Here is a 72,089-nt window from a genome sequence, read left to right as displayed (position 1 = left end):
TCCATTTTTATTCCATTCGCTACGTGGCGCTGTCAGATAAAACGAGGGTCCTAGAACTGCGGTCCTGAAACTGCAGCTCTCCGGGGCACCGGGGTCTCCGGCTCTGCAGGTACCCCCTACTCGTTCTAAGAGGGAGCTCTATCGTACCAATGCGCCTATCGTACAGGTGAAATCACAACAAACAGTTATCAAGTCCACGGCAATGTGCAAGGGGGCAATGTGCAAAACTGCAATATAAACCATAATGAAAACCACTACAATTATAAACAACACCGCAACATGTAAATCATGTACTACGCTCATACGCAGCAAAACGGCAATAGACTAATAACATGTGACAGGTGGGAGGGGGATAAACCAGGGAGCCATTTGGTTCACCTGGTTCTGTCACATGACCACCGTAATTTAAATTAAATGCAGGTAGATGGCATACCACAGTTAGTGTTGTCTTCAATCAGAGCTAGCCGGCGGTGATCAATTGGAAGCGGGTAAGGACAAGCGTCACCACGTAACCCATGTTTACTAATGTTTGTGTTTTAATTGAGATTTTAAGACGGTAAATGTGAGGTGAATTAAACAGAGTAAATTGTGGGAGTAAATGAGAAATGTTTATACTGCTTTGTATTGATTATGCATTTATTGTCGTTGTAGTGTCCTGTGCTAGAAACGCATGGTTCCCATCTGCAATCTGACCTCAGCACAGACGTAAAGGTATTAATTGACCAGTGTAATGTTATGTAAAATCAGTACGTTTTGATACACAAGTGGCTAATATAATGTCTGCTACTTTCAGGGGTCATTAGTAGCCACAGTTTTTCCCACCGTAGAATTTCACTAAAAATCAACTATTTAAAACATTCGCTGTTCCCCAGCCTAATAGCCTATTACAGGACAGCAGTTCAGGGCTTGCAGTTTGCCGTTGAGTGCCTTTGTTATGTGAAACCACCTCCAAGTTTTGTGTGTCATTTATTTTGTTGGACGGGCGTTACTCTGTCATTTCGTTTCTTTGCAGTGAGAGTGCCCCCCTTTTTTGGATTGATTTAATTATATTAGTTTGATTTGACTTTTTGTAACAGGCAACGTAATAAGATCGCAGCCTTGGTGCAGCTTGTTGTGCTAGTGGCTCGAGGGAACACCAACTGTACAGTAAATAAAGTGCATTATTTTTGTACGCCGCCTCCTCCCCTATTCATTTAATTGAACACACCTTCGTGAGAACTACTGTTCTAGCTTACCGCTGGCTCTTGGTGAAGAGCCAGTAGGGTGTAACGAAAACCACTACAATTATAAACAACACCGCAACATGTAATCAACCAAACAGCCAGGCATGAAATGCATTAGCAACCTAAGGCCACACTTGAATGGGTGAATAGTAAGGTGGAACACTCTTCTATGAGAGGGTTATTACAGTTTTCACAATTGCTAAACACATTTCTTGAAACAGTCAAGAAATTTCTCAAAACTGTAAACACAAAACCTCATCTTCAAACACTATTTACAAAACCTCTGAATTCTCTTTCAAAATGAAACTTTCGCCTCACAACAGATTTACCTGTGCTCAAAATCATTAAAAAAATATACACCAAAACATTTAAAACACATTGTTCAAAACATGTAGTTCTCAGGGAGAAGTACATTTTTTGCTTAATCTGAAAACAAATTTCTTATTTATCCATCTTTGTCTTTTGATGAACCAAAACATGTTCTATCATAGTAGCTCAAAATTGATCAGAAATGACTACTCTGCTTTGCTCTTTGCAATTGTTTTACTCCTTCTCCTCCTTGTACCCATTTAGTACTGTACAGTACTGTACCCTGCATCTCACTACTCACAACTCACTCTTGCTCTTTGTTGATATGAACCTGCAAACAAAGGTTTCTCCAAAAAATATAACACCAGGGCTGTAATTATTTATTACAAATATTTTTTCCCCCTTGCAAGCTTAGTTTATTTGCACCTGGAGGTATGCTTCCATTACCTAAAAATCACACCTTGGATTGTACATGACAGGCTGAGTTTTAAGAATATCTGTTAAATGATGTGTTAAAAACCATAACAGTACTGTCGCTTACCTCCCCTGCTAGCCAGCAGTGCGGCTTGAGTGTAAGGAACTCAGTATGGCTCAGGGTGTAGGTAACATTCATTGCCTGAATTACTGCCACAACCACACCACTGTCTTTGGTTCTCCACAGATACTTGATCTGAAATGTGTGAAGTTTCAAAATATGATCATTTAATGTATTTACTTGTGCAAAAATGTTGGTTGACTTTTAAATACATTTTTAAGTAATTGTGCATATTGATACTAATTCTGCATAGCAATATTACCACACCAAGCTAAACATTTGTAATACTAGAAAACAAAATAGTAAAAAGGGCATGCATATCAGCATTATAAGAGTCCTGTCATACTGGTATGCCAATGAGAGTTTGAATGCCATATGGGGCAATAGTCTACTCTCCCTTTAGTGTTGGTAATGTAGTTTGACAGGGGGTTTACACTCACTAGCCCTGCTTAATGTGAACATGGATGACTTCTCTGACCAGCTAAGAGGATATGCAAAATGAGCTGTATTGTTGGGAACACCATAAACCATCTAATGTTCGTAGAAAATGTGGCTAAATGTTTTCATAGCAGTGCTGGGTTTCAACAGCTGATGATTTGTCGTCAATGACTGCAAAATGTAGTGCAATACAAAGCCAAAAAGAACTAAAGGGGATAAGGACCTCAAATATAAGTGATATATATGTGACATATTTTGTGATATATATTTTTCATTACCTTTTAGAACAGAACAAATGTATGGTCATGATGACATGCATAGGCTATGCAAAAGAATTACATGGTCAAGCTAACATGTTCACAATATACAGTGCCCTCCAAAAGTATTGGAACAGTGAGGCGAATTCCTTTATTTTTGCTGTAGACTGAAAACATTTGGGCTTGACATCAAATAATGAACGTGAGACCAGAGATCAACGTTTCAGCTTTTATTTCCAGGTATTTACATCAGGATCTGATGCACAACTAAGAAAATATCACATTTTGTTTGAATCCACCCATTTGTCATGTGAGCAAAAGTATTGGAACAGATATACTTAAAACATATTTAAGTGAATAAGACTTAATATTTAGTTGCAAATCCTTTGCTTTCAATAACTGCAGCAAGTCTGTGACCCATTGACGTCACCAAACTTTTGCATTCTTCCTTTTTGATGCTTTCCCAGGCTTTCACTGCAGCCTCTTTCAGTTGTTGTTTGTTTTGTGGGGTTCCTCCCTTCAGTCTCCTCTTAAGGAGGTAAAATGCATGCTCTATAGGGTTTAAGTCTGGAGATTGACTTGGCCAGTCTAATACCTTCCATTTCTTGCCCCTGATGAACTCCTTTGTTGTTTTGGCAGTGTGTTTTGGGTCGTTATCTTGCTGCATGATGAAGGCTCTGCCAATCAGTTTGGTTGCATCTTTCCTTAAATTGGCAGACAAAATGTTTCTGTAGACTTCCGAGGTCATTTTGCTGCTGCCATCATGTGTTACATCCTCAATGAAGATTAATGAGCCCGTCCCAGAAGAAGCCATGCAAGCCCAAGCCATGACATTACCTCCACCGTGTTTCACAGATGAGCTTGTGTGTTTGGGATCATGAGCAGTTCCTTTCTTTCTCCAAACTTTAGCCTTTCCATCACTTTGGTAAAAGTTAATCTTTGTCTCATCAGTCCATAAAACTTTGTCCCAGAATTTTTGAGGTTCATCTCTGTACTTTTTGGCAATTTCCAGCCTGGCCTTCCTATTCTTCTTGCTAATGAGTGGTTTGCATCTTCTGGTGTAGCCCTTGTACTTTTGTTCATGAAGTCTTCTGCGAACAGTAGATAGTGATACCTTCACTCCTGCCATCTGGAGGTTGTTGCTGATCTCACTAACAGTTGTTTTAGGGTCTTTCTTTACAGCTCTCACAATGTTTCTGTCATCAACTGCTGATGTTTTCCTTGGTCTACCTGTTCGACGTCTGTTACTTAGTACACCAGTAGTTTTCTTCTTCTTCAGGACATTCCAAATGGTTGTACTGGCTATGGCCAATGTTTCTGCAATGGCTCTGATTGATTTTCCATCTTCTCTAAGACTCACAATTGCTTGTTTTTCACCCAAAGACAGCGCTCTGGTTTTCATGTTGTTTTCACCTCTGAATACAGTCTGCATAGACAAAACCTATCTTACCCAATCTGAACCTGAGTGTAGACATTCAGTGGTATTTATTGATTGAATAATGTATGTAATAGGACACACCTGGGCAACAAAACACACCTGTCAGTCACATGTTCCAATACTTTTGCTCACGTGACAAATGGGTGGGTTCGAACAAAAAGGTGATATTTTCTAATTTGTGCATCAGATCCTGATGTAAATACCTGGAAATAAAAGCTGAAACGTTGATCTCTGGTTTCACATTCATCGTTTGATGTCAAGCCCAAATGTTTTCAGTCTACAGCAAAAATAAAGGAATTGGCCTCACTGTTCCAATACTTTTGGAGGGCACTGTAGATATGTGTTTTTAGACCATGTTAAATGTAGTGTATTGTTTATTTGTGTGTTCATTTTTATGATGTAGGTTTTCAAATACACTCTTAGTCCAAAAAGTTCAAATTAACTGCTATGTCATACCTGTTTTGCATCTCAGGAGAACAATCTTTTTTGTTGCTTTGAGTCAGATGTCTATTAACCTGCAGAAGATGTGGTAGAAGAGTAATTAATTAATAATTACTTGAATTAGAGATCATTCATCTATTACAATGACAGTGGTACTTTTATTGGTTTGTGTTTGAAAGTCAGCATTGCAGCATTGCAAACAAGTAAGAAAACATCAATATAATTACTTGTGTTTAACTGATTAGCAGATAAATGTTCACAAAAAGATTATATAATATCAAATAGGTAATAATGCCTTCACTGTGCCCATTAAGCTTTTCTGGCATTGAACTGTTCCATTACTCTTATGCTTTTTGTCAGAGGGTTGTTTTGGGGTTGGTATGTTCTTTGGGGCATCAAAGTATTTAGTTATTTTTTTGGTGCATGTGGTGGTATCTGATATCCTGGACCATTGCTCCTCTGAGTTATCCAAACCATGCTTTTTGGACATTGCTGGCCTCAATGGCTTGTCAAGCATCTCCTCAGGGAGGCTGTTTTGAATAATATGCTCCCTATATCGCCCTTTAAGGAAGACATGTTCTTTTTGTATAAATCTCACAGGGTGAATATCAGTTTATTTTCAAGTATTTGATTTTTGGTGATTCCAAACCACTGTTCTATATAGCAGTTTGTTTCTCTGCTTTGGGTAACCTTGATATTAGTTGTTGAGGAATACATGTCCTAATGTTTCAGGTGTCCCAGGAAGATACCACTCCACAGTGGGAAAATGCCCATATAGTTTGAAAATAACACATCCAACACTTCTGGTTTGAGGTATTTGTTTTGAATTGTTATGTCTGTGTCTGTCATCTCCATCGCCGTTTTGGCCTTCTCCAACACCGCCTTTGTGAAAGGGGATCTAGCAAAGATGGTAGTGGCGCTTTTAGGAAGTTTGCTTTGATGAAAAAGATGCTTCAGGCTTGGGTCACAGTCCGCGTCAATCTTGGCAGCTTTCCCAATGAGTGATCTTAACACATTAATGCTCTTGTCAACTATTTCACAAGAGTCCTTTGTTGAGAACACAACACATATGTGCTCAACATGTTCTCTTTATTGAAGGCCAGAAGGACACTTTGAATTAAGGCCCAACTGTAGTGTGTCTCAACTTGATGGACTCTGCTGGTAGTTACCATGGAGAGTTTGGAAATGGTTTTCATCAACCAGAAGAATACATTTGGTATTGTGTGGTCATTGGTGATCATTTCAGTCACGGGCAGAGGGGGTCTGTTTCTGCCTCCTCCAGGAAGAGCAAGGCAGTAGTATAACACTCTTTTCTCTTGATTTGGTATTTTACTTACCACACCACCAGTGGCATCCAATAAAAGGGTGATTGGCTTTCTTGTTTTCAAGTGATATGCTGTGATTTCAAGACACACTTTGGTGAACAGATGGACAGCAAAATGATCAATCTGAATATGCTGAATGTATCCTGGGCAGAATGTGAAGGTGTCACATTCTTTCATGATGTTTTGTGCCATGATCAACTCAAAAAGTACATTGTCCTGAAGTTGTGTGCTATGATTAACTTCAGAGTTGATGTTTTTAAGTACTTCTTTTGAGAGGCTTCTGGAAAGATTGCCTGCAAACAATTCATCCACAGGTGTCTTATTTAGTGTTGAATAATAAAAATTGCTTACTCCTTCATGAAGGTATTTGGCAATTTTCCATCTCTTTCTATAGGTGGCATGGTGTGACCTCACTTCTCCTTTTCTATAGGTGGCATGGTATGACCTCACTTCTCCTTTTCCATGTCTCACATCTCCAACACGTGTTACATATAACTATTCTCACGTTTTCCTGATGGTCTTTTTTGGATAGTAAATATGTACAGTGGTGGCCAAAATTATTAGAACACTTGTCGGATCTGAAAATATTGACCTTTTTTTTTCTTCCAAAACATGATTTCATTTCATAATGTTCATGAAACATGCAGATGGTTGCTCTGAGCACAACAAATAACAGATGTTCTACTGTTTTTATCCACTTTTAACTTTAATATTTGGTATGTCCACCTTTTGCAGCAATATATATTATATATATTTCCTGAGAACTTCCACACTGATGTTATCCCATGCCTTCTGCAACTCAAGCCAAAGGCTTTCCTTTGAATGTACAATAGATCTGTCCAGTTTATTTTCCAACACGGCCCAAATTTGCTCGATTGGGTTGAGGTCCGGACTTTGAGGGGGCCAGTCCATCATTTTCAATGTTCCAGCAGATTCCTTCTGTCGCAGGTAGTTCCGGCAATAGTTAGAAGAATGTTTAGGGTCATTGTCCTCTTGGAAAATAAATCCAGGCCCAATAAGACGATTCCCAGATGGTACTCTGTGCCTCACCAGAATGTTGTGGTATACCTTCTTATCCATGATGCCATCAAGTTTCACTAAGTCACCTGTTCCTGAGGCTGAAATGGCACCCCACACCATAATACTACCCCCTCCATGTTTAACTGTTGGCAAGAGACTCATTTTTATATCTTTCCCCTTCCCTCCGTCGAACATACACTCTTCGCTTGTTGCCAAACTGCTCAAACTTTGACTCATCAGTCCACAACACTTTACACCAATCTTCCTTCATCCATTTCTTGTGTTCTTTTGCAAATTTCAGGCGTTTCACTCTATTCTTCTCTTTCAATAATGGTTTCTTTGCTGCTATTTTGCCAACAAGTCCTTCTTCTCCTAGTTTCCGTCGCACAGTTCTTGAAGACACTGTTGCCCCATCAGTCATTGTGGTGTTGATCTCATCACGCAGTTCTCTTAAGGTCTTTCTTCGGTCCTTAAGACTGAGAATTTTGAGATGCTTCACTTGTCTGTCTGAAAGTTTTTTTTTTTCTACCTCTACCCTTTCGGTTCTGGTGTGAATTGGTGGCTTCATGGCGGTCTAAAGTGTACTTGGACTGCATCTCAAGTCCTTGGCTATGCGGCGGTAACTCCAACCAGCATCAAAAAGGGCCTTTATTCGAGCCCGTTGCTCACCCGTTAGCTCCTTCATCACCTTATGCTGGGGACACATTACAGGATAATCGGGCCGATTTCGCCCCTTCCGACAATCCTAGGTAACATCCCGATTATCTTGATGGTTCTACAGATTATTTTATCAGATGTTCCCTTGGTGTGAGGTGTGTCAAGAGTGACCGAATCTGCTCGGAAGGACGTCGGAGGCGCCCCGATCGCGAATCCTAAATATTCAACATGTTGAATATTTGCGATCAGAAATCCTGATGTGTGGGGGGAACCCCGAGGACAAACCCCGAGTTTATCACGTGAAACAAAACAATATCCAATCAGTAAGCAAGCTGAGAGAAGACAGAAGCATAACAAATGGAGTCACGGCGCAACACAAAAATAAATGGAATTGATTTGTGGCATCAGCAAACCCTTTAGTTTTTTCCGTGAATTTTCTGTGAAAATCATTCCAAACCCTATCATCGCAATTTCTTCCTGCATATATTCCGCCATGCTTATTCTTAAATCTCGACAGAATTTGAAAGATTTATTGTGTTAACAGTCGGGACACTGGTTGGAAATCTGTTTGTGTGTGATGTGCTGTCTTTATCAAATCATGGCACACCACACACTGTAGGAGCAAAACGGCTAAATCTAGGATTTTTTGTCCTCATGTTTGTGGTCTCTCACAGTTTGAAAATCTTATAAGGTTAAAAAAATCGTTTAGTGTGTCCCCAGCATTAGCCATGTTCAAAGAGCAACATGTGCTTCAAGACTACGTCCAGAGGCTTTGAATTGATACCAATTGGTGGTGTGGCCTCAGTGACAAAACCCTGATGTTACCAATCACTTAATGAGCAGGATAGACCTTGTACATTCAAAAGAATCCCACAGCTGTGTCCTATGACTCTTGCATCACCAGCAATTTAACCACGATCACACCTGACAATGATTACATAACTAATTTGGCTTCTTCTGTGAAGGAACATGATTGTGTGACATTGATAGTGAAATAGGCCTAGCTTGGTTTTTGTAAGAAAAATGACCTAAATCTCCTTATGATGGCTATATTCTATGGTTTATACAACATAATGATGACTTTGTAGATATTTCATTCGTTTAATGGGTATTTTAATGGACAATTCAACAAAAACAACTGAAATCTCTTGAATAAGCCAAGTGTTCTAATAATTTTGGCCACCACTGTATGTAGCTTCACAAGATTTGAAAGAGCAACTTGCTTTTACTTTAAGAAAGGGGCTCTGCTTCTTCCGGCTATGCGTTGGCTTCAGATGATACCTAAAAATGAGAGTGCTGCAGGGATCAATTCTCCTGAACCTTTTGTAAAACAACTCAGTCCAGGTTTTTTTAAGCTTATTATAACCATTCAGAGGCTTTATCATTTCACATTCTTTTTTTTCAATTTGAAATGTGAATGTCTGTGGTCCTGGTTTAGTTTTCCTGTGCTTAAGTGGACTATTCTTAACCTTGTTGCTTGTAATCTTCTGCTCTGTCACATCTGGACATTCTATATGATTTTCTGTCATATTTTCAGTGGGCACACAGTCTCCTTCCACTTCCTGCTCTGTCTTATCTTGCCATTTTATAACATCTTCCATAATATTATGCTTTACATGCTTATGGTCTGCCTCATCTTCTTGTGACACATTTTCTTGAATCTTTTTACTGAATGCATTATCCAACATCATTGAAGGAATATATATGGCACAGCCTACACTCAATGTATTCACAGATGTCCTCACCCCTCTCCTATTATTATGCCACACCACATGAAGCCATGTTCTCAAAGAAGCTTTGGGGCAGCTGTAGAAAATGTTTGCAGACCAAAATACATTCTGAACTGATTCCATATTCTCAAGGATGATTTAACAATTGCATTCTTAGTGTACGGACTAGTAGAACTCTTAGTAGGAGAGTGAGGTAATGCTGAAAGGCACACCGGCCCACAGGAAGCAGCTTCCATTTTAAGCCAGACAGGTGGGGAGCTGCACGAGTCAAAACGTAGCCAGGAATATTATTCTGAAATTGGCCTCGCAGTAATAAAATCCAAAATGTGGTAGCACTCTCGGCCTCTGTAAGAACTGTTTGCGTATCCTTGGTGTTTTCCCACCCCAAGTGAAATCCCAAATCATGGGATCAATTTTACGAAAGAATGTAAATGGAAGAAAAATGGGTATGCAATGAAAGAAATATAAAAATGTAGGGAGGATGTTAATCTTGACAGAATTAATTTGGGCAGCCAAAGACAGATTCAAGACCGACAATCTGTCAAAATCCTTTTGTACACAGGTTATTAGTGGGTCAAAGTTAGCAGTATAAAGGTCCTTAAATGTAGCAGTCACCTGAATTCCAAGGTAAGTAAAGCTATGTTTTGCAGTTTTAAATGGTAAGACATGTAGTGGGTATTCATGTGCAGCCTTATTCAAGGGAAATAACTTGCTTTAGTTTAGATTCAGAATTCTGATTCTGATTAAGGAAACGCAAACTACGGAAGCCGGAAGGCGTAAGAACACAGACACCACATGTATGTGAAACGAACTGAGTTGACAATAAAATAATTTAATGACAACCAGATTCTTTATTGGACATCTCTTTGCACAGAAGGAATGCTGAACACAGTATCATTTTATTCAGAATAAAAAGGTTACATCTTCAATTTTTCCGACAGGGAGACACTTCATCATGTGATGGGGTGTGTCGAGGGGTCATCAGAGTAATCAAATCTGCCTAGGTGTGGAAAAAGCCAGACATTATTAGAATAATCTGTTGTATTTGTGAGATTTTTTGACAACATTTAGAAAAATGTATTGAGATTAGTGAGGATTTCATGCTATTTACATTTTAGTCATTTAGCAGACGCTCTTATCCAGAGCGATTTACAGTAAGTACAGGGACATTCCCCCGAGCCAAGTAGGGTGAAGTGCCTTGCCCAATGACACAACATAATTTGGCTCAGCCGGGAATCGAACTGGCGACCCTCAGACTACCAGCCCGATTCCCTCACCGCTCAGCCACCTGACTCCCTATTTTCAGAGATTAGTGATTTTCTATCATTTAAAAAAAGTTTTGTTGAAAAATTAAAGGGTGTGGAAGTATGCCAAACATTATTAGAATAATGTTGTGTATATTTACGAATTTGACACAAGGCTGAAAAAGTTATTGAGATTAGTGAAGATTTTATGCTTTTTTTTTGGATTAGCAATTGATTTCAATGTTGTTAAAAACTACATTGAAAATGTAAAGGGTGTGGAAGTAGACACATTATTAGAATAATCTGGTGTATATTTGAGATTTCTTGACACAATTTTAAAAACGTATTGAGATTAGGTAGGATTTCATAATATTTTCAGAGATTAGCGATTTTCTATCATTTAAAAAAAAAAGTATATGCTGTGGAAGTATATCAGACATTGTTGGAATACTCTGCTGTTTGTTTGAGGTTTTATATTCATAAAAATATTATAAAAGTCATTTTTCAACACTGAATGGGTAATTTTCACCCGGCCACTAACTCGACAATGCAAAGTAGTATTTCCGAATGTGAGACGAATATCAAATGTCGAATATGAAACTGACTTCACCTCGCCGGGAAAAAGCTAGCTAGCTACTTTTCGAGTTCGGTTTTCCGTCACTTCAAACTCACGATCTAAAGGTCTCAAAGTGCTCAAACCTTCACCATAATTCAAGAGCGAACGTGGCTGCCTCCAGCACGGCTATCAGGTGATTCCAGTCGAAAACAACAATGGCCACCGAAATTGTTTTTTCATTCGTAACGGTGAGCTGCTATTGGAAGCAAAATGAAACAGGAGCTAAAAACCGAGGGTGAGGGCTTGGTCAACACACAATTTCCAGAAAGGATGTGTCTGCGTCTCGCCAAGCTCGCCCAAAATCTCCTGTCACCCTCTTGCCACCCCATGAAAATGTTCTAGATCCTGCCCTCTTGACACCCTCAGTACGCTGATTACCCAGCAAACGCCAATGCAAAGGAACCATAGAGTTGACCTCCCCACTCATGTGAGGCCCTCCTGCACCCTCGCAGGCTTGAAAGCGCCTGCTTGAGACGACACGTCTCCAGAAACCATTTGTGCTCTCTGTTGTGGCGGCAATGTGAACAAAGATCATACCTTGATCAGAACTTTTGAGGAAAGTTCTTCAAGACTTCTTCAAAACTTCACCTTTACCACAAGAGTAGAAGGTGGAGAATTATGAGAGATATTTGTGTTATGTTTTTTACTTTGTTTTAATGTTGTGGTTACTGAAGTCTAGTAACTACTCCTTCTTCCTGAAAGATAAGTCATCCTTGGTATCTACACAAAGCTAACATGAAAAAAAATCATTCAACTATATATTGTAACTGTACCAAGATGTCAAGAACAATATTTGAACAATCTTATTCAAATTATAGTGAGCTCTGTTTATGATTTTTAAGGATGTATTCATTGACTGTACACTTTCTGTCTTTCGTTAAGTTAGACCATTTCATTCTGTTCATTGAAACTAATCTCCCATATCAAATTTATAATCTAACTTGTTCATACTATCAGGGGCGGATCTAAACATTTTCACCTATATCAATTTCTACATTATATATATTTCATCTATACATTTCACCAAAGAGGTGGCAGGAGGTATTTGCAGGGGCGGATCTAGAAAAATATTTATGAGGTGGCAAGAGATTTTGAGGGGTGGCACCCCGTGGCAGAAGTATATATGCTGCTCAGAGACAAACATCTGTGGATTGGGATGAAGAAACAAAAGCGCAAGGGCAACTGGTCCATGGCACTTACTACCCAGCTTTGTAGGGTTTTTGGGGAATGGAACAGTAGGTAGGCATATTTACAGGCACCGCAAGGATGGTGTACTGGTGGGTAGTGTCCGACTGATTGTGGTGGGCCGGTCTGAGCAAAAATGCCAGGGCTATTTTTTTTGTCCCAGTCCAGCCTTGCTTACATCCAGGATACATACCGTACATTACAACAATTTAAATGGTCTTTTTTAAATAAAATAAATCATACTTGCATATCAGTTCACCCGTGAGCAGATCATGATGTTGGCATTCCTACAAGAGCTGAATGCGGCGATTACCATGTTGTTCAGCAAAACGCCTCACAAACGTATTTAGATCCAAAGCTTCAGTGCGTTTTGATTGTTTGATGTTTGATGTTGAGTACAGCCAAACTTGATCATGTAGACCACAAATACTTTTTTATGATCCAAAGAGTTGAAAGACTTTGTTCACACGATGCACTACTCACAGGTAAAACTACTGCTATTTTACACAACCTGTAAACTAATTTAAAAAACTTGCTGGTATGGGTCCAAAAACTGAGCTAACTCCATCAGAGTGGTAGGACACTCCATTTCCTTGTTTCTTTATAGCACTCTCCTCATCTGATGTAATTCATGTTTAAGATCATCAATATTTGAATCATAAGCATTAGCCAATAAAAGAACAACATCCTCTCTCAAAAGTAGTACTTGACGGATTTAGTGCCTGGACACCTTGCATTATGTTACAATTTGTGTTATAAAACAGTCTTTCTATTTCTCCAATCATGTTATCCATAACTGGATAGTACACATTGACACAAAGTGTGTTTTCTATCTGGAACTACGTGCTGTCCCAAGTTGGAAGGGATGACATTATCTTGAAGTGTCCTTGTTGTCTGTCTGGACCTCTTTGGGTGTCGCTGAGTTGTATCAATACCACTTCTTTGACATAGATCAAGTGTTTCCCTCCACACTTCATCAAAAGACGCCCCACAACGATAATGTAGAAATGTCTCTAAGTGCTTCTATTAGTTCGACAGGCTCAGCATAGTCCACTGTTTTAGACTTGAGCATGTCTGACAAATAATAAGTCACTTAAAACCTTTCGGAAACAGTGCCGATTTCTTTAAGACTGCAAGGGAAGCTCAGCTTCCTCAAACATTAAAACAAATTCATGGTCAAATATTTACTTTTCTGTGAACATTTTAAATGCGTTAGAACACATTCATATCGAAGACGAGTTTGTTCAGAATCAGCTACATATATTAGCAGGTCGACAGACTGATTTCCTTCTTATACAGTGCATTTCCTAGCCTGGCTGCCAGCCAAACTACGTCACGCCCACAAATAAATTTGGTTGGGAAGTTAGGTCTGGAGTTGGTCTGGAAAAAACTAACGTCCAAACAGGAGCTGTTCGCACCAATCAAATTGTCACGGCGGGCTTTATACGATGATGGACAGATGATCAACAGTAACGTAATCAACCATGTCACCAAATAGCGCTTGGGTTGAATTTGTTTTCGACAAACAACATATTACGTTGCTTTGATTGGCTCTGACTGGTTCGAGGTCTATCCAATTTAGTGGTTTTTTTTCTGGGTTCGGTTGAAAGGCCCCATACTCACAGCCCAACGGAGTGATTTCAGACTCATATTCTGACTAGAATTATGAGTCTGCTTTTACTTCAGAAATGTGTCCTTTGTGTTGGGTATTCATTACAGTGCAAACAATTTCATTGTCTCCAACACTGACAGAGATATCAAACTTCCATCAATGTCCCCCATCAGTCAGTCTCCCCAGCACCCCCACCCCTCCTACTGGGTAAAGATTGAGCATACTTGGGCCTCACCACCACCAAACCCTAGAAAAGCTCAGGCCAGCCGGCCCCACAGCTTTGAAATCTACCGGCTACAAATTGCTATGTCACATGAACGTTGATTCAACATGGTAGATAGCTGCTGTGCGCCGGGATGCCTCTGGACCATTGGGAAAAGATAAAGGGAGAGCATTTTGGGATTCCTAAGATCCAGAGAGAAGAACCCCATAATTCCTGACAACCATCTATGGCTTCAACTGAGGATCATTCAGTCTCTTGGAATGACTTAATTGTCATAAATATGTAATGGCATTTTTGTGATGAAAATTACTCTGATATAATGTACGTTAGCCAACGTTAGTAGCTAACCGTTGATGAACATTACAGTACAGACTAACGCTAGCTAGCTATACGAGTTATAAAACTGACTGCATTAACGTTACACATACTATTTTGATGCCACAACCATCAATGTTTAACATTTATAGTGACTCCTATCAGCTGTTATCATACCAGTTGACAGGTTCACTGCTGAGAGATTTTTAGGCAAAACAGCTCGATATTAGTAGTAGTACACTATATATATCGATATTAGTAGTAGTACAGGAGGTAAGACTATATGCCAAACATGTCATTTGTTTTTTACTTCAGAAAAGTGTCCTTTGTGTTGGGTATTCCATTACAGTGCTAACAATGTTCTTGTCTCCAACACAGATAGCAGATATCAAACTGCCTTCAATGTCCCCCATCCATCAGCCAGTCTATCCAACCCCCACACCCCTCCCACTGGGTAAAGATGGAGCATACTTGGGCCTCATCACCACCAAACCCCTGGAAGCTCAGGCCAGGCACCCCCATGGGGTCAAGCATCCCACCTGCACACCTCTTCCTGAGGACACTCAAATCTACACCCACCCCTTGGCCAACCAGGAGGAAGGATTAGAGAGTGGACTGGCAAAGATGCAAGTACTGGAGGCATCTGTTGAGGAGAGTTCCAACAGTGCCATATTGATGAAAATGGAGAATGAGATAAAGGCTGAGGAGGGGAAAGAAGCAAAGAAAGAGTGGGAGTTCATAGAAAAGCAGAAGAAAGCAGAAAAGCTGGTGCAGGAGAAGATGGAGAAGAAACAGAGGAAGCTGCTGGAGCAGGCAGAAAAAAGAAACATGGAGATTCAAACCAAGCTAGAGAATGAGAGACGCAAAATGAAAGCTCTAGAAAAGAAAGAGAATCAAAGGTTAGCAGAAGAGCAAAGAAAGGAAATGAAGAAGAAAGAAAAGGAAGTGAAAAAGGCAGAAAAAGGACAATTGGAAATGGTGTCTTTGCCAAAACGTGGCTTCTTCAAGAAGATTAAGAGGGCCTTTCATTTCCACTGATAAGAGAGACTTTCCATCTACGGTAACACCAACCGTGACAAACATCAGGGACGGCCATCTTTTCTGTCATCACCATGCAAGCATAGGTTTTTCTGCTGCGGACCCTTCCAAACCAGAAAGTTAAACGTCTACAACTTTGCTGTCATTTGCATCACTGGCACACTTGAAGTTGAAGCTCTGTGAAGAACCTTTATAGAAGTTGTGTAGTAGTAGTAATAGTAGTAGTAGTAGTAATAGTAGTAGTAATACTACTAATATATTAGTAGTAGTAGTAGTAGTAGTAACAGTATTAGTAGTAGTAACAATAAAAACAATAATAATGGTGAATCAGCAGTTTTCAAGCATGTTTTTATTTACAAATCAGACTTTTGAGACGTAAACAACAATAATGATTCTGGGTTAATCATTTCTAAATTGCAAAAATAAATAGAAATCTCAATGAATACAAAATATTACATTATACATGTACATGAGAGCAAGACATGGCCACGGCCACGAAAAAATTAACAAATCACTCTTTGAGAGGACTCGTTACTCCCTAGTCCTTGTAGGGATTCGTTCAAAATGAACGAATCGTTCATGAACAACACATAACCTTAGGTGGGGACTTGTAATAAAAACGTACAAATAAATCTATCGTGTCTTCATTTCAAATTATTTCAAATGATTACGTTAGTTGTTTCCACTTCTGTTGTCGTAGCAAACAGGATCGCCTTAGGTGGGTAACGTTAGCACAGCTTAGCAGACAATCTATCGTGATTCAACTCAGCTTCAGTTAGCTCTAGCTATCTTGCTGAAAAATAGATCTGGACAAACATGCATCTTGAATTGTAGATTTACATGACAACACGGGTTATTTATTTGAATGAAAGTCAGGAACATGAAATAACGTTAGCCCCATTGCCAATAAACTAGGCTAAATCATCACACATTTTACCTATGCTCGTGGTTAGCAAGCTAAACTAGTTTACATGCCTATAGAGCTCCGGGAGTTGACGTCACGCAATCCCAGTATGCACCGGTCATCGCCATTTTGGCAGTAAAGTGGAGAGCCAAGTGGAGCGCCAGTGTACATACATATATACTTACATACATATTATACTTAGTTTAATTTGCTGCCTATTTCAATGAACGTTGATTCAACATGGTAGATAGCTGCTGTGCGCCGGGATGCCTCTGAACCATCGGGAAAAGATAAAGGGAGAGCATTTTAGGATTCCTAAGATCCAGAGAGAAGAACCCCATAATTCCTGACAACCATCTCTGGCTTCAACTGAGGATCATTCAGTCTCTTGGAATGACTTAATTGTAACTAGAAAAGGCATTTCCTGCTAGGGGGACTGACGAGATCTACAGCAGGCTTGTCTCTCTCAACCGCTGGTTGGCTCGCTTTTGCTCAGAACAGGGTTTAGGATTTGTAGATAATTGGTCTCGTTTCTGGGCCAAACCTGGCTTGTTGAAAAGTGACGGGCTCCATCCTAGCTGGAGAGGTGCTTTTATTTTGTCTAGGAATATTGAAGCTATTCTAAAGCAGACCTGACACTCACTAGAACAAGCCGGGCCACAGTCTCTTAGAGAGTCTGATAGGTATGTTGATAGGCATGTTGTGAGCTGTTGGGGCCCCGATAGCTCAGCTTGTAGTGTAGCCAGGGTGGTTGCTGATGTCGTTTTTCCCATTGAGACGGTGTCGGTCCCCCGCCCCTTTTCCAAATTCCGGCCCTCAATTATTAGGAATTATACCAATTTCATATGTATTCAGCTTTGCTCACCCGTTGCTCTTCCTACTAAGTTTTCTGATAACAGTGCCACCTTTTCAGAAGTATTATCTACGTCTAAAGCTGCCAAAAACCCATACTGGAATGTTGGGCTCCTAAACATCAGATCTCTATCCACAAAGGCCGTTTTGATTAATGATCTGATGTCTGAATGCAGCCTGGACCTCACCGAAACCTGGCTAAAACTTGACGAATATTTCCCCCTAGATGAAGCAATGCCTCCGGATTTTGCGTTTTGTGTTTCAAAGAAAGGTGGTGGTGTTGCTATGATATATAAAGCTAGATTCAACCTCAGCCTAAAATCTGTTAATACCTTTAAATCATTTGAGATAATTTGCATGAAACCACCAACTACTTTAAAAAGTACTAATTCTACTACTGTTGCCCCCCTTCCCTCATTTTGTATAGTTACTCTATACCGGCCCCCTGGCCCGTATTCCCTCTTCCTAGAGGAATTTGCTGATTTTAGTGCTGATCTTGTGACATATACTGACAATATCTTAATTATGGGTGATTTTAACATTCATGTGGATGACCCAAAAGATCCTCTAAGTAAGGCCTTTACTGCTCTAATGGATTCCACAGGTCTCACTCAGGTGGTTTCTAAACCTACCCATCTTCACTCGCATACATTGGATTTAGTTCTCACGCGGGGAAGCAAGATTAGTGATGTCATTGTCCACCCCCACAATCCTATATTATCAGGCCACTGCCTGGTAACCTTTAAAATAGATCTCTGCCAGAGCCTTGGAGGCACCCAGAATATTTCTATTAGCCGCTGCTTAACCCCAAATACAGCTCTGGAACTGGCTAGTATTCTACCCGCTGCACTAGAAGTACTTGACGTCCCAAATAAATCATTAAATGCTAAAACAAGGGATCTGAATTTGGTTCTTCAGCAATCCCTAGATTCTGTTGCCCCACTCAAACCAAGGAAAAGAAAAGACAAGAAACTGGCTCCATGGTATTCAGAGGAAACCCGCACTCTCAAGAGGTCCACTAGAAAATTAGAGCATAAGTGGTGTACCACTAAATTGGAGGTTTTCCGCCTGGCCTGGAAGGTCAGCCAAATGGAGTACAAGCAAGTCCTCATCAGGTTCCAGATCAGAATATTTCTCTAAGTTGATTAGTAAGAACAAACACAACACTAAGTTCCTATTTGATACTGTTGCAAATCTCTCTCCCAATGATTTCTTAGATTTCTTTGACCAAAAAATCTATGAAATAAGGGACAAACTACAGACTAGTCCTGGAGGAATGGCCATCAACACTGATTTTCCCTCTGTACCCAGCATGCTGCATGTTGAGGCTCTCACTCACTTTAACCCTATTTCTATGGAAGCGTTCATCAAGCTGATAGATTCCTCGAAACCCACTAGCTGCCTTCTCGATCCCCTTCCTGCCAAACTTTGTAGAGAACTTCTCGCTATTATTGGACCACCCATGCTTAGTATTATTAATGAATCTATTGTAACTGTACAAGTCCCTGACGATTTCAAACAAGCTATTATTAAGCCCCTTCTTAAAAAAACAAACCTGGATCCAGGTTGTCTTAACAATTACAGGCCAATTTCAAATTTGCCATTTCTCTCAATTTTTTTGAAAAAGCTGTGGCAAAACAGCACACTGAGCACCTCTCCTCAAATCAGCTCTATGAACCTCTCCAGTCTGGATTTCGTCTTCACCACAGCACTGAAACTGCATTGGCCAAGGTAGTCAATGATCTATTATTAGCCTCTGACGCGGGCTCTAGCTCTGTCCTGGTTCTTCTAGACCTAAGTGCAGCTTTTGACACTGTGGATCATGAGATTCTCCTGGAACGCATGGAGAACTATGTTGGGTTTTCTGGTACTTCACTTCAGTGGTTTAGATCGTATCTATCTGATAGATCACAATATGTCCACTATGATGGTTGCTCATCCAGGAGCTCCACTGTAAAATACGGAGTACCACAGGGTTCAGTTCTAGGCCCTCTGTTTTTTTCACTCTATATGTTGCCTTTAGGAAACATAATTAGAAGTTTTGGGGTAACTTTTCACTGTTATGCAGATGATACTCAGTTATACATGTCTATAAAGCCTGGAGAATTTCCACATGCTATGGAAAAATGTGTTTCCGGGTTGAAAATATTAATTCAGATAAAACCGAGGTTCAAATTTTTGGCCCAAAAAAACACAGAAATAATTTATCCAATCTGACCTTAGACTTAGACGGCGTCAAAGTATCTCAGAGCCAGCTGGTAAAAAATTTAGGAGTCACATTGGACCAAGACCTTGCGTTTGAGTACCATATTCAGCAAATCACCAGAACCGCATTTTTCCATCTCGTAATAATGCCAAAATACAAAAATTCCTCTCAAAGGATGATGCTGAAAAACTAATACATGCTTTTGTTACGTCCCTATTGGACAACTGCAATGTGTTGTTCTCTGGCCTCCCAATTATCTACCTAAAAATTTTACAGCGGGTGCAAAATGCTGCTGCTAGACGATTGACAAAAACAAGAAAGTTTGATCATATAACATCTACTCTTATCTCTTTACACTGGCTCCCCATCCAAGCCAGAGCTGATTTCAAAGTTTTACTACTAGCTTACACACCTCTGCATGGATTGGCACCACTGTACCTCTCCGGTCTCCTTGCACCCTATTGCCCCGCAAGGACTCCAAGATCTCAAGATGCCGGCTATCTGGTAATACCCAAAGTTAAGAAAAAAACAGCTGGAGGTAGGGCGTTCTCATATAGAGTACCTCTTCTCTGGAACAAATTACCCATCTCAATTAAGGAGGCCGATACTGTTTCGACATTTAAAACTAGATTAAAAACCTTCTTGTTTAGTCAATTCTATGATTGTTAAAGGGAAGTATGTGTGTACTTTCTATGTAAACCTGGGGTGTGTGCTTGCCTATGTGTGTATCACATGTCACTTTAAAATTGTAATTATAGCTTATGTTCACATTGCCCATCTAGATGTTACAAATAAAGTAAACCTGTTACTGTATATTGTTACTATTATAGTTCCGTTGCAGTATATTGTTACTGTTATAGTTTTTATTACTAGTTGGAGACAACAGGGGACTGGTTGTTTTCATCCTTATTCGTATAAGTATTACTATTTTAGAGTTCTTTCCCCTGGAACAGATTTCATGTTCCAACCGAGGGGGGCTGTCGCTGTCTTGGTGTGTGGGGCTGCATCAAATACCCTTTAAGCTCTGTTAAATTGCTGCAATAGTCCACACTTGACCGGTGGGGATCTCATTCTATTATGACTGTAACTGTTAGCTGCTCCTGGCATTCTCTAATCCCTGCTCTCCTCTCTCTGTCCCCCCCCCCCCACACATTCCCTGTGGTGTGGGGAGTTTGAGCTGTCAGGACCTGCTCGGTCGTCGGTCTGCCAACGCTGGACCAAGTCGTCACCCGGAATCCAGTCTCCATGGCGGCCAACAGCGAGTTTCCCGGACCCATCCAACGTCTATAAAGCCGAACAATGGATTTTGGTGTTTCAAAACCCATTGACACTGTATGACTATGTTTAGCTTGTGTTCTGCTCCTCTCTCTTACCAACCGTCTCTGGAGGAGGGGATCCCTCACTGAACTGCGCCTCCCAAGGTTTCTTCCATTTTTTCTCCCGTTGGAAGTTTTTCCTTGTCTTCCCTGAGGGTTTAGGTTGGTTGAGGGGCAGGTCTATGGGCGCATGTGAAGCCCTCTGTGACATCCTTGCGTGTAAAAAGGGCAATACAAATAAATCTGATTTGATTTCCTGCTGAAAAGGCGTTGGAATGCCGAAATCAGATATTAAAATGTATGGCTGAGAATACAGAAATGAGAAAATAGCTGCAAGCTGAAATTCATTTTTAAAATGTGTGACTCATTCTAAAGAGGCAGTGTGGTAACTGAACTGCATCATCTAACAAAGCTAAGTGCTTAAATTAGAGCTGTCAAACGATTCAAATAATTAATCGCCATTAATCGCATTAATGTCATAGTTAACTCGCCATTAATCGCATTAATGTCATAGTTAACTCGCCATTAATCGCATTTAATCGCACATTTTTATCTATTCTAAATGTCCCTTGATTTCTTTTTCATCCATTCTTTTTCAAATTTTAATGCTCTTATCAACATGGAAAAGTGGTTCGGATTGCTTCATGCAAATATTTTTTTAAATTGAAAAGAACATTGCAATCGCCTGGCTTTGACAAGCGGGCGGAGAATTCGCATCAGCTGTGTGCTTGGCCATCAACATGGTATTTTAGACTCCACGACGTGCTGCGATGATAGCACAGTTCACAACTACAGAACACATTGATCACTTTGGTCTTGTCAATGGAACCATTTGGCAACCTTTTAAAAGTAAACTTTCCATTTAGAATCTTATTGGCATCCATTTCGGCGTCTGGCGCTGGCAATCAACTCCAAACGTAACGTTAGCCTACTACCACAGAATGTCTAATATCCGTAAACGGGCTCTACTACAACTCTTTGGCCGGCTCGCAAGCCCAAACAAGTTTGTGTGGCGTGCCTGTTGTTTTGTTTCCGGTCTAGCTAGATCCGGTGTGGTATTGTAGTTTTTCTAACGTCAGTGGTTGTTGCAACAGAATGTGAATAAAACTAAGAAGTTTGCTAGGTCAAAAAGAGCGTTAATCGTGCGAAAAAATATTGACGTCGTTAATTTGGGTTTGCGTTAACGCCGTTAATAACGCGTTTAACTGACAGAACTAACTTAAATACAATGCAGGAGAAAAGGTTTGAACGTTGTGAAGCAATCGAAGAAAAAGTTGAATTTCAAGAGGCAACGTGTAAGCTGAACTGCACCATCTAACAAAGCTACAATGCGGGAGAAGCTAAAAGTTGAACTGTTAAACAGAAGAAGAAGTAGGCTAGCTAGTTGTAACAAGAATATTATAGTTTTGACAGCTGAAATTAGTTGGGATAGTAATATCAGTAGCAGATGTAGCCTATCATTGAGTGCGTTTACTCGGCTTTCTTAGTAGGATTCAATGTGTTGATTGAATGAAACATACAACATAGGCTACAGGAAGACACGGCAACACTTTTTTTTTGAAGGATGATGGTGCAAGTTTTGTCCGTGGAGTATACAACGATTAATAAAAATAATCATGTAGACGTGTTTGAGTAATAACATAACTAACAGGTAAACAGAGTAATCGTATAATTGGCATAAACCAACATTGCTATCGGGTTTCTAATGGTCAGGTGAACATACTAAGTGGCGTAGTAGAACAAAACAGTTCTATTAGCATAGTAGTTGGTAAAAGAGATATTAGTAGCATCTGCAGAATTAGTAGTTGTAGTGTGGAGGATTATAGGGGCCAAAATTAAATAAATAAATATTATAACACAAAGCTTAAATAAATGACTAATTATATAATTTAATGCCTAATTGACAGACAAAATATATAAATTACAAATTAAATGAGACACTAAATATATAAATGTTACATGTATTTGTGTGAATATATATATATATATTTACGTTTTAATGTGTTTACATTTATTTATTTATACTTACATTTATCCACGGTGTAACTTTCTGCAGCAAAATAAATCCGTCGTCCCCCGTCACCAAGTCAGGGGGCGGGTTAAAGCCTCTGATTGGTGAATGAACAGTATTACACACCAGGCAGACTCCACCAGTCGATCAAGCTCTCTTCAATCTAGGGATCCTCTATCGCCTCACTCCACAGCTGCTAGGGGTGTGCGACACTGCACGATGTGGTATAGATCCGATACCAAGGAGTAAATACAGAGCCAGTATTGCCAATACCGATACTTTTGGCTTAGAAAAGCAGTTTATCTACTTTCGTGTCGGGGAAAGCAATGCCTCATAATTGATTAAGTGAATGCATCATCAATATGAATATTTGAATGAACATTTAAAATGTTTCCTTTAATTAATTGTCCATGATTATGATCACAATAAAACACAGAACAACGAGTTTTATCAAAAATACTGTTAATGTGTGCCGCTGAGTTGTGTAACTGCACGTACACGGCAACAACTCAGCCTAGCAGGAGTGAGGCAAAGTGAGTTTGAGCGAAGTTAGACGGTGTTTGCACAACCACTATGATGTAAAGGGGGTTGTGTACTCAGTGTGGAATGAAACTAAGTATCGATCTTATCACGCTATCAATCAGGCTATTGATACCAACGTTGGTATCGATAGTTGCCGGGTTTCCCAACCCGGCCACTGTCGGTCTCGAGATCGATTTGCACACCCCTATGCTGTGTCATCTCGCTGAGGATCGTGAACACATTTTCATTGATGTCTGTGTCAGTTAGGGCCAATATCATTCCTATAATTTCAGCGAAGCTCTCAACATGACGTAAAAAAGAAGTGAATTGGCAGGTGCCTCCATCTCTTCAGCTACCGCCAACATTTCGACCACTGTAGCATTCAATATTTCATTCATTGAATCCGCACAAGGTACTGCCATCTTGGAATAGTCAAAAGCAGTCGATTCAAGTTGAACCAGCAATCAGAGGCTTGAACCCGCCCCCTGACTTGGTGACGTGAGACGACGGATTTATTTTGCTGCAGCAAGTTACACCGTTGATAAATGTAAGGATAAATAAATAAACGTAAGGATAAATAAATAAATGTAAGGATCAATAAATACATGTAAGTATAAATAAATAAATGTGAACACATTAAAACGTAAATATATATATATATACACACAAATACATTTATATATTTAGTGTCTCATTTAATTTGTATTTATATATTTTGTCTGTCAACTAGGCATTACATTATATAATTAGTCATTTATTTAAGCTTTGTGTTATAATATTTATTTTGTTTTGGCCCCTATAATCCTCCATAGTTGTAGTAGTGGCATACGATATAGCAGTATCAGTAGTGGTAGTAGATGTGTTGTGGTGCTCTTTGTCTTTTAATAAGATGAGTTGACTAAATAGCTTGTCTTGTGTCTTAGGCCGTGGGCCGGACCCCGAAATTGTTAATTTCATTGATCCCTGTTAGGGAACTAAGTAATTTGTTTACAGATGGCATGGAAAAATTTGTATAAGTAGTTTACCGATTGTTTCCAACGTGGATATGTGCACATTTGATGAAGATATCGATTTAAATGTTTACATTTTTAGAAGGGCAAATTTGTAGGACTACTAAAACGTCGCCTCAGAAAACGTAAACAAATTCCCCGTCTCCTTGACAACCTGTCACATCGCCCTGATTAGAACGAAATCCTGATATTAAAAATAGTTTTTTTTTATACTTTTTTTTGTCTAACGTTACATGACATGAGCTATAATATACATTGAGCACTTACCGTCAGACCTCCGCTGATCACCTGTGGGTTATCTAATGTTACATAGACAGCAAAACATCAAAGCGAGACGCGATGACAGCCGGTGTTGTCGCCCAACTGGTTACCACGCTAACTGGTTCCCCAGCTGTGCGTTCACGCATCAGTCTTCCTCCATCACCAGATTCGTCACAAATTCACAAACATGTTACTGGCGATTTTCAAGTCAGATCTCATATTTGCTGCGGCGGATATGAAAGTATGAACGCATAGGCTACGTGCGCACTACATTACATCCATTCACAACAAAATAAATGGAGACAAAATAAAACATTTGCATGCTCGCATGAAGTGGGATTCGATCGCACTAGAGCAAAAATACATTCAGCATGGCAGTCCATTGCCTTACACTGGAGCTATTTGGCTCACAAAATGTTACGAAATCGGTACGTATTTTTTTAACTACGTTAGCCTTCAGGTAACATCTTGTTTTGGCTTCTTCTAAAACAACTGGTTCCCATAGACATTACGTGAATGTAGGCTACTAATCACGTATTTGGGGTTGTATCGAGCCAAAAGCCGTATTTTCCACGACATCACAGCTCCTTCTGACACCACATGTTCAAAATTCATACTAAGAACGTCGCTGCTAACCCAGATAATACAATCAAAATAGCCTACGCGTAACCCTTTGAAACATAACATGTGTCCATTCGTTTCCTATGCGATTTCGTGTAGGGCCTATGGCTGAGTGTTTCTTTAATGTATCTTTTGAAATCAATTCATTTCATAGTTGTATATGTAGCGAGCATTAGCGTACATTACAGCCATTCGCCAGGACAAAATGAATGGAAGCTAAGAAAATAAAAGATTCGAGTGGGATTCGATCCCACGAACAAAACACATCCGTCACTGAAGACCGTTGCATTACACAGCGAGCTACTGAAACTGTTGAGGCAAGTGAGGATTCAGTCACCAATTTATTAACTACCTTGGCCTTCAGGTAACATCTTGTTTTGGCTTCTTCTAAAACAACTGGTTCCCATAGACACTACCCAAATGTAGGCTCCTAAAACGTATTTGGGGTTAACTCGAGGCAATAGCCATATTTGCCAAGATATCACAGCCCCGTAATGACACCACATATTGCAAAGTAATACTTAAATCGTCGCTGTTAACCAATACGATCAGTTTAAATGCGAACACTGCCGAGTAGTAGTCTATACACGGGGTCAAATTCTACCCGCAACACAGTAGGCTTTTTAGTGTCTCATGCATTTGTCAATAGCATCCAGGTAACTTTTTGAGGTTTCTATGATACATACATTTGTATTTTGTGTCTAACAAACACACGACACATGCATTGCCATCGTATTTCCTTTATTATGTGAAGTACTACACATGTTTGTGTGAACTACGATAAACAATGATCAAATCTCCTTCGAATATCCCTTTTGACAAGCAGTGTCACCAACTTCTCATGTGCCCATAGAACTGTCCCTCAACCAACCTCAATTCTCAAGAAAAACTGTACTTGAGGACAAAAACATGGAATAAACTGATAGAGAATCAGCATGGGATTTATTCGTTGTGAAAGTTTGCACAGACAAGGAATTTGCTTTGGCAGGAAGGTGCATACAATAAACATATAGGAACCTTAAATTTAAATATGTGGTCCATTTATACTAAGGGTACATAAACTAGCACTACTAAGTGGAATTAGAATTAACATTAAATATACAATAAAATATAGGTTGATAATTGGCATGATATAGAAATGGCACAGACATGATCCTACTTTTGACAATCATGGCAATTTAACCCTAACAGATAACCAGCTTTTTTGGATGAACCCAAACCAGGTGCTGATGTTAGGGGTAAGGGATATTCAATTGAATAATTAAATAATTGTTACACACAAACATGTAGTACTTCACATAATAAAGGAAATACGATGGCAATGCATGTGTCGTGTGTTTGTTAGACACAAAATACAAATGTATGTATCATAGAAACCTCAAAAAGTTACCTGGATGCTATTGACAAATGCATGAGACACTAAAAAGCCTACTGTGTTGCGGGTAGAATTTGACCCCGTGTATAGACTACTACTCGGCAGTGTTCGCATTTAAACTGATCGTATTGGTTAACAGCGACGATTTAAGTATTACTTTGCAATATGTGGTGTCATTACGGGGCTGTGATATCTTGGCAAATATGGCTATTGCCTCGAGTTAACCCCAAATACGTTTTAGGAGCCTACATTTGGGTAGTGTCTATGGGAACCAGTTGTTTTAGAAGAAGCCAAAACAAGATGTTACCTGAAGGCCAAGGTAGTTAATAAATTGGTGACTGAATCCTCACTTGCCTCAACAGTTTCAGTAGCTCGCTGTGTAATGCAACGGTCTTCAGTGACGGATGTGTTTTGTTCGTGGGATCGAATCCCACTCGAATCTTTTATTTTCTTAGCTTCCATTCATTTTGTCCTGGCGAATGGCTGTAATGTACGCTAATGCTCGCTACATATACAACTATGAAATGAATTGATTTCAAAAGATACATTAAAGAAACACTCAGCCATAGGCCCTACACGAAATCGCATAGGAAACGAATGGACACATGTTATGTTTCAAAGGGTTACGCGTAGGCTATTTTGATTGTATTATCTGGGTTAGCAGCGACGTTCTTAGTATGAATTTTGAACATGTGGTGTCAGAAGGAGCTGTGATGTCGTGGAAAATACGGCTTTTGGCTCGATACAACCCCAAATACGTGATTAGTAGCCTACATTCACGTAATGTCTATGGGAACCAGTTGTTTTAGAAGAAGCCAAAACAAGATGTTACCTGAAGGCTAACGTAGTTAAAAAAATACGTACCGATTTCGTAACATTTTGTGAGCCAAATAGCTCCAGTGTAAGGCAATGGACTGCCATGCTGAATGTATTTTTGCTCTAGTGCGATCGAATCCCACTTCATGCGAGCATGCAAATGTTTTATTTTGTCTCCATTTATTTTGTTGTGAATGGATGTAATGTAGTGCGCACGTAGCCTATGCGTTCATACTTTCATATCCGCCGCAGCAAATATGAGATCTGACTTGAAAATCGCCAGTAACATGTTTGTGAATTTGTGACGAATCTGGTGATGGAGGAAGACTGATGCGTGAACGCACAGCTGGGGAACCAGTTAGCGTGGTAACCAGTTGGGCGACAACACCGGCAACTTATTTGACATAATTAACATTAACAATGAAGTGCTGTATACATGTAGCCTCGAAGACAAAAAGCCAAATATCCCTACTCTCACAAGCAAGTTGGGCATCATTTGTTCAGTGTGCCCAGAAATGGGTTAATCTCAACACAGCTGAGAGTTTGATTGCTGAAAAAGCAATAGCGGAATTTAATTTGACGGAGACGTGGCGAGACCAAGATGTGCCAGTTAATGTGGGCTTCCATAGGGAGTGCTACATGCTCTTCACTAATAAAGAGCACATTGCAAGAGCATGTAGGAGAGAAAAGGCAGCCAAAGATACTGAAGGTATGTATAAAAAAAAACAAATTCTACCAATTCTCTATTAAGATAATTTTGTATTGGTGCTTCATGTAACTGTTATACGTGTATTGTAGTTGGTTTAAAAATGTCTGTTAAATAAACCTCACACTACCAGTGAATCTTAATTACACGATTTGATTTTTAATAAATGTATATTTTTGAACACTTTGTATCTTACATTTTTTATTGAAAAGCTGGACATTTAACAAGGGCAAAAAGCATGGATTCAATATTAGATTACAGGTTGACAATGAATTGAACACAAAAGTCATTGTTGTTTTTTAGGAAAGTAAAAAAAAAAGACAGTAAATGGTTTTCTTCCCATTCTAAACATTGAGATTACTAGGTTAAAAGTAACCACCTTTGATAAACATGCTTTGTCCCCTTTGTTCTGTCCCCTACATATGTAGATAAAGCCCAACTACTGCCAGAGGAAGTCAGTGATGACACTGCATCAAAAGTCCGGGTTTTGCGTTCTGCATCAGCTGGCCCAAGCCTCCCAAAAAGAGCTTCCCATCTCTTGCCTGTTGGATGCCTAATATGCAGAAAAAACAATACATTACTAACAGCTCTATGAGGCAGTGGAAGCATTCACATGCAAGCTCTATGATCAGCAGGGTATAACAGATGTCAACAAGGCAAATGTTCAAATCAGGGAAATGTTTGGAGAGAAGTCTTCCTCCAAATAAGGACTCCCTTCACCTTCACATTCAGAGAGCAAACTATCAGGCTGCTATACACAGGTACAGAACCTAGGAACAGAAAAAAATAGTGCTGTAAGAAGCAATAGGCCCATCAAATAAACAATAAAATAATAATATAATAATTATACTGGAATATATACCAAAATACTATCTATTCCTTTGTTCTACAGAAGAAGTTTAGAAAACATGCCAGACATACCTCCACCAAGTATATTTAGGCCGAATCCCAATACTCCCCCTTACCCCTAGCCTAGTATCTCGCCTTGCTGGGGGCATGCTCCCCCGGGAGAAAAAAATGCTATCTCAACACCAGAAAGCAGTATTTTGGTGCATACCTAAATGTATTTACTAATTTGTCAATTGACGTGATGAAAACGACCTGGTGTATTGTCTTCCCCTGGCATTCGACTGTTGCTGAATTAATAGACCAATTTTTTGTTTGTAAACATTCGGGATGCGCACGCAATGTGGCTGCAGAAAACTGGGAAAGGATAGCATTTAAAACGGCAAAAGGACCACACGGATCATACAAATAGTTAGATTTAAAAAGACCAAAAAAGTCGAGGAGGACAGCCTTTAGGAGAGCGATTCCCCATTGATCCGTCTTATCAAAATTTTGATTTGGGTCACGAAAATTTGAGTGAGAATGTCGCCCGGTACAGACCGCATAGTCGAGCGGAAGCCATGTCTTCACGTCATGTCACAGTTCATAATTTTACAGTATTACAGTCAATTCTACATAAAAAATTTTGAGCAGGGCAGCTTTCAAGAGATATTGGAATTCTGCTTTTAGCCAGCTGGTCCGATTATTTTTGTGATTTGTTTAAACTTGCAATCTGAGTGAGACTGTGTTACACTGTTTTGACGTTAGTCAGACTAGTCGCTCACTGGCAGTGTACTGTACACAATATTATACTTCACTTCATTATACACCAGAAACGTCAGGGAGGACTGCCTAATGTAGATACGAGCCTGCTAAAGATAGCCAGCATCTCAGATTTCTTTAACCAAGCTTGTTTCATTCATCATTAGCCTGAGGAAGCGACCTCCGTTAGCCAGGCTAGTTTTGCCCGATCACTTGGTCAGGCTATATAAAGGTATCGGGGTCAAGTGACTTTTGAGCATTGACAACGTAAATTGTGAAACGTAAATATACTTGTCCAAATGACAAGTGCCTCAAAAAGTTAATGTCAAGCCCTGTAATCCAGTGAACAGAGATATATGATGACCTGATCGACACTCTCTAAGTGTAATATACCCGGTAGAAGTTCGTCTTTAGCAACCGACATGCGAAGTTGAGCCAGCTTGACAGTCGTGTGACGTAAGGTGAAAATTGGTCAGGCCGATCAGGTCCAAGCTCCTTCACTTTGAGCTTTTCTTGAACATTTCTTTTTTCAAAGGGCGTATTTTTAAGCGACTTGACTGAATTGCAAGTTTCCATCATGACGTTAGCTAGCTAGCTAGCTTTATAACGTTAGAGCTATGGTAGCTACAAGTTCAGTTCTAAGAGAACACCGTCACAAAGTAAATAAACAACTTAAATGTGTTGAGTGATGTGATTGGACATAACGGGCCCTATCATAATGTGTTTGATAAGCCCTCTTGCATTGAGCAACTATTGAGTACATGCAACTACGCATGTACAACTTATAACGACAGTCAATGGGGCTTCAACAGTCAAGTAACTTGCGCCCAGCCGGAAATACGTAGCCTATCAGCTAACTTTAGACAACATACATTTTTTTGCAGCTTCAATATTCTATTAGCCATATAATATTGACTTTACTCATTAGACATGTTTTTCTTTATTTTTAAGTCTTATTAAATTAAGTTTGGAATGTAATGCAGCAGTGGTGGGGCGGCGCCCTAGCGCCCTCTATGAGCCAGCCGCTGCTGGCTGAAAGGTGTCGTGGAAGAAATAGAAGCAGAAGAATATGAAGAAGTTGAATAAAGATTCAAAGAACTATACTTGGAATGCTGAAGCAGCATTCCAACAAATACCAAGTGCTGTTTTTTGGCTGTGTTGTCTGGGTTTTTCAACCACCCTTCAAAGTGATCAACCTCCTCGGGGGAGGCTAGGGGAAAGGAGATATCCTCAGGCATCTCCACAACAGGCTCAGCGGCTCCCGTTCTGGCCATGATCACACTCATTGTTGAGGAAAGCTGGTTTATCTGCTGCTTCATGTTCTCCATTAATGTCAACATGTAGAGGTCAGCAGCTACAAAAACAACACCAAATTTAGAGACATGATATGAATTCTAAATGTAGCAAAAGCAGACAGCACAGGAAATACTACATAATTCGATTGAAATAATTTTTGCTTTGTTTTAACATTAATGTGTCTAAGTGAGTTTCTCAATGTTAAAATTATTCGTATTGGCTTTGTTGATATGGTTCATGTGACTCATCATTGTGTAAGCATATGTTGAGTTGTTAATGCTATGTCTGTGCAATAATTCACTTACGTGTACAGATGATTGGGTCCTTCCCTTAAACAATAAACATAAATGAAAAGTTAAAAGGGAGATTTTTTTAGTGCCATTTATAACAGAAAGGTTCTACCAAAAACAGCCTTTAATAGTGTAACAATTGATTTCCACAATCGGACAGGTTATACTGGTTATATTTACCATTGTGATGTTAATGATGCTCCTGAAGATGGCCGATGGTGAAATGATTGTTTCGGTGCCTTCTTGGGTGCAGGCTCTCTGTCTCTGTCTTCGGTATCACCATAATGGTGGCTATTTCTAGGAGAGAGACACATTTCACTTAGACAAACACTTGCACTTTCAATTTTGTAATTCAGTACATGTCTTACATTAGTATTTCTATGTACGTGACAAATAAAATCCTTGTATCATATCCATTTAAACCTGACAAATATCATAAACATGATTCTGTCTTACATAGGTTTAGGTGTCCCTTTGCCTTGACCAACTTCCTCATTCTCATCATCGGAGTCTAGCTCTGATGTGTCACATGTCAGTGACTGCTTCATCCCTTGCCAGGCTGACAGGAAGTAATCTAAAAGAACATTTATATAGGTAAATCATGTGCATTAATCTTACATTTATGCATTTAGCAGACCATTTTTATCCAAAGCGATTTCCAAGAGAGAGCTTTACAAAAGAGCATAGGTCACTGATCATAACAACGAGGTAGTCCCAAACATTGCAAGCAGCCAAAACATGAAGCATACATTGTGAAAAACTAAACAACTGTCAAAGGGAAGACCCATAAGAGCATGCAGTTATATAAGTTACAAATTAAAACAACATAAACCCCAAAAAGTGCAAGACTGTACCTATAGAAGAACAGTCAACAGTAAAAATATTTCACAGCGAGTACAAGCGTTAACTTTATGTTGATAAAATGTCCTCCTCTATTATCTGTTCATTTTCAATCTCCTCTCTCTCCCCCATGTCACCCTGCATATTCTCCAAGACTGTCTCTGCTACTCTTTCCCTACATCCAGCAGTGCATTATTGCATTTAGTTGTATTTTCAGGTCTTGAACACACAACACTCATGTAATGCCATCATATTAGGTACGTGTGTGGTGGAGATGATATGAGATGATTATTTTCTTAGCTTCCATTTATTATGGCGATAATGGCTGTAATGTAGTGCTCACTACATTTGGTCAAAATATAAAATTATGAAATGAATTTAAAAGATATACCTAGCGAAGAAACACATGAAAGCCACACATGAAATCGCATAGGAAACTAACCTATTTTGTGTTTTGGGTTACGTGTAAGCTATTTTGATCGTATAGTCTGGGTTAGCAGTGACGTTCTTAGTATTAATTTGTAATATGTGGTGTCAGAAGGAGCTGTGATGTCGTGGTAAATACGGCTATTGCCTCGAAACAACTACAAATACATGATTACCCAGATAGCAAAAATCATCTGGCCCAGATCCGGGCCAGAGCCTCCATAAAGTCTGGGCCAGATCCGTAAAACGGACTCGGGCCGGTGTCCAACGGCACAATGGGCCAATACCGGCGCGGATCCGTTTTACGGATGTGGTTCACATCCGGACCGACACTGGGCCAGTTCCAAAACGGCAACGATTATTTAGGTTATATTCCCCATATATGTTAGTTCACGCTCAATATAGTTCTCAGTAAGAAAAAAAAAAACGAAGATTTTCAAATAAAATACTTTTATTAATTTTCAAGCCATTAGTTTAAATATATGTACATTCTCAAATTTTAACATAACAAAAAACACAAATGTATAAAAATACAAATAATAAAAAATACAAATCTTTTATTAAATCAAATCAAATGCATAAGAGGAAGAAAACCATGTCCTAGTTTAATGATTCACTTTAACAATACTAAATGCACACATAAAACAGGAATGAACAATGAGTTAGACAGAAGACACAAACTAAGAGGTCTCCTTGGCCATCGCCCTGTCATAGCGGCCGCCTCCCCTGTCAGATGCCAGGTTGAACCATCTTATGGCGCAAGAGTCAATCTCACTGTCCGGTGCACTCTGATGATTCTTCCTTACAGCTTCTGTTGAGGGAGTTTGTCCATAACTTAATAAAACTGTCACTAACAGATATTCTGAATGTTCCACTTATTCCAGCTAATTCTTCATTGCAGTGGTTCTCAAACCTTTCCTAAGGGACCACCTGTCCTGCATGTTTTAGATGTTTCCCTGCTCTAACAAACCTGATTCAAATGAATAGGTCGTTATCTAGCTCTGTAGAAGCCTGTTTACGAACATGCATTTGAATCAGGTGTGTTGGAGCAGGGAAACATCTAAAACATGCAGGACAGGTGGTCCCTGAGGACAGGTTTGAGAACCACTGCTCCATTGTTTTGACAGCTACTTCACTGTATTTTACAATACTTACTGATTAACAGAGTTAAAAAAGGTTTCTTCTTGATCAAAAGACAAAATATTTGCTACAATTATGCACAGTTTTGTTGGCTCATGAAATCAGGTCTAAAAATGTTGTTTTGTGAACTCTATGAAGTTTGCAATTCTGCATCAAATGCTGGGTTTATCTGAACAGAACCCTGCACTCAACACCAGCTAAACAATGTTAAAACCCAGTAGACTAAACAGCAGTGATGGATGTCGCCTTAAAGGTGATGATGTAAAAAGACAATGAAGTTGTTGGCTTTATACCATGTTTTGCTTAGCATGAGAATTCCTTGAGTCTTTCAGCCACTCCTCCAACTCCTCCACTTCAGACATGGTGGCCAGTGGGAAACTCATATTGTCCGGCATCTCAGCCACTGGAGTTTCTGTACCCACTCTTGCAGCAAGACTGTTGACAGCAGCAGCAAGTTGCATTTGTTGCTGCTTGATGTGTTCCAGCAGGGTCAGGATGTGCAGCTGAGCCGCTACAGAAAGAGTTACAATACATGTTCTAAGAAAATCTGAGCCCATAGGATAGTTAAAGAACCTTTCAATTTTTGAGAAAACTTTGAATACTACATAAATTCCTTTCACAGATTGAGTGATGTTATGTAAAACACAGATATCTCTGCCTATAGCAAAAACATTATCGCCTGTGGAAACTTTCACTGTCCATTCTTTAGTATGTAGCTCTCTGTACTGTGCTTCAGCTTGAAGGCCATCAGGAACAGGTCCAACATAATGTTGCCTTCTTAGACCCTCACGACAACCAATGCTGCAGATCTTTTGAACCTCTGATAACCTTCGTACTACCTGATCCTGGACTACCTCTTCAGTTTATGAAGGTAATTTTCAAATGGAAAAGCAGAGATAGTGTCCAAACAACCATGCACATCTGCATCTGCAGACAGGTGGACCAAGGAATGGACATTATACACTAAGGCATCTCTGCCGTACAGCTCCCCAAAATGACTAACAAATGTGGAGAGCAGTGTGTTTGCATATGTACTATACATATGGACTAGCTGTGGACTGACAAGGATGGAAATACCTGTAGATAACAACATAAAGTTGTTATATAAATTACTGTCTAAATATGGTTCCAGAACTACAGGGCCTGTATACAAGAGAAATTGTCTGAACTCTGTAGCTTTCCAACGATCTAATTCTCGAAGGGATCATGGTTTCCTTGCAAACTCTGCTGGTATATACCTACGCATCTGAGTTAGACTTTCTGAAATCCTGTCAACAAGACTAGAGGACAAACGAAACATCAGAGGGCCCCTCAGCCAAATGTTTAGCAATCGTCGCATTACACCTAAACATGCAAGGTGCATGTAATCAAGGGGAAACCGAGTTACCATACCAACATCTAAATTAGAAAATCCATGAGGTCCTTCATGGTGATGATCCTCATCAGCTCTCTGTGAAAATGATGAGTCAGTCCGTAACATGTAATTATTTAAAGGGTAAGTCATTCATCTGTTAATGTAAACACCTGGCTGGGAACATTTATCACATCCGTGATATCCATTGTGAGCCTTTGTGTTTTTTACAAATGCCCTAGCAGGTGTATCACACACAACAGAAACCATTTCAAGGAACACTTTTTTCCCACTGAAATCAAAACCTCTCTGTAGCTGTTGTAACTCACATGTGAAGTCTTGCAAAAATTCTTCAGCTGGATAAGGTTTTTTACTGCCACAAAAAATGCCTATGACAACAGGTTCCTTCATTGGAACACTTAACAGAAGTCCTAAAATAGGCCAAAACTGAATATTTGTGCTTTTAAACAGTGGTAACCCATCAATATTAATCTGCAGCTTGAATTTAAAGCCATCAGCAACATTGCGTATATGTTGAGATAAGGTGTTACGAAGCGCTGCCAAGATACCTGTATAATGATACAACCCACCACATTTTTCTTGTATTTTGTAATTAATTTCTGTTTTGAGGACAGTCCTAGCATCTTTTGGCAGTTCTGGGTGGTACACCCTCAACAGGGTAAGGAGGGCTGTGAGCGCGACCAAAGAAATACTGAACTGTACAGCCCAATTGGCTAAGCTGTCCAAAAGGCTCACATGCTCTTCATCAGTGTCATCATCAGACTCTGAAACCATTTCTTCTCCCCCCCATTCTATGTCTGTGTGATGGTCATCTGAATTGTCATCCTCCACTTGAGGAGTAACGCTAGAGTCACAATCATGGTTGCCATCGCTGTCATTGGTGTTGTCACATGGGTCTGCCCTGTTTTCTACCGCCTGTTCTGTTAAATGAGAGTCGTCTGCAATGTCATGGAGTCGTTTTTCTAATGCAAAGCGTGCCCTCCGCCTGACTCCGGAGTCTGTTAATGGAGGTTGCCTCCTTTTCATCTTCTCTCTAAAATAGATTCTGACAGAAATACATGTTTTAGGGTCCATCTGGGGTTTAACCCCAGCCCTCTACTGATCTTTATTTATTTATTTTCCACTGTATATGTGTGTGTATCAGACATTTATCTGAATAACAACAAAGTTAATACAAAAAAAACTAAACAAGTTAACACTTTTTACTCCTTATACCCATAAATATTGTAACACATTGTATGTTTGTGTGTTTGACTCACCTTCCTGTTGTGCTGAAGACGTGATGTGTGACTCCTTTCTGTTACAGTATTCCAGATAAACCTCAAACTGAAAGAACATTTTTTACATGATTAAGATTATTATTGTTTTAACAAATGAATACGATCAGATATTATTTCTCAGATCAGAATCAACTAATTAAATGCCGTTTCAAATTATATGGTGAAATAATAAAATACAATGGAAAGTGCATGATTTTTGATTGGCCGATTGACTCTGAAAACTAGCTATTCACAAGCAACAACTTGCTTCTGAATGGTCATTTCAAGTAATTGACAGTTGCCGTTGCCAATGCTCATCCATATCCTGTCTGGCTAAAGATCCTACTGTAGGACTGTAGAGCTACAAATGAGCAACGGACAGCGACGTTGAAGAGAACTGTTCAACATCGAGGTAAGCGTGATAATATAATAATATAAATAACATGTGCAACAAGTCATATTTAATTAAAATGATGGAACACAGTGTATTTGTTACGTTTGTGTCGTAGCTCGCTAACTATGGCATATCTGGCTAATGTTCCGTTAGTAGGACCGAGCTACAGTAGACAAAGCTAGAGCTAACAGTACATTAGTAGCTCGAGCTAGCACTATAGCTACTGGTTTATTTTATAGCAGTTCTTCCAGTCGTGGTTTTACAATAGCTTTTAAAATTGTAGAATGGACAAACCAATTGGTAATTACTATGTATATATACATATAACAAGTTGGTAGCTACAGGTCTATCCATAAAGAGGCATGCCCGGCCAGTAGAAATAGCGTTAGCTTAGCTCTAACAATTTAACAGAGCACACCACTGGATCGTATTCGATGTAGCTATATTGCTAGCGCCATCTAGCTACAGCAGCTAGTATACGCACTGTATAATGAGATGTACACTTACATTAAGTCATTTTTAGTTACAATAATATTATAAACTTCTATCTACTTACTCAACGTTACTTTTCAAAAGCTGGTACTGTATCGTTAGACCACCTAGTTTGCTGGTGTCCTCTAACTGCCACAAATAACGGCTTGTGTCCGAATGTTTAGCCACAAATTCACGAGACAGCCATCTCGTGCGATCAGCTTGCCCCTTGTTGATTATAACTGGACAAAAACATTTACAGTACTTGTTTGTACCGGTTTAACGTTGTTTTTATATACAGTTTGGGATGTAAAGTAATATACGAGGTCTATCGGTATACTGCAAAAGTAAATGCTTAACTGATAGTTGCCATGCACTTCTAAAAGTCTAACAGCAAATGTCAAATTATGTCAAAAATACCTTTAAGTCATGAGTTAGCTTGGCTATTTAACCAACTAAAGACCTCCTTAATTACCAGAGGAGGCCTGTTGGATTACTCCTCCTCTTCTAATGTTATGTTCTGATTGCCAGTGGGTTGTTGTTTATGGTGACTCTTATTTAGCATGTAATGGGCAAATATTTAACATGGTTCTGTAGCAAGATGAGTTTAATTTTCTTGGCTGTTTCTGTAAAAGCATCTGCTAAATGACTAAATGTACTTACTACTTTTATTTTCCAGTGAGCAGAGCGTTGAAGATTCTTCCTGGTGATCTGCTGCCCATCATCAACAGTGTTGGGGACTTCTGTGTGCTTCTTCTCACTTCCTGCTATAACAACCATTCTCCATTCCACAAATATAGCTGTTGTTTCTACTCATTTGTCAATTGTGTACAGCAATCAAGTGCCAAGAGGGTGTGGGTTTTCATTCAAACAACCACTATACCAGCTGATTTTACAATTGAATTGCTGCTCTTTATGAAACGGGAGCCACAAAGTGAAATCAGATGGTGTAGTCGTGCTTGGTTACGTAAATGTTTTTCAAAGTTATGTAAATGTTTTTTTAGCACGGTAGGCAATTTGGTGACAACCTGGCTGGTGTGTCACTGACTATCCAATGTTATCAATCCATATAGCCTCCCTATTATAATTGCACATCCTCATTACAATTTCCAGAGGGCTTCTCTCATAAGCTCCGCTAAGGATATCCCTCCTGGAATATGCACATTCATGTTTGTTAGTTCAGACTGTCAATAAATCTGCCATCTTACAAGTTTAATGCAGTTGACTGGCTTGATATTGCACAGGTTTTGCATCCCTTATGTAAGAGCCATTTTCATTGGTTTATATTTCACATCAATTTGCACACACCGCAACACTCATGGGAATGTAAAAATGTTTGTTGATGGAGCTTGATGGACACATGTACTTGCATGTTCAATGGAAGAACATTGTGATCAATAAGGGCCATCAAAACACGGACAACAAGGAGTCTGTAATTTCAACTGCCAGCTACGGAGCGGCGTAAGGTAGAAGAAAGCGCGTCAGGTAGTTATAGGCATAGACAGTTTTAAGTCTGTATAGCAGCCCCTAAGTGGCCTTAAGTTGTAGTCTTGGCCATTATACATAAACTGACTTTTTAATCACACATTGTGGTGCTAATTGTGTGTTATTGTTTGTTTAACCACCTACATGTGGCTGCACCGAGTTTGCCAACCGTGGTTTCTGATGTTGTATTATGGGGTAGAATGGTGTATAATTGGCCTTGTGTATATCAGGGTGAAGGCAATGAATGCAGGTAGGCCTATGAGTGTGACCATTGACATTGTCTTACAATACAAAGTGTAGCACACAATGAGGGTTAAGGAAAATGTTCCGATGACACAGGTTATTACTGGATAAGAGTCGGCTAAATGACAATGTTATTAACGTAGACTATTAAATATGCAAGCTGTCTTTTAAACACTCGATGTCCAATACTTTTCATGTCTGGGAATGTGTGAAAGGTGTTTGAAACTCGATTAAGACGTCGTCAATGACGAAAATAGACTGAGCAAATTTGAGTGTAAAATTAATGATAGAGAAATGTCCGAATCCGTTCCAAAAACGGGCCAGTTCCGTAAAATGATACTTAGAATGTAGCATTTGTATCAGATCTGGAACGGATCCGCAAAACGGATGCGACTGTTACGCGGATCTGCCGGAACTCAGCCAGATCCGGCGCGGAATCAGCTGCTATCTGGGTAGTAGCCTACATTCGGGTAGTGTCTATGGTACCCAATTGAGGCCAAAACAAGATGTTACCTGAAGGCTAACGTAGTTAATAAATTGTTAACTGATTCAAATGACATCAATGAGCTAGAATAGCTTGCAGTGTTAAACAGTGGACTTCAATGAGGTTCCTGCTTTTGCTGTCGGGAGGTCGAATCCCACTTCATGCGAGCCAGCAAGTTTTTTTAATTTTGTCTCCATTTATGTTGTCGTGAATGGATGTAATGTAGTGCGCACGTAGCCTATACTTTCATATTCGCCACAGCAAATATACTGGTAACAAATAAAATAAAACACAACTGCATTAGACCTACGCATTTTTATGCAGGAAAACGAGCATATCAACATGTTCAGGAGAGAGGCGAGTGTAACGGGTGTGAACCCGTCAAACTCACTCCTCAGGTAGGCCTATGTAATGGAATAGGTCAAAGAATAGCTAGCTTTGGCAAGTCAGAGGTCGTGCGTTCAAGCCCAGCGAGTGGCGAACGACGCCTTGTCGTGACGGAGCGTGGCCACGTCCGTTACATACCGTCACATTGGTGCCGTGACCCGGATTCACGAGGTTTGCACTAGCTAACCGCCGGAGTGAATTTCAGAGGGGTGAATGTAATGGGTGTGAACCTGTGAAACTCACTCCTCAGGTATGTAATGGGCTACCCGCGTCAAAGAATAGCTAGCTTTTCCTTGCCTGTATGAGATCAATAATAATCCAATGTTAGGCCTGTCACTGGAATGGACTATTACCGGGATGGATCATACAGGTATATCATTTTTTTGAAATATAATGCGCACATAGGCTATACATAAACACATTAATTTGGTAATAACCTACATTAAATTAATTAAACAATTACTGGGGTCAGTTGAGGTGTCTAGGACTATGCGCTTTCTCAGTCTCGAAAGCCCAGTCCTTCCACAAAGCTCAATGATAGCATGTCTTTAGTTATCATTGTCGCGATCAACTGCGTGATGTGATCACTTCTTGTGGGGTCACAGCTGCGCTTCGAGGTAGAAAATTAGGTGATGAGGGGCTGCGTTTGTCTTTCCTGCGAGAACGACAAAGTAGTTTCTCTATGTTTCCACCTCATGTGGTTCTGCATTGAGCTGGTGGACTTGTGGTACACTAGTTTGACATTACATATTTTACATTTAACGTTCTTTTGGTCATCAACTTCATCGAAATACCTCCACACATCGCTCCGCTTACTAGCCATTTTCCGTATTATTTCTTTGGTGTGCGAAATGACAGGAGGCTTGCAGTAGAATGCAGGGTCACTATAGCCTACCGTTTTCAGCATTTCTAACGTCACAACTATTAGAATTCACGACACATGGAAAGCACATTTTACATTTAATTTAAAGGTTTTTCATTGAAATAATAAAAAAATACAAAAGATTATTCAAAAACGCTCATAATTATTCGAAAACAGTATTCAAATACTAACTTACTTTAGGATCTTCGGATATCCGATTAACCACGCCCATCCCTACTACGATGTTGCAGCTAACAAACAATGGACACGATATTCAGCAATTTTGGTGGATAATTAGCAAAGATCACCGATTTGGCCTCATGTTCACATTAGTTGTGGATGTTTTATAGAACCTATACTACTACCAGCTAACCGTAACTATGCTACTAGCTTGTCTAAACTAAGTTTGTAAACTTTTATGTTTAAAATAAATATTTTAACAGACTATCATGACATTAACACCAGTTTACTTTTAAATGTTTACTTACTAATAATGCACTTACCAACAATCACAACAATCACAAACGGTGCAGCCTGCTGTCTTCCACTCTGCATAAGTCAGATACAGTGGCAGGTTTATGCGGGGGGAAAAGCGTACCGTTAGTTGTGGCGCGTCTGGTCTGCGCAGCTGCCCCGGATCGGCGCCGCAACCGCCGGACGGAATGTAACAGCGAGAATTGCTATAGGTCTGGCGCAAATTTGGTGCAGATCTGCATAGTGAGTGCGACTGCTACGCGAATCTGCTGATTCGAAAACAGATCTGGCACAGATGTAAATGCTGTCTGGGACACTTACCAACTTTTAACAAGCAGTCGTAAATGAAAAATAACAACCATCTATCTCACAATAATAAATGAAGAACATCACAACAAATGTTGGATGTATAGTTTGTTTTGGGATATTTAATTACTTTGCTCTCATTGTTGACTAAAGTAGGCTAAAGATTGCTACTGCTCCTTCGTAACCCACCATCCACACTTAGAACTGGAGTCCCAATGTTACAGTAATAGCCTAGCTACATAAAACCACAATAGACATTCTCAAACCAGTATGATAGTATCCACTGTCTATGTAGCCTAGGGGAGACCGGGGTTGGTTGGCACACTTTTCACTGTCTGCCATATTTCTCTGGCATAATTTATGATAGAATATTCTAACCAGCAGCAAATGAAACGTTATGGTCTAAGCTATAATTAAATATGTTTACAAGTACACATATATTTTCTTAAATGTGGTGATTTGAGATGAAAGTCATGTTGTACATTTGTATGTACATTGTACATTTGTACATACAATATGGGGTTGGTTGGCACAATGTTAAAATGCTATAGTTACACAAAATGAAGCAACCAATAGAACCAATTTGAACATTTAACAATGTATTTTAAGCAATTAATCATTTATAAACATGTTTTATGCAACTTATTGGTAGGATCAATATTTTAAACAAGCAATAATTTAATAATATGTTATATGCAACTTATTGGTAAGATCAATATTTCAAACAATGGATAATTGAATAACATGTTATATGCAATTCATTAGTAAGAGTGTGTGTGTGTGTGTGTGTGTAAACCCATGCTGATCAATCTGAATCAGAGGAGTCACAGTTCTGACAGGTGTACTGGGAGTGGAGCCGGGGAGTGCACAACTCATGTGCCCACTTTTTAAACTAAATACATTCTATCCAGAATTTCCCTTGTCGGCTGTTGGAGAAGGGTTAAACACACACAAGACAGTGTTCCTCCTCTGACTCCGATGTGGACTCACACCTTCTCTTTTTAGCAGCAGAGACTTTGTGCTTGGCGGCTTTTGGTGGTGCTTTCTTGTTACTGTCAGATGTTGTTTTATTTTCTAACGGCCTCTTTTTTCCATTTTCTTTCTTCTCCTCCAGATCTTTTTTCTCTGGTGTGTCTGTCAGAATTGCAGATTTTCTTTTCCTCCCGACAGCACCTCCCACTTTCCTAGGCCCAGCTTTGGGAAAAGGACGCAACTCCTCAGGGGAAACTCTCCAAGTGCTGCTGGTTGCAGGCGCAGCATTGTCCAGGCTGGGGTGGAGCTGTGGGGCAGCATTGTCCAGGCTGGGGTGTAGCTGTGGGGCAGCATTGTCCAGGCTGGGGTGGAGCTGTGGGGCAGCATTGTCCAGGCTGAGGTGGAGCTGTGGGGCAGCATTGGTCCGGCTGGGGTGGAGCTGTGGGGCAGCATTGTCCAGGCTGAGGTGGAGCTGTGGGGCAGCATTGTCCAGGCTGGGGTGGAGCTGTGGGGCAGCACTGTCCAGGCTGAGGTGGAGCTGCGGGGCAGCATTGGTCCGGCTGGGGTGGAGCTGTGGGGCAGCACTGTCCAGGCTGAGGTGGAGCTGCGGGGCAGCATTGGTCCGGCTGGGGTGGAGCTCAGGAGTTGGGTTTTGCCGGTCTGTGACATAGGATGAGGAGAAATCCTCATCTGAAAATTTGTTCCTATTAAAGGGAAAACACCCCTGTTGCTCTGAACCCTGCTTGAATGTTTGCCTGGGTTGCAGCTGCTGGATATGCTGTGGCAACAATCCCATGCACGTCATAGATTGACATCGTTTTCCCTGGGTTTTTCAGCATCCACCCATCACATGCTGTATTTACGTGCCTCTTCAGAGGCCCGTACACGGTGCGATCAAGTGGCTGCAGGCGATGTGAGCAGTGCGGGGGGAAGGACAGCATCACTATGCCGTTCTCCTTAGCATAATTAAGGCCATCAATGGACAGATGTGACACATGGTTGTCAAGGAGAAGGAGGCATGGCCTCTCAGTTGAACACTTTGCAGATGCCACAAAATGTTTTAAAAAGTCAAGGAAGTGTTCCTCCTTCATCCAGCCTGATGGATTTGCCCCCCGCTTACAGCCAACAGGACCATTTATTATAAAATGGTCCCTGAAGTTTACCCTGGGAAATACAAAATAGGGTGGAATGCTTTTCCCTGTTGCAGAAACTGCACAAGCAAGGGTCACTAGTGTCCCCCGCTCGGCAGAGGTGAGGGACCCGATTTGCTTGAAGCCCTGTCTTGCAACAACTCTGTCTGGCCTATGGACTGTGGTCACCCCCGTTTCATCCATATTCCAGATGTCACTGGGCTGAAAGTTGTGCCTTTGCATGACAAGGCCAAGGTTGTTAAAAAAATGCTACATTGTTCTTGTTAAAACTAGTGGCACGAGCAAGGCTAGTTGCCTCTGGCTTGCGGATAGATAGGCATGGATGCCTCTTCAAAAATGCAGTGAACCAGTCAGCGCTAGCTTGCTGAAGTTCTGACCATTTTAAGGGGACTTCAATACCATGGGCAGTGGCAAGTTGGTACGCCAGCTTTCTGACTTAATCCATAATAAAAATCTGCTGATTTTTTCAAATATTCGACCAGCTCCCTTTCCATCTCAGTTGAGAACAGCTGCCTGTTTCTTTTGTAGCCAATGGAGAGGTGCTCTTTACCCTCAATTTGGTCTGGGGTCATTTTGCTGCAGTATCTTGTCAGTGTACGAAAGGGAATTTTAAAATCTTTAGCAGTACTGCGTATTGTTATATTCTGCAGTTTCACTTGTCGCACTGCTGCAAGCATGTTGTCTGCTGTGGTCCTCCCCCTTTCAGACTTCCTTACAAATGTTCGCACCATTGTTACACCTACAAGAAAAAAATTAATGTTAAAACATGTTTCTTAATACAAAGATCAAATTTAGAACAATTAATGTTAAATTTTCTTTTAAAAATGACATGTAGAAAGAAAGGAATTGTGCTAGTTGCCAAGCTACCAACTTAAGCTGTGTGTGTTTTACTGTGTGTATTAGTGTGTGTGTGTATGCGTGTGTGTGTTTGGGGGGGGGGGGTGTTAGTATGTGCATGTGTAGCCTAATAATATGAATATAAAACAAACACACACCTTATTAATGCTGTGTGTGCTTGCGTGTGTGTGACAGCCTAAGTTAGCAACACGTAGCGATTTTGATCAAACCAAGCAAATATGACATTCGATTAACCTTTTTTAACTAATATAATTCAAGTTTATGAAATGTGATTCAATTTTCATTCAATGTTTGTCTAACTGGGTGGGAATGTTAAGGAAACAGAAACATATATTGATAAAAATATCATGAATAATTTGATACTTACTTTTACCTCAGGATCAGGCACCAAGAATGATGACTGGAATCTTCACAATAATGTTATTGGACAACATTTAAAGGGACAGTAACCACAATAGTAGCCTAACAGTAGCCCTCCTAGTAGCCCCTCTTCTTCATCACAAACACACACACACAATTAGAAACACAGACAGACGTAAAATACATTTCTTATCACTTTTTTATTAAATATGTTTTTTATAAAATCACTGTGCCAACCAACCCCACTCAAATTCAACCCAACTTTGTGATGAAATTATGTTGGCCAGCTACCATCACTCATCACAAACATTAAGATTTTAGATGAAAGTGTAGCTGATTCCTCTGTCTATTAACTACATGTAACACTTTTTAAATATATTTAGCTGACACAGTTTTATAATACATTTAGTCCACAGACCGCTTATTTACTTTTGATACTATAAAAGTGAAATGTTACCTTCACCCAAAAAGTTTTAGATTTTCAGATGTTTTAACATAGTAGATGAGTGCAGGTCAAGAAAGCAAACGTTCTGATGTTACAATTGTGTTTCTGTGACCTTCAAAACGACCAAAAAATGCTGTGTGCCAACCAACCCCTGTAGCCAACCAACCCCTCCCCTACATCTTGTCATTCCGCAAGTTGTTAAAATGATGTGTGGGGTGCACCTAGCCGGATATTCCCTTTTCAGTGTCACAGCGCCCTCTACCGTTACATTAAAGAAGCTGTTGGTAGTCCGAGTGTAGATTTTGTGTTACTATGGTAACGATTATAGTACACAAATCATGCTGTTTACGGCTGCTAACTGGAGTATTGCTTTTTGATAGAAACATCGAATGTTTAGACTGCTATTCTAAAAAGCGACATGGCAAATGTCAGGACATACGGTACAAGCGTGCGTGTTGGAAACTGGAGAGAAGATGTTACCTTGGAGGAGGTTCGTCTAAAAATGTGCCTTACAGTAGCGCACAATCTAATTGCACACAGACCATAATTTAGAGACAGTACTGTGAGCTACCAGTAATTTAAAGCTAGTGTTGCTAGAAAGTACAATACAGTAGTCTAGCTGCACCTACAAGCAAAGCCAGTTAACCTGCCCACTTGAAAACTAATCAGACCTAGCATTTAGTTTTGTGAATGTCAACTGGATGTGTTTTGTGTATTTTAGCTAGCCTACAGTAGCCTACTGACTTTTTAGACACGCATACTGAATCATTCATGTGTGCGAGTGTTCTCAGCCGTGTGTATGCCCCCAGGATACCCTAAAAGACTTCCTTGAGAGAAAGGAAAAGGGTGAGCTCACTGTCCAGAAAACAGGCTACCTCAAACAGAACATACTCAGAGAGGTACGACTGTATGTCAAGAAAAACCCTAGCGAGCCTTTGATGGTGTGTGTGCAGACACCCACACGTGTGTTTATGTTTGTGCAGGTGAATCTGTCTGTAAGCCGTGGCGGCAGTGTATGTTTTGGAGATGTTGTGATGCTGGTGAATGTTGGAGGGTCTAACAGAGACCACTGTGCAATCAGCATCAACGCAGACATCACGAGTTTAGGGAAAGGGCCTAGCGCAGCCATTCAATCACCGTGCGGAGTCAGTGGAGGGAAAAGTCTGCAGCCCTGTACACGCATTGCCTTCGTTATACACAGGTACAGTATCCACACACACACAGAGAGAGAGAGAACGAGAAAGAGAGATAAACTCACACAGGTGGTGTTTGACGCTGTTCTATGTGTTTAGTGTTGATGGCAGTGCCGAGGGAGAGCCTCTGCATTATGAACAGAGTTTCACCTTGAGCACAACTACCGGCTTTGCTGGAGGGGTAAGTGAGCCCCAGACATCAGTCCCTAACTGTGGAACAGTTACTGGGAGTTCATTGTTATTGTGTGCATCTGTTTCTGATAGTATTACATGAGAAAATTGCCTCTTTGTGTCTGCTTCTCTACAGCTGTATCTGACCAGTGACCACAAAACATTCCAGAAGGTAGCTATAATTTCAGATTTTTTATCTGCCATACCTGGTTTCATTTAACCAATGTTATGATTTTTCAATTATCAGCATTCCAAGACCATGTTAAGCACAGTGAGCCACATGCTTAATGCCACATGCTTATTCTTTTATAACCTACCTGATGACTGCATGTCTGAATTAAGCCTGTTGATTGTAATGAACGCTAATCAGATATGAATAATTGTAAATTATAATTTTTATGTAGCTAATGGCATTTACCTGCAGCCACAAACCATTTAGAAGAATAGACACATATGTAGGCTGTTGTGCATCTCATTAAGCCTGTACTGAACTCTGAGTATGTTGTAACACATTAACACAAGTTTGATTTGATTGGAAGTGTGCAAAGATGTCCCGCCTCCAGGAAGTGAATCTAGATCAGCAGGCTTCCTTCCTGGCTTGGTGGAAAATTGTGCACTTTGACCCCCAGGAGAGGCTGGAGCATGAGGGCCTACCTGTACCTGTGAGTCCACTTCAGGTTTTCTCCACACCTATTCAATCATCCGTCTTGGCAAGTTCAGTAAGAACCACAAAAACAAAGTCAAGAAAAACCCTCACGCAATCAGACTCGACTGCAAACACCTGCTGCAAGTCGCTGCATGAGCAGGGCCAATCCCCACTATATACCTCTTAACCTAATATTTACATTTACATGTATGCATTTAGCAGACGCTTTTATCCAAAGCGACTTCCAAGAGAGAGCTTTACAAAAGAGCATAGGTCACTGATCATAACAACAAGGTAGTCCCAAACATTGCAAGCAGCCAAAACATGAAGCATACATTGTAAAAAACTAAAAGTGCCAAAGGGAAGACCCATAAGAGCATGCAGTTATACAAGTTACAAATTAAAACAACATTAAAAAGTGCAGAACTGTATCTGTAGAAGAACAATCAATCAGAGTTCAAGAGTTAACTTCGTTATAACTAACCTACAAGAGCAACATGTCTCTCAATAAGAGTCATTGTGATCCTGGAAGAAACTAACATCAGGTCCAATCAAGCATTTCTAAATGCCGTTGTACTCCCGGAACAAGTGTGTCTTGAGCCTTTTCTTGAAGGTGGGGAGACTATCAGTGTCCCTGATGGAGGTGGGGAGCTGGTTCCACCATTGGGGGGCCAGGCAGGACAAACAGCTTGTGTTGGGACCGGGCGGTCTTGAGCGGTGGGACCACCAGGCGGTTGTCTGAAGAAGACTGTAGGTGACGGGTGGGGGTGTAAGGCTGCAGGAGAGACTTGATGTAGTCGGGTGCAGTCCCGTTCACTGCTCGGAAGGTCAGTACCAGGGTCTTGAATCTGATACGGGCGTTGATGGGTAGCCAGTGGATAGAGATGAGGAGCGGGGGTAACATGGGAGTGTCAGGGTAGATTGTAGACCAGGCGGGCTGCTGCGTTCTGAATCCTCTGAAGAGGGCGGGTTGCGCATGCTGGGAGACCAGCGAAGCAGCGAGTTGCAGTAGTCCAACTTGGAGAGGACCAGTGCTTGGGCTAGCAACTGGGTGGAGTGCTCAGACAGATATCTCCTGATCTTCTGGATGTTGTAGAGGGTGAATGTACACGACCGGGAGAATGCAGCAATGTGGGCCGTGAGGGAGAGCTCGTCATCCATGGTAACCCCCTGGCAGAGGATGAAGGGGTCACCGTCGCAGATCCCAGGGTGATTGACAGATCGTGGGAGATGGAGGGTTTAGCCGGGATGATGAGATATGAAGACGATACCTTTGTCAATCTCAGAATCATGCACGTACCCCCCCCCTTCCCACATATGTTGCTTTTTACTCCCTCTCATTCTAATCATATTATTCTGTGTCCTACAGGCAAACACTAAAGTTCTGATAAGTCACTGTAAGACCAACCATGCCCTCGCAGTCCTGGGGGATCACATTCTGTGGTACATCTGCGCTCCCTTTCTATGTTTCACTTCACAAGAACCGATGGTGTGTGATGTTGTTTGGATGTACACAAGGTGATAGACTAACTGTCTCTGTTAGGACTCCATATGGCCGGGAGTACGAGGTGGTTGCCCAGACCTTCCTGGATTCCCACAAGGCCGAGCGAGATGTGAACCACTGGCTGTTGGTGACCTCCGACCCTGCAGGAGAGGGTCTAACACTTCTGGAGCGGCCACAAACACAGACCCTTGCCACAGACCTGCAGCAAGCTGACACAGTTTCATAAGCACTCCCAAAACTAGGTTTAAGTGTAGCACCTCATACAGGTGTTAAATTCAGTATGCCTCACTTGCATATTGTATGTGCTTTGTGTGTGTCTTTGTTCAAAGCCGACTGCGTTGAAAGTCCATTAAAAGTAATGTATTGAAATTCTACGAGTAGGTGTTCATGTGCTGTGTGTGTCAGGATGGACAATGGGTGTGATTTTAGACCTGTGTTCTACCTACTTCATCCTCTCTGCAGCTGTGCCCATCATCTAGTATTCAACACCCTGATTGGCGGGGCACACTGACATCATCTAACAGTCCTTTGTCTTCTGCAGTCTGGTGAAACACAGTAAGAGAAGGGGTGGGGCATAGGGAGGGAGAGAGATTCAAGAGAAATTAGACATAGATATCCTAAATAGAAAGAAAAACAGACATGGTAAAGAAGCAATGAAAGGTGAAAGTAAATTAATGGAAGTTCCTGATGCCTACATTTTCAGAAACTGTAGAGTAGAGCTACAAAGGTGTAAAGTCAACCTGACAACCACTGAACTTGCTTGTTATTCTCTGTGTTACCTTCCTGCTTCTCAATCCTTCATAGCCACAGGCTATGTAAACCATCTAACCCCACAGCCCACTTCTGTCAATATGTCATGTTGAAATATCCATTAAATATGTTCCAATCTGTTTGTGAACTTAGCAAGATGATTATTCACAGTGAGGCTTGTAGAGGGTGGAGTGTCTAAAGCAGGGTGTTGGGCCTTCTGATTAGCACAAAGCCACTCAATTATAATATTTGGGGATTTGGTGTTCATTATATCGTTTTCACTAGACACTTTCTCACCAAACACTTAACGTATTGTTCTTATTTCTGTTATAAGTCTGACATGAATAAAGATCAGAGGAAGAGAGACAAAGGTAAACATTTGTTTGCTGTGTGAGAGAGAGTTTATGCTTTAGGTTTCCCCCTCATGATTTCTTAATGAGGTATTTTACCTTGTAACGCTATACTCAGAGTATTAATGATGAATGTAGCTGTTGTCAGCAGAATGACAACTAACATGCATGGTAATTCATGACAAAATTATTGTGCTTGTGTCTATATTTGTAGGTGTACTGTATATGTGTGTGTGGGTGAGAGGGTGTGTATACATGTGTGTGCGCGTTGCATGCATTCTTAGGCTTGTGTCACCAGAATACACACCAGTGTATCCTCTCTGCAGCCTTGTCCTCTCAGGTAACCTGCTTTATTATAGCTGGAGCAGTGTCCTCTTTTTTTTAAAGAAACGTTTATTTCACAGTATGACACAAGCATGCCATCATTTAATTCCCTTCATTTTCCCATCCATGCTGTTAGCCAACGCTGGGCAGCCATATCAGCAGCACTGGGGACAAATTCCAAGTGCTCATGCCCATGTCTGGTTGCACGCAAACACACAAACACGTTCTGTTTTAACAATAAAACAAATTCCAGTCCAAACTTTAAAACGACACCTCTGAAAAGTGAGGCTTTTCTTTTTATTAATAACGATTTTCGTTGATATGTTATCAGTTGTATTTGTGTAGGCTACCACAAGACAGCAGCAGTACTCCACGTGGCTCAAGCCTGCACTGCAGTTGCGTTGGCGGGACCACAGTCATCTTCTGGTGGGATTACATTTTACATAGGAATGAATGGCCAGAATTATTATATTATATACCTCTAATCAACGCTATGACTCTGATTATAAACATTTTTAATTAAACTCGTTCTAAATTTCATTTTATTTAAACTTCAAAATTGGTCGGCCTCGATGTAAAACGTTTGTCCGATGTAAAAGGTAAAGCTGATTGAAACACAGTTTATTACCTCATTGCATAAAATAGGCTACTTACATTTTAGTTGGCGAATTCATAACGTAAATATCATTCATGCACAGGCTAATTGAGAAGATTGTGAAGCATTCTGCGGAGTTAACGTTCAAATCAAGTCCAATCCGTACATTTGAATGAAACTCTGTGACGTATTTTACGTTTTTCTTATGGAGATCATGTGTCGGTCAAAATGTCTACAATGTAGCCAACAGTTCTAAGTAAACTCCTTGTTTCAAATGTTTCAAAATTGCTTACTGCTGATCAAACATTTTTTGTTATAGTCTTACAGCCTACTCTAACCCCGGGAATAATTCCTCTTACCAGTAGTATGCCAAACCAACTGGAACAATACAGAAGCTTAAAGACACGAAACAAACAAAAAACAAACATCTAAATAGGCCTATACCTATACTGTTAAACGCTGAACCTACAGTATAGATGATTGCTTAGGCATGAGCCAACTGTACATACAAAAATTGACATTCAAGTCATTGTCTTCCCAAATCAAGGGCATTGTCTAAAATAATTAATCCATCTGAACAGGAAACACAATTGAAAATTACTTTCAATAATTAACCTATATGAACACCTGCCTAATTGACAGACTATAGTAATGTTGACTAGGGCAGGCTTCGATAGAAAACTTTGCAGGCATGGGATAAGTACTTGAAGGCAGGCCTATTCTTAATCAATGAATAGGTTGGCCATAGGGATAAGCTTAAATTCAATTTTCAATAAATAAATACAATTAAACAAAATAACAAATCTGACGGTAATTTTACAATAGGCCTACATTGTTGTCCGAGGAGATTACAACTTTTAGAACATCTAATCGACCCCGGTGTTGCCCACGGCATGGGCTGGACGAGTTTACTCCATCCCAGTTTTTCTAGCAGGCTTACGCCACCGTGTTACAGCGCTGTGTGTTTCAGTGCGAGACTGGAGCCAAGGCTTGTTTACAGCAGTGATTCTACGGAGTGTTGACCGAGAACGAGGGCAAGTGATAGGATTGCTGCTTAGGCAACGCTTTTGGGGCCACCGTGGCTAAAGGATAGAAATACATCTTTACAACCGATAAACGTCTTACATGTCACACCGGTGGATTTGGTTACGAGTAAACCGTAGGCTACTCCACCCAACCGAAGCCTCATCAAGCTCGAGATCCGTTTCTCTTGCGTGGCACAAGTCTTTTTTAGCTGCGGACCCGTCTGCTGCGCAAACGGCTAAGATAGGCAGCACATAGGGGTGAAAACAGGGTGAAATCGGTGAAACTGTTTCTTCCAACCGGTTTCGTCCTGGAGAGAGCGAATGGAGTAACATTCCCATTCATTTCTCATCCCAGCCACCACCCAGTGGACGTATTTTCTCCTTTTGATTCATATTATTCAAAAGGACAGCAACCACGAAAGAAAAATAATTTAGACTGGAAATAATCTTGGTCTTCATTTTGGATAATCGCTTCATTATTTGCCAGACATAAAAGGACGCATCATTACTGATGTTTCAAGAGATGGAGACTGAGGATGCGGATTACTATCATCTCTCGAGTAAAATCTGCGGCTCCAATGCCTTGCCAGCCATCCTAAAATCATTGTGTGTTTGGCAAGAATAACGAACTGTTTTAATTTATTGACTGTGAGGTTCTAATTCACATAACACATTGCTTGATTTGTAAGATTTAAACAAGAGGAATCATCCACACACCGATGTGTCGACCTTTAAACGAATCTATTTAACCGGACCTCATGTTTTTGTTCTTACCAACATTTTGTGAGCCAGGTGGCAAGTTCTCTGTTCCGCACTCATTTGAATTCTGGAATCAAATTCTTTGATTTTTAGAGGAGTGAACAATTTACAGGAATGAGATCTAGGACAGAGAGGGATAGTTCGACCTTGTTTTGGGGTCTGATGCTGTCTGTCTCAACGCTCTTCATATGGTCTGGAAATGGAGAGAGTAAGTGCCATCGTAATGTAGTAATAATAGGCTATTCGATTATTCTTAATTTTCCATTCACTTTCATCTGTATTTTTTTTTACAATGTATTGAACCGTTCTCCAACCTCTGAACAGACATAACATGTTATACTTAGTTAGATTACAACTTTTCGAGCTATCTACTTTAGAGTAACTAAGGTGTAGGCCTATTATAATTGTCCCAAAACATTTAGGCACTTGAACCACACAATAAAATGGTGACAGTTTATTAAAGTCTTTAAAACGTTTTTTCTTTTCTTTTAGGGTTACAAAGGCCTACGATATAGGATATATGCTATCTTAAAACATGTTTAGTCTTGTCATAACGTAAACATAGCTTTTATAATAGGCTATTGTTAATATATAGCCTATTAACATAAAGTGCCGAATGGTAGCCAATGCTATATTGTGATCTGATCAGGTTTCTGATATGATGTGCCTCTTAGCACTCAATAATCTAGCCTAGAAAACAGGAAGCGCCCGTATGGCGTATAGCCTACTTGGAAGAGTAGCCTTGCCGTAGCATTGAAACAATTATACTGCTTTCATGCAACGGAACCAGGGATATTCCGTAGCATATAGTTGATGGTTACTACGACCATGTGGCCATTTTGCATTTCGTAGTGGTAGTGATGCACGGTCACCAATTTCACGCTCCGCATGTAAGCAATTGGCAAACAGAAAGTATTGGCTACTGTCGCAAGATAGTCTTAATGTTTAGTAGGCTTCTCTGGAATACAGAGTATGGGGACCGTCACCTTTAGCCTAGTATCTTACTTAGATTGCATTTAAACAGTAGGCTATTATTATTATTATTATTGTTAAATAGACTAATGTAGGCTACATGCAGTGGTAACGAATTTATCTCGTGCCAGTCGTCTTTTTCGCCCTCAGTGTTGCAATAGGCCTACAATTAATGTATTACAATTGTCATTGGTTTCCAGCAACATGTAGGCCCACGCGTTTGTCATAACCGTATTTATTCCAGTTTTGTAGGAGCATGCGGGTATAACCAATTCTCCTGTATGGATTCAGTGTTGTACGTTTGGCAGCTTGTCGTGTCGAAGTGCGTAGACTACCCAGTTGCAGGCATTAGAAATATTTACTCTGCAGCTCATTTTGATCGTGTTTGATTTGACTGTTGTTAATCTGCTTAGTGGAATCTATGAGGCTAAACGCCATGTGGTTGGGTGAAAGGCTCTAACAGTGAATGAATCATGTCTTCTGAAGAATCAACTATAGGCTACCCGAATTGCATGTTAAGGGGGAGTCTCCAAAAAAAGTGAACATATTTTAGGTTCAGTTGAGGCTTCATAGGCTACACATAGTGTTACATCATGACGCGTTGGATCGCATCACCAATGAATACCAACACGTTTTTTTTTCTCTTACAGTCACTGTTTACAGCATATTTTGTCATGTCAACTTGTGCTCAAAACTGTAATTCTGACACTGTGTAGTCAGGCTAAGTGGTTCTCAATCCTGGTCCTTATGCCCCCCTGACCTGGATGTTTTACACGTTTCCGAGCAGGGAAACATGCAGGGCAGGGAGGCCCGTGGACTGGGCTAAGCAAAGATGCAGCCTATTTAAGCATGCAGGAGTTCTATTGTCTAGGCTTACTTTACATTTACTGTTAAAATATCTCTCTCTTTTGGCTAGCTGTTGTGTTCTTTTGATATTTTTGTAGAGGTGGGGCGACCTGTTTTATCATGTGAAACTAAATTGATGTATTTTGACCAGTAGTCAGGCCCGCATCCCATAGCCCACTCTATGAATCATGGTGAGAAGTCTCCCACTGAGCTTGAGGGACCCTGCAGGGGGCGTGGGTGGGGGTCCTGGTTTTGACCCACACTTTCCAGTCTGAGGTGGAGGTTTTTAGCTCACCACCACCAACCACTTCACTGGACACGAAGCTCAGAATGTTCGGGGGGGGGGGGGGGGGGGGGGGGGGGGGGGGGGGGGGGTCAGCCCTGATTAAATAATAAAGAGGCAGGATGTAGATAGAGAGGTAGATGTACATAGACAATGTATTTACCATATCACTTCAGCAATAACACCCAATTAACCTCAGAGCATGAGCATTTTTATGGAATAGAGGTTGATACCATGACCCAATGACTTATCAAAAATCACATAAATGGTTTCAAATATGAGTCTAAATAGAGTACAAACAGTTATTGCTCTTAAAACAAGCTTAGCTCTATGACTGTTTCTCTTGTATACTTTGCATCAAGTGCAATTGTAAATGTGTCCTTGGTAATAAAACATAATTAAGTTCACTTTTAACTCTCACCACCGTAAAGTTTCCATTGCTCCCAAAGAGAAAACAAGACTCCATGATTCTCTCTCCCTTACATATGCACAGTGTGAGAGAGAGAGAGAGAGAGAGAGAGAGAGAGAGAGAGAGAGAAAGTGTGTTTGGGAATATAATGTGCTATAGACTCATGAGAGAAACAGACATGGTTTTGTTGATTGGAATAGTGTAGAGTTTGTGAACGTTTTTTATTGGTCCATGCTGTTCACATGATCTGTTTCTGGACAGCCTGGCAGCAAACGTATTCTCCTATCAAATCCCAGGCCTAGCAGAGGCTTTGCACACACATACACTCACCAGAGCAGCCTCTGAAGTACCTCTTTTAGCAAGCATGACTCACACTTCTACTCTACTAACTCAGAGCAGAGAAAAAGCTTTGTGTGGGATTCAGAAAGGAAAACATTGTTTTTAATGTCATATCCGTGTCTGAAAGGCATATTGGCCTTGAAATGAGTTTATTAAATTTAATTATTATTATTCTCCTATCGCTATTCATCATCGTTTACCATTTAGCTTCTCTGGTTAGAACGGCCTGTCTAGCCACCTCTGAATCACTGGCTCATTCAGCCCCCACCCTCTTTCAAAGCAGGCATACTGATGTGTCTGTTTTCCTTATGATGAGATCCATTGCTCCTACAAATCGTTACGGCAGGATCTGTCGCCAGGGTAACACACAAGAGGGGGTAATACAGACGGTCAGGTTGGGATCCACCAGACGGGAGCTCTGTGGCCCACATGCCTTACTTGTGACTGGGGCCAGTGACTCACACAGAGACTCTCTGAGGCTCAGCAAGGCCCCCTCTCTGACTCGTGACTGGGAGTGTGTGGTCTTGCCATGCTCTGCCCATCCCCCAGCCATCCACGAGGAGGAGAAAAGAGAGGGGGGGGGGGTGCAGCGTCTTCTCGTGTCTACCCCAAGCAAGGGAGTGTGTACGGTTCTGTGTGTGTGTGTCCTTTGCCTTGCTAGCAGTGCAGCAGGGGCACAACGTGGCCGCCTGAGTCACCGGCGTGGTCCGTGTTCTGAGAGGAAAGTGTGTCACTGTGCTAGTTTGCAGTCAAATGTTAACCTAGGGCTCCTCCGGGCTGCCAGCTGAGGTTTACAATGCTTAATTAAACACGTATTTAAAGTGGGCTGTCAGATCATTTGCTCATATGCAGGCTCTGGCCGGCCCCACATACATCATTACAGGCTGAAGCTTTAATGACCCATGGTACGCTGTACAATTTGCAAGATGACTGCAAATGTTAGCTCTTCTAATAAATGACATGCACTGTGTCAAAGAGAGGATGTGCATCATCCAGCGGACAAATCCAAATTGAACAGGAAAACTCATTGATTCCATGAGAGAAACCCTTTTGTTAGAACGGTGCCACAGCACACATTTTATTAGTCTGTTGGAGGTCCAGTCCATGTGTCCCAACATTTGTTTACACTTGTGTTTATAATTATCCAGTTGGTCTATGAACTGTCATAGTGAGCAGGTTGTTTGTGTTTATCCTTGTTAGCGACTGTGTAGGAGGTTTGATGTACGCAAGCTATTTGACTGTGCACAAGTTCACATGCGAGCGGAAGGGGGGGAAGAGAAGGAGGGAGTGAGTATGTAGGGTAGGGAAGGTGAGAGTGTGGTGTAACTGGGCTCTGATATCTGAGCCTATGTCTCTGAAGTGTGGTTCTCCAGAATGCTAGTCAGATGACTTCCAGCATGTGAAGGATTAGGTCCAGTCGAGGTGGGAGGTGTGAGAGGCTGTAAGGGACACCGGCCCCCTTGTCTAGAACTTCTAAATGGTACGCAGCAACAATAAACTGTGAAAAGTAAACATAGGTTTTTGATTATGTGTTAGTAGTATATTTCCGTTATGCTCACAGGAGACAGCTGTAATGCTTTCTGATAGGCAGGAACTAGTGGGCTTTTTAATCCAATCAGGACCAGCGTTAGTGCTTCACTCCATCACATTAAACTTGAGATGCAGGATGGGGCTTCCTCTCCATAACAGCCTTCCTGGAGTTAGCAGGAAGTCCGGAAAATGATACAATTATGCCCCTTCCCAGAATGCTCTCTCAAACTTGACTGTTAAATTGTAACAGTAACCTCTAATAATCAACTCGAGATACCGATCTGGCTTTTATATTTTACCAAGGGATCAAGGGGCATTTAGCATTTCATGAATACTGTTTACCACTTTCACTTACTTTGTGGTGGGGAAGTGTTTTGCTGTGCAATCCTCATGGCTTGATTTCACCTGGCCAGGGTCATTGAGATCACTCGTTCGTACCTAGTGTGTGTTTTTGTGTGTATTTGTCTCTGTGTGTGTCTTGTCTTTGTGTGTGTATTTGTCTTTGTGTGTGTGTGTGCTTATGGGGATGACATTCCTGTGGAGGACCAGGGCAAGGTTTATTAATCATAAACATGAGATGCAGGATCCCATTACGCCCTGCTGATATGTGTGTTTACGCAGCAGTGTGAAGAGCACCGAGGGACAGGCCTGGAGTCCTCAGTGTGTGCCCGCCTCATTGTGTGGACAGGGCCTTCACACAGCTGCTTAGATACACCCATTGATATGGAATGACAAAGGATTTGTTGTGTTCTTTTTTTGTGAAAATGTCAACATCATGTCAAAATGTGATGATGAATCATTGGTGGACTGTAAAATAGGAAGAGTTAAACCGTCTTAATCTCCACCAAACACCTAGTGGCTTAGCTGAGTTCAAATTAAATGTAGTAAATTAGTAGTATTTAATATGGCAAATGACGAGAAGGAAGGGAATAACAATAGAAGTGTTTTTTTTTGTTCCTTGGTTTATTTCAGTTCCCTTGTGTGCTATTTTGACTTTAATTTTTTATTTTAGCAATAGCAAAGAGAAGTACCTCACAATGTGTTGCTTTGTTTAATTTTATCACCAGAGGTTTTACAGCGATAGTGAGGCTTCACATAGTCACTGTTGGTAGAAACCTTATCTCATCCCCCTACCCACCCACCACAACTAAACTGACCCTTCCCCCCACCCTCTCTCGTGTCCCGTCTAATGCCAGACTCCCTTCATTTTATTAATGCTTCCAACGGGAAGTGAAGCCTAGAGTTTCTCTTTACTAACAAACAAATTAGTCTTTGTGTGTGAGTCGCTCCACCCCTCCTCCCTCTCGCTGGCTGCTGGAGGAGCTGGGAGAAAATTCTCAATGAAACAAAGAGGACATGCAACTCCGTGGCTCCCAAGTGGAGCCCCAGGGCGTTAATGTTGATAGGGGAAAGCAAATAGTATTTTCTAGAAGAGTAATCATTTCCGTTCTAAATTTAGAGGAGTGCATCAGTCTGACAGGAGCTCATGAAGTGCAGAAACCACAAGCTCCTTTTTTTGGGCTCCCATTTTTAACAAAGAACTTCAAGCAGGGTCTTTGCTTTCAAAGAGGGGTGACATTTAGTCTTTCTCTCAGCAGCACCTTGATGATAACTTGTGGGCGCTTTTGTATGTGACACATGAATGACAGTCTTATGAAAATAGGGATTGTATTTTTAGAATCATACCGTATCTCCAAAACCGAAAAAATATTTGGATCCAATCAACGTCATTTTAAGCTTTCGTTGTCACCCAATTTAGCTAAATGCTCAGTGTGAAAGCAGTGTATTAGCTTTTTAAGCAGTTTGTCTTGAGCTTTTGTTTGTTTGAGACAGATTACAGACATAGGTGAAGGGCCTCTAACTGCAACAGTAGTTTTTGTGGTTGGACGAGCCCCATAACAGCACATCTCACTGCAAGGGGGACCTAAGCTTCTGTAAGAACATAACAGGTTTAGCCAAAGGAGCTCATATCTCAAGCAATATCTCAAGCAATTTTTCCATTGCTCCACCTTTGCTAGGTACTTTTCAAACCTCTTAGTGATTGGTGGCAGTGTGTCACTGTAGGAATTTATTTAGTATGATTTTATAAACTAATATAATGCATGTTGGTGGGATGTCCATGTGCTTAATTTACGAAAGTAAAGTTGTCACTATGCAACTGTAAACTCGATTTGAGAGTCTATGACTGCATGAAGACTTATAGAAGTATCTTTGTCATTTATTAGATGAGTCAGAATAGACTTGCATTGCAGCTTCTGTCTATTTCCAGTGGTGCTTTTGCAATGAAGAGCAGAGATGATACTCCCGCAGTAAAATCTGAAATGTGTGTGAAGATGTACCATACTCTGTGGTTCTGGTGCTGAATTTAGTGTCTTGGACGTACTTTGTAAACACAGGGGTTATCTGAGATGATGAACTAACACTTATGGAGAGGTCCTGTGACCACAAGATCTCACCAACAGTATGGCCTAAGAATGTCTCAAAACATTGGCCCATGCCTTTGAGTCAGCCTGTTTGGTGTAACAGGCATCCTCACCCTGGATGACCCTGCCTGTCTGTGTCTCTCTGTTGACACAGTAAGAATGTCTGCCACATTCTGTCATGTCACTTTGACCCATTATTCCAGAAGACAAGAAGAGAAGGAAGCTGGTGGGGAGTGATAGTCACAACCACGAACAAAAGCAACAATAAGCTTTTGTATATGGAGAGAACAAACAATCTTCTCAATACTAGAGCGTAACACAAGAAGTCCTTTATAAGCAATGAGTCTAGATAGGATCTTCAACAAAATTAGATTCAACCCTGTTTATGGGGCTGGACTTGGTTCGTCGTGTTCCTTACATTGTTTCCCACACTGTGTCTGGAACAGCTTGATCCCTTCATAAAATAGTCAATTGATATGGTAGAATTCAATACAAACAGATTAATGGAATACCTTGGCACCATAACAAATGACAATAGGGATCATGTTAAACGTGCAGGGGATAACACTGTTATAATTTCTCTCTCCCTGTCCTCCAGTCTGTGGTCCGAGTATTGACATCCGGAATGACATCAACGAGTTCAAGCGCCTGGATAACTGCACGGTGGTGGAGGGCTACCTGCAGATCCTCCTCATCTCCGACAAGACCAACAACCTCAACCAGGAGCACTTCCGCACGCTCAGTTTCCCCAAGCTGCGGGTCATCACCGACTACCTGCTCCTGTTCAGGGTCTCCGGCCTGGACAGCCTCAGCACCCTCTTCCCCAACCTCAATGTCATCCGGGGTCGCAACCTCTTCTACAACTATGCCCTGGTGATCTTCGAGATGACCAGCCTGAAGGACATCGGCCTGTACAACCTGAGGAACATCACCCGGGGAGCCATCAGGATCGAGAAGAACCCCGAGCTCTGCTACCTGGACTCAGTGGACTGGTCGCTCATCATGGACGCCGAGTTCAACAACTTCATAGCGGGGAACAAGCAGTCCAAGGAATGTGGGGATCTGTGTCCAGGCATCATGGAGGACTCCCCCCAGTGCACCCAGACCAGCTTTAACGACAACTACAGCTACCGCTGCTGGACGTCCAACCACTGTCAGAAAGGTAAGAGCTGCCTGGGGGTGTCTTGGTTCCCCCCTCCCTCGGTTGGGGAGGTCATGAGAGACGAATCAACCTCACACAGACTAGGGTTGTGCACACTACGACCCTCTTTAGGTTTGCTGGGTTTTTACACGTTCCGCATTGATCTGCTGCCCGAAAATGAGATTGGTTTGTGGTCATTTTTCTTTGGTTTCAGGGTAAGTTCATTATCTAATAACTGGGGTATTAGGAAGTGTTTGTGTATGGGGATTTTTACTGTGAGTTTATGGTCAGTTGTGTTCTTGAGCCAGCGAGGTGGGTTGCAGACCCTCAAACACTCTGCCATAATGCTTTTTTTGGGGGGTCCCAGGGATCAATCCCACGAATCCCTTCAGTGTTTTTCCTTAATTTCCATTATGCTTGAGGATTGTCAACAGGCCAGTGAAAACATTTCATTTCTGTTTATTATAGCGAGCTTTCCTTTAGATCTAATCTGTTTTTGGGGGTTGAAGATACTTGCATAATGCTGCTCCATGTGATTTTAAGGTAAGGTTCAAGTTACTCTGCCAAATAAGTGGCCATTCTATCTGTCTGGAGTAGGTCAGGTACATATTTACCATCTCCTATCTGGGGTTGATGTAGTTATGGTCAAGCTCAATACAGTTTAATTAACCGCAATGGGTAGATTAAATGGTCCATGGGATTAAATGGTTTTAATATAATATTATAATATTATAGTATCATATTTTGTGTCATTTTATACCAGTGTTCTAACCGGTATAATTTAAAGTTGGTTCCAGTGAGACAGAGGCTTGTGTTTGAGGTAATGTCATTCATCTGATGGTACATAAACAGAGGTGGTTATGGGTGCAGACAGTGAATAAAAAGACTGTTGTTGGTTTGTTGTTTGTCCAGGGATTCTGGTTATATAAAGCTTTGTGGATGTTCTTCATCTTGATGCGTGGCTAAAAGGGTGACATCAGTGGCACAGCAAGCACCAAATAGGCTCCGATCGGCCCCTGTTTGTTTGTTTTGTCTCTAGACGATTACACTCTATGGAGCTTGAGGGAGGCTGGGTGTCTGTTAGGAGTCTGAAGTCTCTCTCTCTCTTTCTCTTTCTCTTTACATTTAGTCATTTAGCAGACACTCTTATACAGAGCGACTTACAGTAAGTACAAGGACATTCCCCCAAGGCAAGTAGGGTGAAGCGCCTTGCCCAAGGACACAACGTCACTTTGCACGTCCGGGAATCGAACTGGCAACCTTCTGATTACTAGCCCGATACCCTAACCGCTCAGCCACCTGACTCCCTTTCTTGCTCTCTCTCTCTCTCTCCCTCTCCCTCTCTCTCTATCTAAATGTTAAAGACTGTTGCTGCACAGTCTCAGTGGTACCAATCAAAGGTACATAGATGCCTGCTCTGCTCTGTCTAGTGCAACGTCTTTTGTGCGTGGCTTCCTACTCTACATGTTGCATAAGCAAGGCCATGCAGAGTTGACGGTTGGAACGTAAAGCTTCGCCTCGAGATTGGTTGGTGTTTTATCAGATTTTGGTGTACACTTCCAGCCAGTTGTAGAGCTCAACAACTTTGATTTTCATAATATTGGACTAAAGAAAATGCAGAGAGAGGTCATTTAGGACTAGTTCACATGCAGCTCAGGCTCTTGCAGAGGTCCGAGTCGAGGTCAAGGTACGTGCGTTCTCTGGGAGAGCCTTGCGATCTTAAGGCTGAAGATATAGGTAAGGCGGAGAGATAAACCGTGGAAAAAGAAGTGAGCTAATGTGAGGCATAGTGACCTATAAAGGCTTAGTGATAGTGGCTCAGTGGCTCTCACTGAGTAGCTAGGATAGCCTGCCATTGCTCCGGGTGCTCACTTTGACAAACAAGGGAGACTTCTTTGCTTTCCCAAAAGAAGAGGTTACTCCCCTCCTGCACTCTCCTCTTGTGTACATAATTGCCTTGTTTTTGCCAAGATGTTCCTTTCAGGGCCTACCACGGCATGGTAATACAGACCAACCTTTTCTTTAATTACAATTAATGAAAGGGGAAAGACTGTGTGCTAGAACACAGTACTTTATGCCTTCTAGAAGCTTCCACATCAGGCTTGTACATGTGGGCTGAGTATCTGAATGGGTTATGACTCACAAAACCCACCAGTGGAATGGATTTTGGGCAGAGTAGATAGTTATGGATGCTTTTAGTAGTCTGGTCTGGGTAAGCCAGGTTACCGGTTAACGGTAATACTCTACCTGCATTCTGGGTGTGTGTACAGGGGCTGCCAGTATTTTTACCTGTGTGGAGATGGGGCAGGGGTGCCTGGCAGGGCCCTGTCAGAGGGATATCCATTGCTGTGTGGAGTGGAAGGATGGGGTGGGGAGAGGGGGGAATGTCATAGAAAGGTCAAGTGTGCAAGCACAACAGCAAGCTCTCACTGAGACCCCGGAGGGGAGCTGTGGTAGGCTGGGACGCATAGCCCCTCTCACACAGCTCATCCCTCTCTGTCTCTCTATTCCATCCTTCCGTCCAGTCTGGGGCTTTTATGAACCTTCCCTGATGAGGGTCCGCCCTTCTCTGGCCTCCCCCACTCCTCTCTGGACCTTATCAGAGGCTGTTAACAGCGCTGGCTGACCGATTCCTCCTGCTTGGTTGGCTGCAGTATGGCCTCAGTGACACCATGTGTTGATGGGTTTGGTGTTTGCAGATCCTGTGTCTGCTCCTTGGGCAGCTTAGAAGAGGAGCCTCAGGCGACAGCTCGCCGTGCTTCAGACAGACGTGTGAAACGTCCAACACAACACATGGACAGATAGACTGATAAGCGGTCGTGGCCAGCCCCGAGTCGATCTATCTGTCTGTTTGTGTGTGTGTGTGTGTGTTTTTGTGTGTCTGTGTGTATATGTGTGTATGTTTGTTTGTGTGTGTGTGGGTGTGTCTGTTAGTTTTTGTGGGTGTGTGTCTGTTTGTCTGTTTGTTTGTGTTTGTGTGTGTTTGTGTGTGTGTGTGGGGGGGGGGGTCTGTCTGCACTGTGTTATACTGAACCCTACCCCAGACACTCTCCTGCCTGCCTGGGAGAGATTTCTAAATGTTGTCTTTGCAGCGTCCAGGCCAGTCCAACAGGGAATGTAGTTTAAGAGGACTGGGCTCACTCAAAGGGTTTCCTACCTGGGTTTGTTTGGGTGAGAGGACCATGTACTACTGTATATAAAATCTACTTGTGCTCATGCTGGGTTTGGCTTGAGGACTTTACCAAGGCAAACAGCATGGACTGTTTAGAACAGAGGGGGGAAAGGGCTTGTGTGTGTATGCCTTTAAGGGAACACATAAGGTAAACATTCTTGCTGGCTTAGTCATTGTAACTCCGAGAGACTAAAAAGAGGACAATACAAAACACAGCCTCTTTGCATTGAGGCAATATGTCAGTATGCTGAAAGACTGGGGAACACACATATGATGATGGTAAAAGTGATGGTTAGAGTCTTATCTTTGAGTGTGTCGTTTCTCTCTTTCCCTCTTTGTGTGTGTGTTTGTGAGTGTGTGGTGTGTCACTGTCTAGGTGTAGGCGGATGGGCGCCTAGGTGGGCTATGTCATATGATAGGTTGTCTTGTGTTTGTTTAACTAAGGTAATCCCAGCCTGGTGCCTGGACATGCAGGGAAGCTGTTCCATATTTAATGTCTTCTCTGAGGCCTGTCAAAGGGCCTGGCTCCACTACCTTCCTGGGAGGGATCGCAGGGGGTGGGAGGTACAGGTGTTTTGGTGACTCAGTTGGTAACTGATACTGAACTTGGTATACCTAAGCCTGGGCGTGCCTGGGTGATTCATTGTGGTGGTACGGGGGATCAGCAGGAGATCAGCAGATGTGCCCCCCCCCCCATCTCCCACACACCACTTCTCCCTCTGTCTGTCTATACGTCTGTGTGTTCTGTCAGAATGCCGAACCCTTGCCTAAGATCCTTGTGGTGCTGCCCCTCCACCCCACTCCCCACTGTCTCACAAACACACACGCGCGCCTGCGCACGCATACACACACACACACACACACCCTGCTCACGGGGGTTGAGAGTAGCAATGTAATCAAACACAGAGGACCCAGGCGTCTGGTTGGGTTAACTCTGTGTGTATGTGTTACTGCTGTGTGCAGCTAGCGTGTCCACGTCTCCATCGTTTCCCCCAGAGGACGCGGGACTATTGATTTCCCCTGTGTTGCTGCTCCACGGTGCCATTGTAAATAAATAAATTAAGAGGGGGTAGACAAAGACCCCTTCACGGTCGCCTTGCATTCAGAACCCCCCACCCCCCCCCCCACCCCGCCTATACCCCCTGTCTTTGGTTTCTTAAAAGATGACATCTTTATAAAGTGCTCTGCCCAGAGTGGTCGCAAGTGGGGTGGCGGGGGGGTGGGGGAGCAAACTGACTGACAACAGGCAGTAAAAAAAGGGGAGGGGGGGTGTTTGTGCGCGCGAGGAGAGAGGGAGAGAGATTCTACTGCTCACTGTATACTTATCACATCAGAAGGAGGCTTCACCACTGGCATCTCTGGAGAATGACTGCTTTTATCTTGTGATTTATCAGTGCTGAAAAACAGGGACACTTCACAGGCGGTCGGGGCGTGTTTGCATACGCAGGACGTGTGGGCGCTATTTGTCCGCGTACGTGCCCGTGCGTTCACATGCGCGCTCCGTGTTCGTGCATTCCGGACCATTTTACGCCCCCTCCCTTGGCCTCCTGCTACATCTCCTCCCCCCATCTAGGTCACATGCATAAATGTCATTCTTGAGAAACCTGAGCAGGAGATCCTAATATGTAGAGCCGCTGCACGCGATCCTCAAAGGAACCTGGAGCTCCTACCGGCAGGGGAAAAATCAGTTTGGTTACAAATATTTCTTCTGCTCAATTGGTTTTATAGGTTTCCTTCGAACTGAGCTTGCCCAAGAGTCTGAGTGGCCTGGGTGATTTGTCTAAGAGGAATTCTTTGACCTCAGCGTTAATATACTTTTTTGAGACCTCCCCAAAAGCAAATTTTTTGCATGTTATTTCTGGTTCACTGCATTAGTGGTTTGCAGTGGAGGTCTAGTCGAGCCGGAATCGAACCTGACATGGCGGTTACGGCTTGTGGTGTCGACGGAAGCCTAATTTAACCATTGGTGCCGTTTCTATTTTGGAAATGTTCGTTATGTGATGATATGGAATTCTCATTTTGCAAACGCCATCTGCTGTGTCAGGTGAGGGGTTCCCGAGGAGGGATATTTGTCTGAGTTTGAAGCGCAGAGCTCATCTGAGAACACTCACACTGGGTGTCTCTCCATGGAGGGTTCCTCTCCGACGTGATTGACCAAAATAGGTCCTGTGTGTCTGGTGTCACGCACACATTCACGCACGCGCACACACATTCCATCCCTTCTCTCACATGCCTCACATCACATCCCCCCCCCCCCCCCCCACCTTGACAAATTTTCCTCTGCGTGTGCCCAGTGTGTAAGTGGCTAGTGTGTGTGTGAGTGTCCATTGTGTGTGGTGCAAAGCCAGCCTGGTGCCTGTGTCAGCCACTCAGTACCTCTGCTGATAGGCTGCCTGCTGCCTTTTGGCCAAGCTTTACTGAAGCTGTGACTCATCCTTTGCTCTCAACGCTCATTCATAAATCTGTGTGAATACTATGACTTCCTCTCAGAGCTCAGAGGGAGGGGGGGTGGATTGGGAAGGTTTGGGCTCAGCGGTAGGTTCCGGAAGGCGGAGGAAGGAAGGAAGGCTGTCTCTGCTTGTTTGTGGCACTCCTCGCAGAGGTGAGATAACTGCACATGCCCCCGCCATGCTTCTGTCTTCATCTTCATGAGCGTTTGCTCTCTTTTTCTGTCTTTCTCTCTTTTGCGCTCTCTTTCTGTCTGTCTCTCTCTCCACGATGGGCCAGCCGCTCACTGCTGGGCAGGCTAGGCATCACCAGGGAGATAATGTGCCATGCCCGCAAGTAAGCTGTGAGAGCACGAGTTAATTCCACAGCGGGATTAGAATTCCTCCTGCTCCCAGATGTGTCCTGCAGAAGTGAGGTGGTGTGCGGTATTGGTGAACATAGTAGCATACCACAGAGAAGAGATATTATCCTGCAATGCTAGAATAGGAATGTCTAGTCCAGGGGTGTGTGTGTGTCATATGGAAGGAGCCATAGATCCTGGCTGTAAGGAGGCTTTGCACAGTCAGATCTGAACCAGACAGGCAAACAGACAGACAGACAGACAGACAGGCAGGCAGGCAGGCAGGCAGGCAGGCAGGCAGGCAGGCAGGCAGGCAGGCAGGCAGGCAGGCACAGAAAGACAGACAGACAGACAGACAGACAGACAGACAGACAGACAGACAGACAGGCAGACAGACAGGCAGGCATTCAAGTTCAAGTTCAAGTTCAAGTTCAAGTCTTTTATTTGTCAGGTGCACAGAGCAACACAAGGTTAGACTGGGCACTGAAATTCTTAAGACAAGACAACGCAAGCACCTGGCATAACATAACATATAAGTACACAGAACAAATTTACATCTATGCTGAGCTTAGATAAGTGAACTTCCTAAATATACAGATAGCAATAAAGAAACGACTATACTAACCCTAACACTAAAACTTCCTAAATTACAGATAACAATGCAGGCAGGCAGGCAGGCAGGCACAGACAGACAGACAGGCAGGGACAGATGGACAGACAGACAGACAGACAGGCAGGCAGGCAGGCAGGCAGGCAGGCAGGCAGGCAGGCAGGCAGGCAGGCAGGCAGGCAGGCAGGCAGGCAGGCAGGCAGGCCGTCTAAGTTGGTTTTTGACTTAAACACTTGTTTTTTTTCTCGATGAGGCATGAGTGTGTTGGATGTTAAATATACTTTTAGTTGTTAGAACAACACTGCACTCTGTGACACATCCTGGGAGCCAAATACACACACATGTTAGTGTCTGTGTGTGTAAACAGGCTGAAGCTTGCCAGCAGCACTAAGGTCTGTCTATGTGCTAGTTTGTACGTGCTGAGGAGATGAAAGGGCACCATAAAATTTCAAAGGAAACCTTATGGAGTTACTCAGCTAATTGAAATGCCCCTGACAACCACGCTTCCCCTTTAACCCTTTCGGAGGCTCCCCAGCTTGCACAAGAGCGACATGACGACCTGGAAACCAGATGTCTGTCTCTCAGTGACTGATGGAAGGATGGCCTAGGCCCGGTGTTGGAGCAGTGTGGTCCATCCGTACCTCAGTGTGGTCCCTCTTCCTATTTGGATGGAATCCCCTGAGCCCAGGGCCCGTTGTCAGCACTCTGCCTAATGACCATAGGTGTCTGAGGCTTCCCTGCTCTGGACCAGCCTTCCTCTCATGGCAGGCCTCACGCTCCCTGGCCCAGCGCCCCGATGGGCCACTCCAGCTTTCCAGTTAGCACCAGTTGGCGCATTGTTAGCACTGGGGTGGCCAGGGATGAGTCGTGGCATCCTGCCCTGATCCCAGCGAGGCATGTTGCTTCCACATAGAGAGAGAGATCCCGCCGAACAGAAAGCGAGACGTCAACTGAAAATAGAGGTTGCTTCCCTGGACGTCACCGCCGGTCTTAAGGGGTCCTGTTTCTGCGGTCGGCCACGCTCCGGACCGGAGGAGGATGAGGTCATCGCCGGGCCTCGTCCCGGGCAAGTGCTCCAGTGGCTCCTGGTGGGAGGTCAGGGTGTTTGCCGGGGTCAGGGAACAGCTGTCATCCTTCTCCATCGGCAGCCAGCGCTGCGTTAGCGTGTCAGATAAATATAGAGGCCTACGGACGTAATGACAGGAGCTCTCGGTCGGGCTGGGGAAGGGGGGGGGGGGGGTGGGGTGGGGTGGGGGGGTCATGTCACCTTGGAACCTTGGCACCATCGCTCATCTCTGCTTCTGATTAGGCTCCGACCTCACAGGATTAATCAGGAGTGTCCTTTTGGGGATTTTTACCTCTTGGATCATGGGCTCAAAAGGGCATGAGGTATTATAAAAAGCCTGTGCTACACAGTTAGCATGCGGCAGCATGTCCTGTCTACAGTATCCATGATTCATTCCAACGCGGAGAGCCCAGGCCAGAAGTGGATCCCAGTGGCAGCTCGACTGGCAGCTCGGTCTACCCCCTGTCTGCTCCTCCTCCATCTTTCCTCTGGTGCTCAGCGGTGCCCAGCCTCTCCGTGGCCCAGGCCTGACCATGTCGACTGGGGAAGTGGTTGCAGGTAGAGGGACCGTGTGGGTGGCTGTGAGGAGACAGAGGGCAGTGAAGGAGTGAGGGAGGGGTGGGGATGCGTGGGCGCATTAGAGGTCCTTTCATCCTCCTGTTGTCCAGGCTCTGATGAGAGCACACTCGGTGATAAGCATCCAGTAGACCTTTGAAGTCTTCCTAGGCCAGCCCCGTTCTCTGGCCGGCCACCTACTCCCAACACAACATCAATTAGGGAGAATCAGGAAACAGGCAGGCAGGCTTGTTTTGCACTCATGTGTGCTTTGGGAATCTTCGCTCTCCCTTTCTCTACCTCTCTCTCTTTCCATTTGTCTGTCCCTCTCTTTTTGTCTCCTATATTCTCATTTCAGAGTGATATTTTGTTTTGTTTTGACAGGACTGGTTGAAGGTAGTTAATATACTGTATCAAAAGGGCACCATAATGATATCGTTATTCAACAGTACAATGGGCTCTCCTCTCCCTTACACTACAAAGCCTGCTGTTGTATCCTACTCTCTGGTCCATGTCTTCTTGGCCTCTCTTTGTAGTGCCGTCAGCACTTTGCAACCTAGGTCAGACCTGTTCCCACTTGTCCAAGAGGTTGTTTTACATTCCAACCTGTTGGCTGCATATTATATGGTTTATCCTACCGTTGTTTACTTGTGTTTGGTAATGGTACTGTAGCTGCTGGTTCCGAGGAAAGTCCCAAGAATTTCAGCCAGGTGTGATGAGGTTAGCTAACCTCGTTGTCTGTTAAGGATTCAGTACAGAGTCATATTGCATTGAGCTCATTCAGAGGCGGGGTTAGCTCATTACCAGCTAGCGAGGGTCTGTGATGAACTTGGATGAGTTTACAGATGCCCTTAAACCTCCAAGCCCAACTCCAGATGTCTGTCTCTTAGACATGGAACTGAGCCTGGCGAGCTGGCGTGCGCACGTGTGTGTGTACGTGTGCGTGCGTGAGCCTGGGTGTGATTGTGTGTGTGCATGCCCATAGCATGCTCAAACACAAAGTGTCCTTTGTTCAAGGGGATTGTAGCATTGCATGTTTTTCACTCTGCATACGCAAGTCATTCATCCGCACCATGGATCTCTGTTTCCTCTAGGTCATATGCATGCGTGTGGAGGTTTCCGCCCGCCCCACCCCTTTTTTGTTGTTGTTGCTCCACAGCGTTTTTCAAGCGACTGGCTAATTTTGTTTACATCACAATCATTAGGAAAGCGCGATTAGCTCGCCAGCGAGCGAGCGGCTCCAGCACTGAAGACCGGTTGCATTTTGCCACACAAATGGCCGATTGTAGTCAATGTTGGTGATTAGATGAAGCACTTTGTTGACCTTCTTCTCCCAGGTGTTTCATCGGGGCCTGTTAACTGCAGATTTATTTACTGTGTGCCGCCACAGTGTGTTTTATAATGGGCCAGAAATTGGAATCCAATATGTGCTGGCAGCCCCAGAGGATTTGTGAACATGGCCTGGGCTGTGGTGGAGGCTGAGCAGATCTCAAACGGACCCCCACACACACACGCGCACACGAACGCATTGACACACAGTCATAGGCACACGAAGGGATGAGAAGAGACTATGAGCACTCTAGGCTTAGCTGAGGTCAAATCACTGTTGGTACTTCCTGTGGTCGACCCAGATGAGGGTTGATTGGGCTGAATACCTCCCCTCCTCCCCCCTGACAGGCTGACATGACGGGGCCAGTGTTTGGGTCATGTCCCTGCCTGTTCCCATCACCAGTAACCTACTACAGTGACACGAGGGTTCACTGTCCCATTGACCCTCATCTGGCAGGCCCTGCATCTCTGACTCACTGTTCAGCATGTGAGGAGAAGGCCCCATATCTGGTCTGGGTGAGAGAGCAACAGCCAGAGACACGGACAGACTTCATTTCATCATGCAGGTGGGGAGAGGATCGTCGAACAGCAGCAGGAACTCTGGAGAATCCATAACTCGTGCTGAAGAGCGACGTTGAAAGCTCTGGGTTCAAGGGGAGCTCATTGCAACATGGACTGCAACAGACAAGGACATACCAGAAGCTGTATTCCAGTGTGTTTTTATTGGTACACAGTAGTAGCAATCATGGTATGTCAGATATTTTGAATGTGCCAGAGCCACAAAGTTTGCATAACTGGCAAGGGGGACTTGTTTCGTCACACAGGCTAGACCATGGGCCCACTCGCTGTCTTCGTCATTACTGTTTGTTACTTCAGCCTGCCATGCCTCCAGAGCTTTCCTGATCCAAAAAAGACCTCCCTTTTCCCCACTCCCCTCCCCAGCGACTGGTTACTATGTTTGAGGGACACGGGATTCTCTTGAAGTTTCCACACCATGTGATACCCCAGCCTATGTTTTCATGAACTGAAAGAGTGAGGTGCTAGTTTGTCTGTTGAAGAACCCTGACCTAAGTGGAGGAATTCATTTCAGACCACCAGGGATGCTTTCGAGCTACACCGTGACCGTTTACCAGTCACTGCTCCCCTGACCACTCACGTCAAGGATTTATACGTGAGCTCGTGGAATTCAATCCTTCCTAATCAGTTTCGTTTCAAATAGGGACTTACGGACATTCTCACTTAATTTTGAGTGGTTGTGTCACTTTTTGAAGTAGATTAAAGCAATCTAGTGTGACCTCGAAAGATATTGAGATAAAAAAAGAACAAACTAGCCCATGGTGGTGTGAAGGTTAGCCCTCATTAGGCTTAGAGAGAGCACCACCTCTCTCCGTCCAGTTTCCCCTAATGCTCTCTCTTCCTAAGCCACTTGGCAGCACGCAATAGCTCGTTGTGATTTTGGACCGACGTGTACGTCAATATGAAAGGAGTCCCTTTTTCTTAGCGTGTAAGTGCGTGCTCTGGCCAACGTACTCCCAGCGCTGCCATGGAGACAGACACCTCGTCTCTCGACGCGTCGGGTTGTGCCTGCGGGTGCCGGAAAAAGCGCTGCACACAAGCATGTGTTTAAACTCCTGGCTCCCAGCGGCCCAGAGCTCCGGGGGAGGGGGGGGTGGAGGGGAGGGGGAAGAGGGGGGGGGGGGCGTGCTCTCAGGGTAAGGGCGAAGAAAGGCAGCGCTTGCAAGCTGCCTTTCAAGTGTGCGGCGGAGATGGCGGTGATTTATGGTGAGAGTGTGAGCTGGGCGGGTGGCGTCTTGCTGGAGAGGCTGACTACTGGAGGCGGGTGGGAAACAGGAGGAAGGGACGGATGGAGAGAGGGAGGGAGAGCGAGAGAATGAGAGAGAGAGATTTGGAGAGACATCTATTTCGCGCATCCACACAGGGCTTCGAATTTGGACGCCCACACACCACGCACACACACGCACACACGCACATGCACACACA

The 72,089-nt window shown here is 42.3% G+C and overlaps 2 protein-coding genes and 1 long non-coding RNA gene across 5 annotated transcripts; all 3 read left to right on the top strand.

The window, feature by feature from the left end:
• The first annotated feature begins 36,473 nt into the window (after positions 1 to 36,473).
• LOC124477328 lies at positions 36,474 to 38,049 on the top strand. Its single transcript, XR_006957112.1, has 2 exons — positions 36,474 to 36,828; positions 37,961 to 38,049. It is a non-coding gene; the product is annotated as an uncharacterized LOC124477328 (long non-coding RNA).
• Positions 38,050 to 45,612: 7,563 nt separating this feature from the next.
• On the top strand, positions 45,613 to 49,521 carry cfap161 (cilia and flagella associated protein 161). 3 transcript variants are annotated; one of them, XM_047035078.1, is made up of 8 exons: positions 45,613 to 45,798; positions 46,118 to 46,207; positions 46,292 to 46,509; positions 46,601 to 46,682; positions 46,809 to 46,844; positions 47,212 to 47,334; positions 48,688 to 48,761; positions 48,862 to 49,517. In XM_047035078.1, exons 1-8 carry the CDS (start codon positions 45,727 to 45,729, stop codon positions 49,046 to 49,048), a joined length of 882 nt encoding a protein of 293 aa, XP_046891034.1. In that variant the 5' UTR covers positions 45,613 to 45,726; the 3' UTR covers positions 49,049 to 49,517. The 3 variants fall into 3 exon arrangements, with proteins under 3 accessions (XP_046891034.1, XP_046891032.1, XP_046891033.1); XM_047035076.1 differs by having other exon boundaries at positions 45,619 to 45,795; positions 46,116 to 46,207; positions 48,862 to 49,272; XM_047035077.1 differs by having other exon boundaries at positions 45,632 to 45,798; positions 46,100 to 46,207; positions 48,862 to 49,521.
• Positions 49,522 to 51,815: 2,294 nt separating this feature from the next.
• LOC124477197 (insulin-like growth factor 1 receptor) lies at positions 51,816 to 61,717 on the top strand. The gene is made up of 2 exons (XM_047034845.1): positions 51,816 to 52,833; positions 60,026 to 61,717. Exons 1-2 carry the CDS (start codon positions 52,740 to 52,742, stop codon positions 61,087 to 61,089), a joined length of 1,158 nt encoding a protein of 385 aa, XP_046890801.1. The 5' UTR covers positions 51,816 to 52,739; the 3' UTR covers positions 61,090 to 61,717.
• Positions 61,718 to 72,089: the final 10,372 nt, after the last annotated feature.

This window comes from Hypomesus transpacificus, chromosome 14, assembly GCF_021917145.1.
Source record: "Hypomesus transpacificus isolate Combined female chromosome 14, fHypTra1, whole genome shotgun sequence".
Taxonomy (NCBI): Eukaryota; Metazoa; Chordata; class Actinopteri; order Osmeriformes; family Osmeridae; genus Hypomesus; species Hypomesus transpacificus.
Note: the sequence above shows the minus strand (reverse complement) of the source record. Positions and strands in the feature narration are given on the sequence as shown.

Excerpts from the sequence above, each read along its gene's own strand:
- cfap161 (XM_047035076.1), top strand. The coding sequence starts at position 45,621 with ATGGTAACGATTATAGTACACAAATCATGCTGTTTACGGCTGCTAACT. Across the intron at positions 46,510-46,600 it reads ATTGCCTTCGTTATACACAG|TGTTGATGGCAGTGCCGAGG; the intron begins GTACAGTATCCA and ends CTATGTGTTTAG. Across the intron at positions 46,683-46,808 it reads CTACCGGCTTTGCTGGAGGG|CTGTATCTGACCAGTGACCA; the intron begins GTAAGTGAGCCC and ends GCTTCTCTACAG.
- LOC124477197 (XM_047034845.1), top strand. The coding sequence starts at position 52,740 with ATGAGATCTAGGACAGAGAGGGATAGTTCGACCTTGTTTTGGGGTCTG. Across the intron at positions 52,834-60,025 it reads ATGGTCTGGAAATGGAGAGA|TCTGTGGTCCGAGTATTGAC; the intron begins GTAAGTGCCATC and ends CCTGTCCTCCAG.